Source organism: Lacerta agilis, chromosome 12 (genome assembly GCF_009819535.1).
Source record: "Lacerta agilis isolate rLacAgi1 chromosome 12, rLacAgi1.pri, whole genome shotgun sequence".
Lineage (NCBI taxonomy): Eukaryota > Metazoa > Chordata > Lepidosauria > Squamata > Lacertidae > Lacerta > Lacerta agilis.
The window spans coordinates 22,447,194-22,518,488 of record NC_046323.1 but is presented as its reverse complement, the minus strand read 5'-3'; the positions used below and the strand labels follow the sequence as shown (position 1 = coordinate 22,518,488).

Below are 71,295 nucleotides of genomic sequence, written 5' to 3'. Positions count from 1 at the left end.
AAAAGTTTAATGATTCCCTGTTTGGATTTTTAGTCTCTTCTTCTTTATCACAGGTATTCGGCAACACTATTGTTTTTAATCATGTAAGTTTACTTTGTGATCATAAGCCATCCTGGGGACCACTTGTGTAGTCTGGCATATAAATGCCATAATCTTTTTTTTTTTTAAGCAAGCATATGCTGGCCCCCATGATTTAGGTCCCATCAAGCCCAGACAGCATGGCCAATAGTCAGGGATGCTGGGAGCTGTAGACCAATAATGTCTGGAGCAGTGTTTCCCAAAACTTGGGTCTCCAGCTGTTGAACTACAACTCCCATCATCCCTGAGCACTGGTTCTGCTAGCTAGGGATGATGGGAGTTGTAGTCCAACAACAGCAGGCGAACCAAGTGTGAGAAACCCTAGTCTGGAACCCGCTTCATGTTTCTCTATGGAACCATGAACTGCACTTGCCGGCAATGCTTTCTGTTTATTAATTAATTCATATTTATTTATTCGCCGAAGAATTGATGCTTTTGAATTCTGGTGCTGGAGGAGACTCTTGAGAGTCCCATGGACTGCAAGAAGATCAAACCTATCCATTCTGAAGGAAATCAGCCCTGAGTGCTCACTGGGAGGACTGATCCTGAAGCTGAGGCTCCAATACTTTGGCCACCTCATGAGAAGAGAAGACTCCCTAGAAAAGACCCTGATGTTGGGAAAGATGGAGGGCACAAGGAGAAGGGGACGACAGAAGACGAGATGGTTGGACGGTGTTCTCGAAGCTACAAACATGAGTCTGACCAAACTGCGGGAGGCAGTGAAAGACAGGCATGCCTGGCGTGCAGTGGCGTAGCAAGCCTCTGCGCTGCTGGGGGTGGCAGCAGCGCAGAGGCACCCCCCTGGGGGAGGGGCACAAGGCGTGTGTCGTGACATCATCATGACGTCACGATGCACGTGGATGCAGAAAGGGGGAATTTCCCCCTTTCCGTGGCTTTTTTCAGTGGGGGGGGGTGGCCAGCGAGGAGGGGGTGACAAGCGTGACACCCCCCTCGCTGGCCCGCCCCCCCCGCTGAAAAAAAGCGGCGGAAAGGGGAAGAAGAGAAGCAGAGCAGGTGCTTAGATGACCTGCTCTGCTTCCTTTCCCCCCCTCCCAGCAGTTTTTTCCGGCAGGGGTGGGCCAGCGAGGAGGGGGTGTCATGCCAGCGTGACACCCCCTCCACGCTGGCCCACCCCCCACCGAAAAATAGCCGCTGGAAGGGGAAAAAGGTGACATGCCCTGTTCGGGGCCCGCCCGGCGGGGTGGGGTAAGAGGGGCCGGCCAAAGTGTCGCCCCCCTCTCCCCTGGAACTAGGGGCGGCCCGCCCCCCCTGCGACGCCCCTGCTGGCGTGCTCTGGTTCATGGGGTCACGAAGAGTTGGACACGACTGAACGACTGAACAACAACAATTTATTTGTTCAGAAAAGCTTCAGTGGCAATTAAAAGCCCTGCCATCACTTGCATGATCATGATTTATGCTAATAAAGGAGATTGAATTGAATTGATCATCACTTCATCTCAGAAACAGGGGAGGCAGAGGCAGTGTTTGACTCAGCTCTTTTAGCTCATTTTTGATCCCAGTTTCTATAAAAACACAAGAGTGTGGAGGGAGTGAATGTATGAAGGCCAGCATAACTCAGAATGTAAATAAAATTGAACAAGTAAATAAAGCTGAAGCTGCCTTAAGAGAAAGCTTGGATTCAGGGGGTGGGGAGGATTGGGAATGTTCACATGCGCCATTCAACAGTGTACACACTGTGTACACAATCAGATATGCTGTTTACTTGTACAGTGGTGCTCCGCTAGACGAATGCCTCGCTAGACGAAAAACTCGCTAGACGAAAGGCATTCGCTAGCGGAAGGCTGCCCTGCAAGACGAAAAAGTCAATGGGGCTGCCTCGTAAGACGAAAAAAGGAAAAAAATTCGCCGCGAAAACCGCTATTCTGCCTTGGTGCTTCGCTAGACGAAAAATTCGCTATACGAAGACACTCGCAGAATGAATTATTTTCGTCTAGTGAGGCACCACTGTACAGTTATTCATCTGTAACATTCAATGAGTGCTCAGCCCATGTACCAGTTTGCATGATAGCTGAGCTGTACAAATCAACCAGTGCACACTCGCACAAACACTTGTTTGTGTGCGGAAACAGTGTGGTACTTGCACTCAGCGCAATGTGTGAACAAGCCTTTTGTCACAAGCTTTTGGGTCTAGAACAGGGGTCAGCAACCTTTTTCAGCCATGGGCTGGTCCACTGTCCCTCAGACCATGTGGTGGGCTGGACTATATTTTGGGGGGAGGGGAATGAACGAATTCCTATGCCCCACAAATAACCCAGAAATGCATTTTAAATAAAACCACACATTCTACTCATGTAAAAACACGCTAATTCACGGACTGTCCGTGGGCTGGATTGAGAAGGCGATTGGGCCGCATCCGGCCCACGGGCCTTAGGTTGCCTACCCCTGGTCTAGAATGAGAAATGGCTCTGTGCACAGCTGCCCTGCCTGGGTAGCCATTGAAATGGCTGCTTAGTCTGTGACAGAATTGTGGAGTTGGAAGGGACCGCAAGGGTCATCCAACCCCCTGCGATGCAGGAATCTTTTGCCCAATGTGGGGCTTGAACCCACAACCCTGAGATTAAGGGTCTCAAGTTCTACCAACTGAGCTATCCAACAGCAGTGTCATCCATAAAATATTCTCTGGCCATGCACGGACTCCCACCAATGCCAGAGTGACTATTGGTCCTTACTATGCAGGAACAGCTAGAAAAGTCTTCTGTTTGTGTTATGCCTTGCCTACTGTGGAGGCTGGTCCTATTAGTGTAAATCGGGCAGTTCCCTGCTGCCCTCCAATTGCCCTCAGCCAGCCCACAACTGCCTGCCTTTTTTACATCCCATTAGGTGGTGGCTCTTCCTGTCCTTGGTGATGCCTCCTATGGGGTTACGGTGCTCATCTTGCTTTTCAGGCTGAGGGAGCCGGCGTTTGTCCACAGACAGCTTTCCGTGTCATGTGGTCAGCATGACTAAACCGCTTCTGGAGCAACAGAACACCATGACGGAAACCAGAGCGCACAGAAACGCCGTTTACCTTCCCGCCACAGCGGTACCTATTTATCTACTTGCACTGGTGTGCTTTCGAACTGCTAGGTTGGCAGGAGCTGGGACAGAGCAATGGGAACTCACCCCGTCACGGGGATTCACACTGTCGACCTTCTGATTGGCATCCACCACTGGCATGTGGTCCTAGGAAGGTCACACACAAGAGAATATGACCCTGAAGTTCCTCGCTCCTAGCTTACCAGAACGGCTGGGAGGGTTTGCAGAGTCTTGCTAGGGGATCTTCATCTTGAAGGTGTGCTTAAAGACTGCATAGGCCCGCATGACTCTTAGGACGCGGGTGGCACTGTGGTCTAAGCCATGGAATGATTAAAAATTGTGTTTACAATAAGTTGCTACTACTGCTGTTTTTGTTTTCCCTGCTGGCACTGATTTTATGGGCCATACCAAGCTCAGCAAAGCATCACGAAGCAGTTCTTAGAACTGTGGACCATTGGATGACTCAGTAAACAGGTTTCTAGATCTTTTCCTCTCGACTGCTCAGGAAATACAACTCAGCTAAGTCACTGAGTGTTCTGGGTCACAGAGAAGATTTGCTGCTGTGCAGAAGCAAGCAATAGAAAAAAAACCACACCTGACTTACTCCACCAGAGACCGCTTTATCTTTTTAATTACAAAGGTCATGTTTCTTGGCTCTGAAGCTGACCTCCCAGCCTCACCTGCTTTCCAAGATTGGACTGGAACATCTAGTTCTAGGAAGTTAAATGGACAGGCCTGGGCAAATGAGCCTGACAATAGTTTTGCTGGAATACATAAGGGTTTCTTATTGCAAACTTTGAGGATGAGAGCAGTTATAATGCTACCTGATCCTCTAATCATAGTTAAAGCAGGAGTAGTTCCAAAGACCTCACTTTCTTATCTTCTCCCTTTCGTTTTCAAAGCTAACCATGGATAGCACAGCTAGTATCTAAATGTGGTTGTTTGCAAACTATGGTTCGAAGTAGGTGCTTTGAATTAAAAGCATGATTCATAAGCTCCAGTGCAACGATAATAGTCGTTAACCACAGTTTGCACCGAAACTGAAGGGGAGAGTGGGATTCAACTCCAAGCATGGAGGAAGCAGAGGCATAAAAGTCCACAAGGCATTCCTCACATTCTAACGGTTATTCTAACGAAATAAAATATAAAAAAATCCTTCCAGTAGCACCATAGAGACCAACTAAGTTTGTTCTTGGTATGAGCTTTCATGTGCATGCATACAAAAGCTCATACCAAGAACAAACTTAGTTGGTCTCTAAGGTGCTACTGGAAGGATTTTTTTATTTTTTATTTTGTTTTGACTATGGCAGACCAACATGGCTACCTACCTGTAACTGGTTATTCTAACGGTTTAGGTAGGAGACTGGGCATTGTTGTGGCTGCACTGGAACTGTGGCATAGCGTGGGTTGCCAGCATCTGGGGCCATGCAGAAGGGTGGGAGGGCGGGGAGGGAAATGGATGGAGTGCGCATGCGCATTCAACTGCCTAATGGCATCCATGTCACCCAGGAGATGGCAGCCGCAGAGATAAGAAGATTCATTCCTTGCTCTGTCATATGCTGGTTTGCATCTTGGCAACAGCTCCTGACTCCACTCTTGACATATACCCGTAGCTCATGCGCAGGTACCGTGTTTTTTGTAAGGTACATTTGTATTGCCATGAACATCGGGATGGCTTTAAACAGAGACTGGAATGTAAGCCGTTAGCTGTGGGAAGAGGAATCAGCTTGTTATGTATTGGGTTTAACACGTTATGATTCTAACGCTGGAAGACTTACCTGACCAGCCCCTGCATGTGAAGGACATTGCTGCCGCAACTGCGAAGGACAGACTATTGGCCCGTGTCTCGGACTGGGTGGGGAGGGGGTGGCCCGGGAAGCCGGGTCCAGAATTTTCATGTTACACAGCCCGCAAAGACGAGCTGTCTACTCACCGAGGATGCGTGTTATGGGGTAGCCGTGTTATAGTCCCCACCCCGTTAAGAAAAAAAGTCTTAGAAGGGCTGCATGTGTCTCACCCGGGAATTGTCCGGATGAAGGCATTGGCCCGTAGCTATGTGTGGTGGCCAGGCATAGATGCGGAGATAGAGGGTTGGGTGAAACGTTGCGAGCCCTGCCAGGTCTCCCGGCCGGATCCACCCAAGGCTCCAGTACAGTCCTGGGAGTCCACACAGTCCCCATGGTCCCGGGTGCACGTGGACTTCGCGGGGCCTTTTCAGGGCCAACTCTTCCTAATAGTGGTCGACTCTCAGTCCAAGTGGCTAGAGGTGGTGCCTACCTCAACCGTGTCCACGAGAGCAACTATAAACGCGCTTAGGAAGCTATTTGCAACACATGGCTTGCCAGACACAATGGTGAGTGATAATGGGACTGCTTTTACTTCGGCGGAATTCAAAGAATTTGTAACAAAGAATGGAATCCGTCACATTCGTTCCGCTCCTTTTCACCCAGCCACTAATGGCCAAGCTGAACGCATGGTCCGTACTACCAAAGACGCACTGAGGCGCATAGTGCATGGTGACTGGACTCTCCGGTTAGCGGAGTTCTTATTGGCCCAACACACCACTCCAAGCGCAGTGACCGGCCGGAGCCCAGCGGAGTTGCTTATGGGAAGGAGGCTCACTACCCTCCTTGATCGTATGCACCCCGACCGGGCTCTTGAGCAACGGCCATCGACTGTGGTGCGGGGGGCTCCTAGAGGGTTCTTCCCTGGGGACACTGTGTACGTCCGGAACTATGGGCCCGGACAGGGTTGGGTCCCAGGTACCATTGCCCGCTGTACAGGTCCGGTCTCCTACGAGGTAGGGCTGGAGGGGGGTCTGGTTTGGAAGAGACACCTTGACCAGATCAGAACCCGGACACCTCCGAACAGGGAACTTCAAGCGGAACCAGAGTACAGAGAAATGGGTACTTTGGGAGAATCTGTGCCCAGGCCAGGGTGGGAACCAGATGGGTTGCCGGTGACCGAGTTACCCCAGCAAGGTGACTTCAGGCCGGAGTCCTCAATGGTGCCATTGGCCATTACCCCTTCAGAGCTGGCCTCTCCACTTAGACCGCAGGTACCGGAGGAACCTCCTGGGTCACCCATTCGGGCACAGGAACCACGACGGTCCCAGCGGGAGCGGAAAAGGCCAGCACACTTTGATGACTATGTTTGTTCCTTTTGTTAGGAAGTTGGGGGGAGGAGTGTTATGTATTGGGTTTAACACGTTATGATTCTAACCAATCGCAGAGCGTAGGTGGATGAAAGTTCTAATGGCAAGCTCTGTCAACTGTCACCTGCCAACTGGCAGTTCTTGTGGTTGGGCTTTCAGAGTGTGTTCTTGTTTTAATATGGGAGTGAGCTGTTGAATAAACGAAGTTATATTGGGCTTCTGACTGTTCCTGAATATTTAATACAGCTTGACTTCTACAGATACAGGGTATATGAGGCCTGCCACTTGGCAGTTAAACTGTCACAGTTGTTCACTGTTGCTAAGGTGATGGCTTGGTTTGGGCTTTCATACACAGCACCAAAAATGGTCATAATGGTTGGTCATTTGGTGGACATTCCGTCCTAAACTATTGGTCCATAATTGCAGGCCAACAAAGGTTTGGAATTTGGAATTCCATCAGATACAAGTTGATTGGCTGGAGGTCCCAGCTGAGGGGAATATAAGCACTGTTTGAGGGGTCAGTTGAACAGTCGTCGGTGGACAGTGAAGAGAATGGGCAAAGAAACATTGAAACAAGGAAGCCGAGAGACTGAGCCCAAAGCAAACTGAAGAAAATGGAGAAGCTCTGCTGAATGCTGAAATGATTTGAGGTGAGAATTAAGAAGGATTGTGAGAGAGGCTTGGAAAACTCTGGCAGCAGTCTTGGGGGAAACTGAGGTCAGATTAACAACAAGTAGAAGCTGACCAGAGTGAAGACTTTTAGATGATGATCTCGGTAAAGCTGGATTGGAAAGGTACCCTAGAGCAATAAATCCTGAGCCACGCTACTAGGAATGCCCTCCAGATAAGTCTATGACTTAACTGGCAGGGTGTGAGTGTGTGATTGGAGTTGGAGAGTAATTGGCTAAGGAGGTTATCATTCACGGAGAGGTACTAGAGCAGGCCTCTAGCTATCTTCTTTAAGGAGTAGCAAAACCATTAAGTACTACTAACACATTGTACCTAATAATAAACCAAGTTTTCTTTTACAATTTACCTCCAAGTAAATAAGTTATTCAATTATTAAGCTTTCATATACAGTGGTACCTTGGTTCCCAAACGCCTTGGTTCCCAAACGCCAAAAACCCGGAAGTACCAATAAGTGTTTTCAAATGTTTTTTCAGGAGCTGAATGTCCGATGCAGTTGTCAGCTATTGTTTCCGGGGCACCTGCACCAATCAGAAGCTGCGCCCAGGTTTTTGAACATTTCGGAAATCAAACGGACTTCCGGAATGGATTAAGTTTGGTGCTTTTGTTTTTGCTATTTATTTTGAATTTTTGTTTTTGAGACTTTTTTGGTTAATTTTTTGTGTGTCTGTGTGGAACCAAGTTCAGCTACTGATTGATTGTGTGACTGCAGAAATGGATAAATCCCCTCACCCAAACAATAACTATCAGTGCATGTAAGAAAAAAGAATAATTTTATTTTTTATCATCTACAATAATGTATTTATTTTATAGCACAGTACATTGATTATTGCTTTCATTTTATGGATCAATGTTAAATTGCTGTTTTAGGGGTTGTTTTTAAAAGTCTGGAACAGATTAATCCGTTTTGCATTACTTTCTATGGGAAAGTGCACCTTGGTTTTGGAACACTTTGGTCTTGGAACAGGCTTCCAGAACGGATTAAATTTGAGAACCAAGGTATCACTGTATAATAATATTTTAAATAATTTTTTTAATTTTGTTTTGACTATGGCAGACCAACATGGCTACCTACCTGTAACTAAGAATATTTTTGTTTCACTTATAATAAAAATTAGGAAATTAGGGGAATTATTGTCTTTAAAAGCGTGCCTTCAAGATGTGTCAGCATGGCAATACTGATGAGACCTCTCACATTTTAATAGGGAGATTACCGTAAAATGTAAAATTCCACAATACTGGTGCCATCAGTGAAAAAGCCTGCCTCCATGTTATGACCACTAGCCAGTTATCCGGCTGTAGCTTTGATCTTAATGCCCCTCTGAGGCAATGGAGGGGGAAATGGTCTTTCAGATAAGTTGTTTAGGGCTTTATATGCAAGAAACAGAACCTTATAACTGGCTTGGTAGTTAATAGGCAGCTAATGCAAATCACTTAGCACTGGCATGCTATGTGCTGGTAAGGAGCACTAACCTGGGTTGCAGCCTTCTGTGAATACTGTAAAGGTTTGTGAGAGAGAGGGAGGAGAGGCTTTGTGAGCAACAGAAGCCCTTGGGGTGCCTTTGCACCCATGGGTGCCACACTGAAGCAGCTATGACTAGGGTCACCAAAGTCCTGTATGTGATACTAAAAGCATACAGTGTCCTTTGGCATCCAAGATCATGGCACATCTTCATAACTGGTCATATTTTCCTATGGAAAAAAGCACTTTCAGTGCCAACGTAAGTTTTTTTGCTGCCTGAAGCAGAGCAGAAATGCTATTCACCTAGGGCAAACACTTTGTATGATACAGGAAGACGTTGTTTATACACCAGTTCTTGCCTTCATTTGTTCCCCTTGAAACTACCGCCAAAAGCAGGTCAGTCCACTCTGCTGCATAACAGGGCTGGCAACGTATTTAAAAAACAAAAACAGTAGTTGAAACTAATATTTTCTGCCAATCTTAGTACATAATCCAGCACAGAATCAGAAACTAACACTTTGGTTGTGACCATCTATTTTGTCCTCGCAAACCAATGGAAGGTAAGTCTAATGCCATCTGCAAAATTTTAAGTAGTTGCCAGAAACCATCCCTAGTAAACCAGAGATAGTCACTTAATCTACCGTGTGTGTGTGTGTGTGTGTGTGTGTGTGTGTAATGTCATTATATACAGGTGAAAATGAACACAGGTGCTCTTTGACGGCATCAAATTTTGCAAATAATGCTTTCACCTCCCCAAGATTTGAACTAACAATGGTGTTTTATGGAACATGGCATGTCTTCTGTGCTTCATGACAGTGTTCTGACACTTACTACCTTGGACACCATATGAAACGTCAGTTTTATTTTACTGTTGTGACAGACTGAATGAATATCAGTTACCAGTTGTGTCAAGACATCCGCTTTGAAAATCTGGTTGACCAATCTGCTTAGATTGTGTCTGAATTCAATGAAAAGGAGAGAGGAAGATTTCCCTCTGGTGGCTAGACTAGGGCATTGGCGACACTGAGAAAAGTGGTGAAAACGCAAATTTATTTGGTTTGACTATTGGCTTGAGGTGCAGATCATGTTATTCTGCAATTTCTAAGACTCATCAGGCTACATTAACATTCCATAACAGCAATAATTGATTGATTGATTGAATTTATATACCACCCTATACCTGGGGGCAGAATGGTAAAGACAGGACCCAGTAAGATGCACCAATGTAGCAACCTTTTGTGTTGAATCAAGAGCACAAGTCCATCTTGCTGTGATGTGATGTTTGTCAAGTGATGGAATTCAAACAGAAAAGATTAGTACCGAATATTCAGAACATAATTGTGTCATAGTGATGGCTGAAATGCCACTATGTACCAGTATTTGCTTTATTGGTTCGGTTCATTCTCATCTCCCTTACCCATGCCTTGTTTCTCTTCATCCCCTGACATTCCCACTGACTTCCGTCACCCTCCATTGCCTCATTCCTGCATTAAATCATTTAAAAAAAAAAAAAAACAGATTCAGAGAAAACCCTTACAACGGAAGTCTTTCATCTTCAGTGCCACAGTTGAAAGCATATATTACAGGAATTCTTAGAATTATCTCTCCCAGAAGTAGGAGCTTAGGGAGTTTTATTAGAAAATGTATATTTTCTAATTCTTTTTGGAAGCAATTAAGTAACCTCACTATGCGCATTCATCTCCGAGTAAGGGAATTGTAATTATTTTGACTTCATCAGCAGAGCTCCATAACTCTTGCACAGCAGGAGTCTATTAATGAAAAGCTTGCAAGACAGTTTATATGGAGTGAATTGGCTGAGAGAGCCACTCTGGGGTAGTGAGCTTGCTCCTCAATCCTGATTTATCTTTTTGTACTGATTTGCTCTTCAATCCCAGCTTCTGGCTTGTTACAAACAACTGTTGCCCTTACATATTGGTAGAAGGACCAGCCTAAGAACCAGCAGATTCTGTGCTGCTCCAGCTCTGCCACCTTCTCTCCCCACCTCCAAAACATGGGTTACCACCAGAGGTAACTTCTGTCTGGTTTGGCAGGTGTATTGGGGCTCTCTGTGCTGGTGGGGGTTGTTAAGTATAGTACAGTGGAACCTTGGTTCTCAAACTTAATCCTTTCCGGAAGTCCATTCGACTCCTGAAACCATTCGAAAACTAAGGTGCGGCTTCTGATTGGCTGCAAGAGATTCCTGCACACAAGTGGAAGTTGCGTCGGACATTCGGCTTCCAAAAAACGTTTGAAAACTGGAACACTTATTTCTGGGTTTTTGGCGTTCAGGAGCTGATTCGTTCGTCAACTAAGCCGTTCGAGAACCATGGTACCACTGTAATTTAATTGACTGAGATTATAAATACTTTTATGCATAACTATGTGTTTAAGTTTGGTTGGTTGGTAACTGAATTCTAGAGAGTTCTCTAGTAGTCACATGGAAGGTATCTAGTGAATGAGAGACTCTGTCTAATGTCAAGCAAGATGACTGTGTTTTAGAATCCACTGTGAACACGGCTAAGTTGAAGAGAATGTTTGCGTGCTTCTTCTTTGCTTGAAAGACAGAAAAGCCGAAGGCAAAGGTAAAAGAGGAAATCTTTCATAGGAGCTCCAAGGCAGGACCTAACTGAGATACAGAAGGCTCTGGAAAGGGAGGAAAATACAGTTTGTTTGGAAGTTAGAAAGAAGAGACTGTAAGCCCATACTTGGAGAAGCACGTGACTGTAAATATTCTGTTTTAATTAATTTATAACTAAGTTTCTGCAAGTAAAGTTATTGAATGTTAAAGTATTGACATTGGTTTAATTTCCAAAGAAGGGTGTCAGTCATATATATGATTTGAGCTTCTTAGCTGAAATTTCACTAACTTCAACAGGGGTTCCCATCTCCCAGAGTTTGGCAGGTCTGGGTGTGAAACATCTCTACTGCACCCAAACCCCCTCCAGCATTGCAGACCAGAAGTTTGGCTTGCTCTGTTCAGAGGCATTCTGGATTATTTATCCCATGAATGTTAAAGTGAGCCACAAGTGCAATTCATAGCGGCAGTCTCCGTTTTCTCTCCTTTGTTTGCCTGCCCGCTGCTCAGTGCAATAAGCTAATGCAGACACTGTGCCGCGCAGGTAAATACTTGATCCCAAGCAGAAATCAAAGGATAACATTGAGTGTTCTGAAATTCAATCATACCATCTAATGGAGGACCCAAGAGTCTAGCATTTCACAAGAGGGATCAGAGTCTGAACTTAACAAAGTTGCCATTTGATATATGCAGCAAGCGACAGTCACGCTGTTGTTTCGCCAGCCACTTATTAATAGGCAACAAAAATGAACACAGGTGGATATAAAAAAACCACAGAATAAAAGAAAGAGCAGGAGTGTAAAATGGATTCTCTGTAGCTGCGGCAGAATGCTTCCCTGCAGGGCGAATTCTATCTCATGTTTTGGCTGCGTAAGTACAGTTCTTGGTAGTACATTTCTATTGAAGCTTCTGGAGCATGTGCTGAACTGGCTGCACTCCATTAAGAATCATAGAATCATAGAGTTGGAAGAGACCACAAGGGCCATCCAGTCCAATCCCCTGCCAAGCAGGAAACACCATCAAAGCATTCCTGACAGATGGCTGTCAAGCCTCTGCTTAAAGACCTCCAAAGAAGGAGACTCCACCACACTCCTTGGTAGCAAATTCCACTGTCGAACAGCTCTCACTGTCAGGAAGTTCTTCCTGAACCACCCTGCTGGTTTAGTCTAAAGGCCCATCTAGTCCTTTGTCCTTTTCCACACAGTGGTCAACCAGACACCTAGCAGAAGATCACAAGGAGGTATGAAGGCAACAGATGCCTGACACTATTGCCAGTTGTCTTAACTCTCCCTGTCATGATGAGGGACTGGAACTTGTGACTCCAGTTTAGCTTTTAATTTCAGATTACAACAGTACAAAAAGCAAGTCACAGATTACAAAGATCAGCAGCTGCATGAGAGGCACGAGCTAAGATGTTGAAGCAACAAGTGACACCCCCTCTGTCCCTTCGCAGGGATGGACTTTGGTCTTGAAAATTTCAGCGCCACCCTGTGTGAAGGCATAATTTTATGCCCGCCAGCCTCTTGCCTTCTGTTTTGCTCAATTCAGTTCATCATAGTTGCGGCGCCCTGTGTCGCCCCCTAGGCTCGGCGCCCAGTGTGGCAGAACCGGTCATGCTGTCCTAAATTTGTCTCTGCCCTTCCTTTGAAAGGATGGGATGGACACAACATTTAGCACAGCAAGTGGCTGGAGTCCTCAGACTGGGGAAGCAAACACATTCCTCCTGGTGGGCTGGCTAGGGGAGGTTTGTGTGTGCCAGGGCTGGCATCTCCATGCCCCGTTACAGAGGCAAGGTGGGTACCAGCTTAGTATCAGATTTACTTCCAGTGCCTCCCCTAATGGGAAAAGCTCCTGTGTACCAGAGGAGGGAAGTGAGGCAGCTCCTTGAGTAGAGATGCTGAGAGGGGCATGCCTAGAAGGGGGGGGGCACTTCTGAGAGTCTGCATGAGCCTCCAGAGGGTGGATCTCTACAAAGTATTGTGGGAAAGGCACTTTCCCCAGAGGAATAATGGTGCCCCAAAAGATCCTTAACTCTTCTCACACCCTGAAAGAAAATAATGCAATATTCCCAGATAGTTAACGATTTATACGCATCAAAAGAAAAATAGTGCAAGTCAAAGAAAGAATTCTTATCGTAACTTCTGGTAAGGTGTCACTGAAAGAAACACAATTTTAAAAATTATAATATTCATAATTTGAATCAAGATTATTCAAGGATAATACAGCCTCCACTATTGCCGCCATGAATATGTACATTTGTAAAATGAGCTTTCCTTTACTTTGGCTCCTTCTCCTGGTCATACAGAAGAAACAATTATCCAACCAAATTCCTAAGTAGGGCTGTGAGCAGATCCCAATATTCAGCTTGGACTTGGCACTTTGTAACAGGGTAAGATTTGTTCCAAAGTGCTTCAGAGGCTGTCCAATTCAGCTCAGTGTCCAAATCTGCTTCAGGGGAAAGGATGCTTCAATTTGCTTCCTTTTCTCTCCATTCACTATTATTTGACTATAAGGTTCCCCCAACACCACTTTTGACAGAAGTGGACGAAATCATAGCAGCCTCTAATTAAGTTGCTAAATTGCAGGCAAATTCATCCAGCTGTGGGCTGTGGACACCTTTAAGCTTGCTCTCCCCCCACCAACAGAGTAGTCTGTAACATTTTTATTTGAGGGCTAAACTGAATGAAGTATTTTATTTCACAAATAGTGGCACAAATAAGCAGTCAAACTTTTCATTTCTTTTTGTTTTGTTTCGTTTTTGCACTGAGTAAAAATATCCTTGACATCTCTCTTCATTTCCCTTTTTCTTAAAAATAAATTTTATTTTCAGATTTTCTCATTTTACAAAGCTTCCTCCATCTTCCATGTGACAGCCCTTTAGGTATTTCATAGAACTGTAGAGTTGGAAGGGACAACAGGAGCCATTTAGTCAAATTCTGCGACTCAGGAATCTTTTGCCCAATGTGGGGCTCAAACACACAACCCTAAGATTAAGTCTCATGCTTGACTGACTCAGCTATCCCAGCTATTTGAAGATGGCTGTATCTCCTCCCAGTCCCCTTTTTACCCAGCTAAACATACCCAACTCCCTCATCCGTTCCTCATAAGGTTGGTTTTCAGACCCTTGATCATCTTGGTTGCCCTCTTCTGCACACATTCCAGCTTGTCAACATCCTTCTTTACTTGTGGCGCCCAGAACTGGACACAGTACTCCAGGTGTGGCCTAATCAAGGCAGAATAGAGAGGTACTGCCTTCCCTTGATCAGGTAGTTTAATCTGGTTTGAGTATGTCTTACCTGTAAGCTATATAAAGATGTCAATGAACCTTTCAACTCATTCGAGTTCAGTGATAAGGAAAAAGAATTTGGAAGTAAAATGGTTGTGTTAGTTCAGAGGTGAGGCACCTGTGGGCCTCTAGCTGCTGGTCTGCAATTTCCTTCATCCCTAACCATTGGCTATATTGGCTATGGTTAATGCTGGTGTAATTACTACATTGCTACAAGCACTTATCTTGTAGTGCCTTTTCCTTCAAAGCGTTCAAAAATAGTACTCATAAAAACGCAAGAACCTGCCAAAACAGGCTGATTGCCCATTGTGAATTCTGACCAACACACTTCCAACACAAAGATTGTAATGAGCGTTCCCCACATCAAATGGGGTGCACATGTTGCGAGGTCGCGAGGAGACCCATTGGATCACAGTGGCAGCTCCAACACAAAGATTGTAATGTATCATGGCATGGGGTGCTGCCATTCGAGATACTGTATACATTTCTTGTTCAATATATACATGGAACACTCCGGGGTAAAATCTAATTGGTGTCCTTGTACCGTATACCTCAGCTAAAATAATACAGTGGTACCTCGGGTTACGTACCTGATACGTTCCAGGGTCCCGTTCGCACCCCAAAGTCTGTAACCCGAGTGGCAATATTGCGCTTCTGCGCGCGACGGAACCCGGAAGTAAACACTTCTGGGTTTGCCGCATTCGTAACCTGCGCCGTTCGCAACCTGCAGCGAACGCAACACGAGGTACGACTGTAGGAGGAAATGCATTTGTCTCTCTTCCATTTCCCCCTGCAGCCTACTACTTCTTGTTTTTGGAGGGCATCTCAACCCTTTGGACTCAAGAGCCTTTTATTGGGGGGGGGGAGAGAAGAAACTACAGGCTGACAGAGAAGGGGAAGGTGGCAATTATTATTATTGCCTATCTTCTTCCATTAGTGAAGACCTTTGCTGGCTCTGAAGCCCTTCTGTGAGCACAAGCGCACCAACAGGACTCTACTCATGGCTCTTACCATCACCTCATATCAACTTGCTACTTTTTAATGACTGTAGCAGCTATTATGCTGCCTGCCTCTACCATAAGCCTCTGGAGAGCCAGGGGTCAAGGGCAAGAGGTCATGTTCCAAGTTTTGTAGCAAAGTTTAAATTAAAAAGAAGTTGTGTTTGATTTGTCTTATCGTGAAGGAAAACAGGAGGGGCATACAGGGCCATATACTTGCTTGTGATGAGGTTATAGAAAGCACCATGCTCATTGCTTTCAAATATGCTTGAACTCGGAAAGAAAAAGCAGAAAGACACATTGACAGGGGTTGTTTGTTTTTTAATTACATGATCAGGAAACACTACAGTCACCCTGACTGTACTCATTCAAGCCTGATTGCACAATTCTATAAATTATAATACAAGAACAGGTACGTATGTTAACAACCATCCATGATCAAAAGTTCTCTGGCTGACGAGAAGGCTTTTTGAAGTTGTTACAATATAATGCATGTAAAAATAGAAAGTTTAAAAACCAATCTCATCAGAGAGTCATTTCCATTTGTATGGTGAAATAAATAAGGCAGCAGAAGCCATTAGTTAGAAGTGGACTCCTTAAGGTATGCTATTAAATCTGCCCTCTCCCCCTTCTTCTTAATGCCAGCAAATATCATCTTGGTTCCTGGAATATACTTCTTGGGGTTTTCCAAGTAAACCATCAGTGTATCTTCTCCCCAGGTTATACCTAAGAAACAACAACAGTATTTAACAAGATGTTTTATAGATAAAGAATCCATCCACGCCCCCCCCCCCCAATCCATACTTTGGTCCAATATTAAGTACTATGAAAATGTGTCATATGGTTCATTTTATATTTAAAACTAGCAGCAGATTTGGACAGACAAATTAGGCAATCAGGACATGAACTGGTAACATTTAAGACCAGTCACTGAGGCATCACACTTAAAGATGTTGTTACTGGCCCTGAACTGAAAGCACATGATGGGAGCCTACACTTCCTGCTCAACCCTGCTTGTTTGTACAGTCATGCTGCTACCTGTAAAATTCCATGCTATATTAGATAAAAGCCAAGTCACACATAGGCAGTAAATTGCCATGCAATGCATGGCAAAATCTTCCCCTAAGTGGGCATTTGTTAAGATGAGGTCCTGAGCATTTTTGTTTTAGGAACTCTGAAATTGCTCATTCTCATGATAGTCAAAACCTACATGCCTGCCAACTGCATGCAACCACTAGGTGGTGTTTCTATGGCTCTTTACTTGGCAAACAATTTTTTTTGCCAGCCAACCTGCACCAATAGGTATGGGCTGGGAGCTGCAAGAGAGACACTAATGTAGCGTGGGCTGCCTCATGATTAAATGGCAGCTCAAAGCTGCTGCAAAGAGGAAGTTAGGAGGCTGACTCCAGAGAGAACAGTATTAAATGACAAGTTAATTCTGGGAAGCAGGCAGGAGTGGCAGCAGCATGTACCTGGGCTCCTGCCACACCACTGCTAGGACAAGAAGGTCAGTGCTCTGTGGATGCACCAGTGGAGCCAATCCAGCACTTCCACTGATGCCATGCACACAGAGCTAACCTTCCTCCTCTGCATCCTGATAAGCTGCAGTTGACTCCCTAGCCACCTTTCCTTGGTGACCTAAAAGCAGGGCACATAACAGGCAATGAAGTGGGACTGGTTAAGTTTTGGAAAGATGCAGAGCACATGGGAGTGAGCATGCATTCTATGTTACTACTATGTCCTCCCTATTGACTGCTACTCCTTTTCTTGCAATCTGATTTGCAAAGCTAATAGGGCACTTCCATTTTACCTTTGCTTTTGTTGGCTTCTGTGTAAGAGAAACCTTCGGCCTGACCAGTCTTTCGGCCAAAAAGACCATGCAGGTTAGGGCCAGTCTTGTGCTTGCCTCCCTTCTCAACTGTGTGGCACTGCGAACACTTCTGAACAAAGATCTTCTTGCCCTTCTCAACGTCTCCCATGGTCACTGCTGAAGAAAAACAAGAACATCATACAATCTTAAGCATGTCAAGGTCAGTTGGGCTCATCAGAAGTGAATGAGAAAAGCAGTAAGAATGCAAAGATCCAGGTACTTCTAAAAGCAGCCATAAAGAAAACAAAAAATCAAGGACAAATCAGATCAACTTTCAAAAGCTATTAGGTTTTACTAATGTTACATGTTAAAATGAAACATTAAAGAAGAAAATGGTCTGTCCCTGGGGTTCAAAACTGTGTCTCAGGAAATTTGTTTGGAGCATTTGTTCTAGAGTAAGATATTCACCTTCAACATAAGTGAATATAAAACAGCTTGTCTGCATAAAACAGGGTATCAGATATATTCAATTCTGTCTGATTCATAGTACTGTATATTCCTGTAGGACACCCAGGATACAATCAGTGCAAGCTAAGATGTTCATGACACTGTTATTGTGCAATGCTACAATCCTATGTACTTTACTTGGGAGGTTCTTGCCTCCAAATCAACATTCACATGGCTGAAATTATTAAGCAAGAGGCGTTCCAACAGTACAATGCCTCTCACACTAACCTCTGTAACATGGACAATTTATTTTTTAAAAAACAAATTAAAATACACATTGCAGAGCAACAGCCATTTTCCTGGTGTCACTGTTCTAACCACAGTTTTTGAGACTGCTCCCAAACTGAGAGGCAAGATGAGAAATAACCCTTAACATGACCCTTATTTCCCCAACAGGAGCCAGTGCTGCCAAAGCCCTTGGTTCAGCATGCTTTCTCGAGCCTCCCATTTCGCAATCTTAAGGGAGCATCCACAAGATCACACCGAACAGCAGGGATTAGCCGTTTCTCTTTGCCAGCCACCCTCACAAATAATTACACAATTTGTAATTAAAAGTACAGATGTGTAATACATATATACATATATATGTATTTAAAATATATCCTTTTAAATACCACCCCCCCCCCCGTATTTGTGAGTGTGGCTGGCAAATAGAGACTGCTAATCCCCGCTGTTGGGTGTGATTATGTGGACGCCAAGTTCTCTCTGTGCTTTTAGCCATGCTTGGTTTCAGGCGGGAGTCTCCAGGCCGCGCAAAAAGCTTTGCTTAGGGCGGGATGAAGGGCACGAGTTGACGCGGAGGGTCAAACCGGCTTCGCTTCGCTTTTCTCAGGCGGCCTCTTTTATTGGGGGGTCAACTACCTGTGCCTTCCTTTTCGGTTTTATGTGGAACTTCCCAAGGTCGAAAGCAGCAGCCTCCTTATCTCGTATAAGGGCGCATGCTCGAAACCTGATAAAATCGCCGCCGCCGCCGCCTATGAGTCACCGCAGCGGGGCCTCTGGGGACGCCGCGTCCCTCCGGCAGGAGATACCGGTGTCTCCACCGCCCGTGGAAGGGAAGGGCCGCTGTGGGGGCTTCATCTAAAGCCCCTTCCAAGGCGATGACCGGGGGAGCCACGAAGGGCCGCGATTCCGCGCCGGGCTCCGCCACCCGCCGCGCTCCTGCTCCAGGCCACGTGGAGGCGGCCCGGCCTCTCCCCCAGCCCTCTCCCCTCGGGATCACCTGCCTGACCTTGGCCTCCCGCACAGCCCGCTCCCGCCTCGACCCGCTTCTCCTCCCTGCCCGGCCTACAGAGCAGGCTTCTGCTTCTCCCCTAACGCCGCTCCTCCGGTTCGGGGTGCCCCCCCCCTCCATTCCTCACACGAGAGGCTCCCGCTCCCCCATTAATTACCACGCAAAGTAGAGGAAGGGATGCAAAGCCGCCGCCGCCGCGCGTTCTACCTGTCAAGAGTTCCGCAGACTGAGCCCAAGGGCACCCCGTACGTAGCGCTATGTAACCGGTGTCCGCGCAACCAAGCCTCCCTCCGGGGGCCTGCCGCCGTCTCTCCCAGTTGGCCAATCGGACGCCGGCTCGGTGAAGCTCTACTGGGCCAGCCGGACGCCTGTCAGCGTGACTAATCTCAGCAGGTTAGGTTGAGCCCGAGGGGATCTCGGGTGAGCCGGCTTCGGCGTTGCGCAAAGGAAGGGACGTAGGGAGATGACGACAGCGGCGCGTGCGCAGAAGTGGGATAGCGGCAAGGTCAAGCGCGCTGGCTTTTTTTTTTAAAAAAAAAAGTCATGTGATTGGATGCTCCTCCCTGCAGAAAGTGACGTGCGTGGGAATTCCGCCCAGTGTGTGATTGGGCGAGGATATTGCAGTTCCTCTTCGTACAATGAAGGGGGGGTGCCCCATTCAGGTAATGATGGTGTAGTCACAAAGTTACAGGTAAATGATGCAATTACGGAGCAAGACAAGTTGGAATGGCTCTATTAACCTGCGCACCCAGAGCAAAGTATTAAATTGTATAGTCTGAGGATTATTATGCCACAATTTTTTTAAAGGGCTAAAGGTTGCTTTCTCACCTGCATCTCTCTGAGTAAATATTCAAGCACAGAATAAGAAAGAGGTGGGATAAAAACAGTTTAGCATACAGCCATATATTTTCCTGGGAGCAAGCTGTGTTGAAATCAATGTGATTTGCTTCTGAAAATACATGTTGCAGCTGTTGGAATGAAATGCATATTCTAGCTCAGGGGTCAGCAACCTTTTTCCACTGTCCCTCAGACCATGTGGTGGGCCGGACTATATTTTGTATTAAAAATAATGAACGAATTCCTATGCCCCACAAATAACCCAGAGATGCATTTTAAATAAAAGGACACATTCTACTCATGTAAAAACACGCTGATTCCCAGACTGTCTGTGGGCCAGATTTAGAAGGCGATTGGGCCGGATCTGGCCCACAGGCCTTAGGTTGCCTACGCCTGTTCTAGCTAGTGTAGATTTTACAATAGGGATATCATATAATAATTTTGTTTTTGAAGAAGCCTTTTAGTGCCCTGTGTGACAATGCTGGATTGTGTTGATATGACATTGCAAAATTTAGTGCCACAATTGTATATGCCCCAGAACACCTCTCTTACTGCCTTTGAATTCCCTCTCAAAGCTCACCTTTTATGGGAAATCTTGTGCAACCTCCCAAGGTCCTATGCCTTACTACAAGGATTGCCAACATGGTGCTCTTTGTATGCTGCTGGACTACAACTGCCATCAGTTGCAGCCAGCATGGCCAGTGGCCAGAGATGATGGGAGCTGTAGTCCAACAACATCTGGTGCAAACTGCAATGGCCCTTACTCCAGGCTTAGTTACAGTGAGGCAGGGATAGCCTAATTAGATGTTATGTCAATCACATGGATAGTGTCCATATCAAGAGATTGACAAAAAAATTACAGTAATATTAGGCATGGTGGGTAAGAGGGTTTTAAAAAATAAGGCCACATTGCATGGGAAGAGCAGCTTTAACTCTTTCATGTGATGTGATGTGATAGGATCCCAAATCACCCACCACCGTCATAGTACAGGCATGGATGCTTTTTTGCTAATTCAAATTGCTGAGGTTTTGGTCAGGCAAGCAGAGGGTTAAGTCTCCCTTCCCTGTGCATTGCAGCCCCAATAACAATTGCACCCCCCCACCTAGCATTATATTGATTTTAAATCCCATGATGTGGTTGCTAGCCATATAATTAGCTGGAAATGCTGGTGGGTGGTTAAAGGTCACTGGTATGGATTGACAGTAAGGTGTATTCTCAGTAAATGCAAATACACGTTGCATTCTGTGTATTTTATGTCCACCATAATAAATGAACTGAAAGTTCCGCTTCATTGCCTGAACAAGGAAGTTAGAGTACTTCTACAGGTATGCAGGCAAAGGTTGTTGGATCCTCCCTTTTATGGCACTCTTAAAAGCACATGATCTCCATATAGTTTGACAAGTGAGTAGCAAATTGACTATTCCACTATATTTTAAATTAATCTGAAGAGTTGAAAATATTTTTTCTCTCTGGAGAGATTTGTGCATATAGATGAGGGGTGGGGAATACTTTTCATTTGCGGGCTGCACTTATTCTGGGGTGATCTATCAGGGGCTGTGTTCCATAAGTAGGCAGGACAAGAGCCAAAAGTGGGTGGGGTCACCCCCCCTCTCTTCTGTCTTCCCTCTGCCTTCCTGCCCAGTGAGCTGTTGGAGACAGATTTGGTCTTGCCACAAACATATCCTAATTGCTTCCAGAGTGCTTCCCCCTCATTCCACTTTCCATCACTTGATTAATTTTTCCTCCCCACATTTTAAATCCTTCCCTCGGTGCTCTGAACACGTGCATGAAATTAGCCTGCAGATCACCCTTCTGCTCGTTCACATGCAGTTGAATACACGAAAGAGATCCTTGCTTATGCAATACTGTATAAAGGAAAGACCCCGCTTTCTCATTCAGTATAACACACACATGTTAGGGGCCTAGAAAGAGAGGTGTGCTGATGACAGCCAGTGTGGCGTAGTGGTCAGAGCATCAGACTAGAACCTAGGAGACCAGGGTTCAAATCCCCACCCGGCCATGAAGCTCACTGGGTGAACCTGGGTCAGTCACTGCCTCTTATCCCAACCTCCCACAGGGTTGCTGTTGGGATTAAATGAGGAGGGGGGAGAACTATGCACATCGCCACCTTGAGTCCCTTGAAGAAAAATGCAAATTAACAACTCCAGTGGTACCTTGGTTCTCAAATGCCTTGGTTCCCAAATGCCGAAAACCCAGAAGTAAGTGTTCTGGTTTTCGAACGTTTTTTGGAAGCCAAACGACTGATGCGGCTGTTGGCTATTGTTTCTGGGGTGCCTGCGCCAATCAGAAGCTGTGCCTTGGTTTTCGAACATTTTGTAAGTCAAACGGACTTCTGGAACGGATTAAGTTCGGCGCTTTTGTTTTTGCTATTTATTTTGCATTTTTGTTTTTGAGGCTTTTTCGGTTAATTCGTTTTTGTGACCGTGTGGAACTCAGTTCAGCTACTGATTGATTGATTGTGTGGCTGTGGAAATGGATAAAAACCCGCCATCCAAACAATGACTATAATCAGTGCAGGTAAGAAAAAATAATAATTTAAATTTTTATCATTTACAATACTGTCATATTTATTTTATAGTACAGTACATTGATTATTAGGGACGCAGGTGGCGCTGTGATCTAAACCACAGAGCCTAGGGCTTACTGATCAGAAGGTTGGCGGTTCGAATCCCCGCGATGGGGGTGAGCTCCCGTTGCTTGGTCCCTGCTCCTGCCAACCTAGTAGTTTGAAAGCACGTCAGAGTGCAAGTACCGGTAGATAAATAGGTACCGCTCTGACGGGAAGGTAAATGGCATTTCCGTGCAATGCTCTGGTTTGCCAGAAGCGGCTTAGTTATGCTGGCCACATGACCCGGAAGCTGTACGCCGGCTGCCTCAGCCAATAAAGCGAGATGAGCGCCGCAATCCCAGAGATGTCCGCAACCGGACCTAATGGTCAGGGGTCCCTTTACCTTTACCTTTTACATTGATTATTGCTTTCATTTTATGGATCAATGGTCTCGTTAGATAGTAAAATTCATGTTAAATTTCTCTTTTAGGGGTTGTTTTTGAAGTGTGAAACAGATTAATCCATTTTGCATTACTTTCTATGGGAAAGCACACCTTGGTTTTGGAACACTTTGGTTTTGGAATGGCCTTCCGGAACGGGTTAAACTTGAGAACCAAGGTACCAAGGTAGCAGGTGTGGCCCTAGGTGCGAAGAGGCTTTCTGTCTAGTTCTCATTTGATTCCTCTCAAACCCCTTCAGAGCTGCCTCGACCTGCCTTTGGACGACACTGAATCAGTACTTCACGCAAAAAACTGAAAAACTAGGAGACTGTTTTATAAAGCACAACAAGCCAATTCAGAAGCAGCAGCTGGAGAAATCAGCTGAGATTATTTTCACCCCTCCCTTTCGCTTTTTTGTTTTGTTTTGTTGAAAGGATGAGGACGTGTGTCAGTTATAGTGATAGGCATTCACGCCGTAGAATTTGTGCTTTCTGCCTTTCCTGTCATGATCCCTCAGGTCCCTCATTCCTCCTCTAGTTAGATCACTCAGGCGCTTGATGGCTTCACCCTTCCTAAAACAATACTGCATATCGTTCAGTTTTGTTTGAGGCCGAGGTATCCCGCTGTTAGGAATCCATTCTGGGAAACCGGACCTGCGTTCGATCCCTGTGAACACATTAGGAACACATTGAACACCCGGTATGTTGTCACATGTTTCAGAGCTCGCCTCCATTGGGCCTGGTTTAGAGAGGCTGACAGGGTGGTGCCACACGATGTAGTTGCTTAAGCGGGAGGGGGGCAGATCTTCGTAGCAAATGGAATCGGCGGGCTTCACAACAATCTCTGGTTCAGGGGGAACGGCGAGCTGCCTTTGATATAACTTCTCCGTCTTCCAAGTATCTGTAATTTTCCGAAACCTGCTCCACGGAAGTTTCGTATGTTTCATGCTTTCTCTCGGGTTACCTACTGGACGATCAATCTGATTTTGTTGGAAGTCCTCAATTCTCTTTTTTGCTCCACTGTCAGTTTCCAGAGGCATTTGCCTACTGCTGCTCTGCACCGCGTCTAAACATTTGCGTATGAGTGAATCGCCTGTCCATTGAGGTGGGTGCTCACAAATAAAGCCAGGATCCTGCTGCTGAGGGTCATAGGGGCGAATTGGTCTGCCTTGAAGTGCACGAGCAATACGTCCTTCTAAGGGTCTTACTTGAGTCTCAGCTGACGGAAATGATTCTCTCTGAAAAACAGAAGAGGGTAACCAAAATGGTCAAAGGCCTGGAAACAATGCCTTATGAGGAACGGCTTAGGGAGCTGGGTATGTTTAGCCTGGAGAAGAGGAGGTTAAGGGGTGATATGATAGCCATGTTCAAATATATAAAAGGATGTCATATAGAGGAGGGTGAAAGGTTGTTTTCTGCTGCTCCAGAGAAGCGGACACGGGGCAATGGATTCAAACTACAAGAAAGAAGATTCCACCTAAACATTAGGAAGAACTTCCTGACAGTGAGAGCTGTTCGGCAGTGGAATTTGCTACCAAGGTGGAGTCTCCTTCTTTGGAGGTCTTTAAGCAGAGGCTTGACAGCCATCTGTCAGGAATGCTTTGATGGTGTTTCCTGCTTGGCAGGGGGTTGGACTGGATGGACCTTGTGGTCTCTTCCAACTCTATGATTCTATGATTCTATGATGCTCTCTAAACACAACCCTCAGAGCAGCGATGGGGAACTTTTGGCCCTCCAGATGCAGTTAGATTCCCAACTCCCATCAGCCCCAGTCAGCATGGTCAATGGTCAGGGGTGATGGGAGTTGTAATCCAGCAGTATCTGCCATGCCACAAATTCCCCATTTCTGTTTTAGGACCAAACTAGATACTGTATATCATTTGCTTGATGATTTAATATTTAAATAAATTGTCCTTCGTGCAAGCAAATTCCAGGGCAGTGTATGATAATATCAGCAACAAGAGAATACAAGAAACCAAAAGACAACATCTATGAAACGAAACAAACAGACTGGAGGACAGATGTAACCCTTTAGAAATGGGAGGTCAAAGAATAGGGCTGGGCGATATTTGGTTTTCAACATCGTGATATATCACCAGCTGAACACTGTGATACACTGATATATTGCAATGTCTGAAATAAGGATGGAGCTATGTATAAAGGCATTGTCTGAGTTGACGGTTCTTCCCACATTACGATTTTTTGCATAGCACACACAAACACACATCATGATTTGTGATATATTGCCAGGTCAAAAATTATGACGCCAATACCATAATAATATGGACTTCAAACTGGTTTTGGATGATATAGTGATTATGTTGCCCAGCCCTATCAAAGAGGAAAGTCTTAACCTGGTGCTGAAAAGATCGCAACTTCAGTGTCAATGCAAGATTAAAAGCCGCTGTAGGCATTGCAAGGTGATAGCTATGTTCAGGGTATTACCTTTTTTTACCGTTTATTTCCATTATTAGTAGTACTAACAGTTTATTTGTTACACCCCATTAAAAAAAAAAGCTTTAATGAAGACATTTCATCACCACATATCAATAAAACATGTCTGATCACAAACAAAGCTAATGCATAGAAAAAGTGTCCCTTGCAACAATAAGGTTGCAGTGTGGAGTGTTACTATTCAGAATTCCAGCCTCTCCATTCCATTCTCCTTCCCACCTGGTTTTCTAGGACAGTCAGCTGGCTGTTCTATGAAATTGAGCATGCTCAGTCCTCATTAGACTGAGACACGTTTGTTTTTGCATTTCTGCAAACTCCGCGCCCACCTCCCAGCTCAGTGATATCTCCCTCTTGGGTGCTGTGGGTGGGTGCTGCCCTTCTGGCTACATCCTCAATGGCACTCACAGCCTGAACATCAGAAATAAGAAGGGAACGATCAGCTTGAAAGGTCCTAGTTGCCATACTTACGAGTTCAACGTCCATGCCCAGTTCTCCAGTTGCTCTGCCAATCATCTTGGCATCATGGTCGTCCAACAGCAAGGGGTTCATAGAACCTTTACCTTAAGCAAAACAATGTTGACATCAGTTTAGGAAGTTAATATGTAATATGTGGTATTTTTATTTGAAAAAAGCAATAATATTGTTACGTGCTACCCCAGTCTCCAAGCTGTTATAGACTCCAGGAGTACCTGTGCTTAACCCAGGATTTGGTTTCTTGGAATGAAAGCCAATGGAGATGGTGGTGTCTCCAGGATAAATGGTTTCATTTACATATATATAGATCCCAAGCATAGGATGGAGTGGCTCACAGCATCAATACCCCTCGTAGTTTTTGCTTCCCCTTTAAGCTTCCAGGGGAGACACAAAGTCATGTCTCTGTGTCTGCAGATTTAACATCCAGCTCTCACCTCACAGATACACCAATTCTGGGCCTTGTTCTTCTACCTAGGATCATGTGGCCTTTAGTCAGGTGAGGGGAGTGGGGAAGATGCCGATGGCCCCCTTTCCTGGAGAGTAGCATCACTTAGCTTGTTCTTTGAGATGCTCACGAAGGCTTCACTGAAGCCATTACCATGATAAGTTTGACCCATTCTGCCTGTTCCCTCTTACACATTCCAGCCTTACAGGTACAGGTCCCAAGAATTGGGACCCCGGGTATCATCAAGACTGTCCCTCACCCCCACCCCCCCAAAAAAACTCTCATCGTAATATTTTGGAAATTGCAGAGCAAGTCTCAAGATGATTTATCTGTAGGTATTTTGTGTTCCAGCCTTAATCTTGCATGTTTAAAAGGTGTGTACCTGTGTAGTCACGCTTGTAAGTCGACAACCAGAGGGCCTTTTTGACATTTTCCAGCATGTTGGCAGCTCTGTATGAAATGTCAAGCTCCGGGGGTTTGGAAGTCTTCTTGCGGCCCCCTTTTGGGGAAGCATTTGGGTCACCTTCCTGACCATTTTCATCGCCATTCTGAGAATAAAGAAGTAGAACAGGCATGATAAATGCTCCTGCTTGAACCGTGCGAGTGTTTGCTGAGAGGGTAGGAAGGACACAGCTTTCAAAATTGAAGCTGTCAAGGTTTAAAACGTGGTTTTAGAAATCTGTCGAGTTGGGAGCAAATGAATGAGGATGGTAAAAGTTTGGATGCACTTTCCAGATAAGAGTCTAGGGCAGGGATGGGGAGCTGTGTTCAGCCTGATGGCCACATTCCCATTTGAGCAACCTTCCGGAGGCCATGTGCTAGTGGAGGTCATGACCAGAGGCAAAAGAGGATGGAGCCATTAATATGAATGCTACCTTAAAGGTAAAGGGGCCCCTGACCATTAGGTCCAGTCGTGTCCGACTCTGGGGTTGCGGCGCTCATCTCGCGTTACTGCCCGAGGGAGCCAGCGTACAGCTTCTGGGTCATGTGGCCAGCATGACAAAGCCGCTTCTAGCGAACCAGAGCACTGCATGGAAATGCCGTTTACCTTCTACTTGCACTTTGACGTGCTTTCAAACTGCTAGGTGGGCAGAAGCTGGGACTGAGCAACGGGAGCTCACCCCGTCGCGGGGATTCGAACCGCTGACCTTCTGATCAGCAAGCCCTAGGCTCTGTGGTTTAACCCACAGCGCCACCCATGTCCCCTGAATGCTACCTTAGTACTGTGGGATATTTTCTACACACATTCTGCCACCCCCTCCTCCATTCAAAGAAGGCATTGCCTCTGCCATGGGCATGTCTACTTTGTATGATTTTTAAAAAAATCATTGTTCTGTTTTAAACTTTTTTTTAAAGGTGGTTTTTATGTTTTGCATCATCTCGAGACATATATGTGGAAGGCAGTTAATAAATAACAACAATAATATTATAGTCCATGAAGCTGATTGGCCAAAGCTGGTCTACTCTGCCAGAGCTGTCTCCAAGACCTCTTTGTTACTTGAGGTTTTTAAATTTTATTTTTAAAGATGGAGATAACCAGGAATCGAACCTGGTTCTTTTTGATTGCCGAGCTGTAGCCCTCCCTCTAATGTTAAAATTCCCAACCATAGTAGCGATTACCTACAGGAAAGTATCCAAGCCGTCTGTCTAAAGGTTCGCCGGCTCTTTCGTCTCTTTCGGGGCCACCTTTAAAATTCAGGAGGAAATACTTGGTTGCATAGTATGAAATTCAAGAAGCTCAGGTAAGAAGGAGAATCTGACTTGGAAGCGGGCAGCTACTTTGCTATAGTCAAGAAACACTTCCTGATCCACTGCAAATCAGATCTACCGGTTGGGTAGAAGGAAGAAGACTACCATCTTTTGCAGAGCACTTTTAACAATGTTTGTGGAAGAGGGGCAAAATTGGCTCAGTACACACCACACATTAAAAGCACAATCTTGGGGACAGTAGTTTGTTAAGGGTGCTTTTTGAAGGGTCAACTAAATTTCCCAGGTTTCTTTCTGGGTTGGTGGTGGTGGTGTGTGTTTTAAATGTATGGTGCACACTCTTGATGTACTGTCATGATGATTTTGCTGCCAGTGTCTGAATGCAAAGAAGGAACACAGCTGAAGAATTCCTCGGAGAAGGCCATAATTCTTAACCTGATAAGCTTTGCTTGGAATAGAACTTGTCCTCTGATGGTCCCTTGCAAAACAAAAATAGAACCGCACATCTATCCATCTTTGTACTGCTTAGGGCCAGTCTAGAATGAAGTACAGGCAGAAGGGAGAAAGTTTAGAAGGAGGAATGCTAACCACACTATTGTACAATAATGTCTTACAAACCTCCTTTGTTTACTTAGGCAAAGATCCCACTGTGTGCTTCGGCATTCTTATTCGGCATTGTGATGATGGGTGGTTGGAGATAACAGCTCCTTAACTCAACTTGACCTGTTGCTTAATGCCATTACTTCCCAATGATTAAAGCTTCTTAACACTGTATGCATTTAAACTGGACAAACGTTCTGTGACTGCAGTAGTCTCATGAGGTTTTCCTCTTACATTACTTCCCTATGCCTGTAATCCGTTTTGTGTTATTGCCAACACGTTTATAGAAGTCTGAATGCGCAGTATGGTCATTCATTCATTTATTTAATAGCTAGTTAAAGAAGGATGGCTTGTCCGAAAAATCAGGCTGAGAAGAACAATCCCTCAGTTTCAGAAGATATTGGGGCCACAGCTGTAAAGCCCTTGCTTTCAGTGCCATATATTTGTATTGCATGGACAGATGTATAAAGTAATAAAAGCAGGACTGGTCAGATGAAGGAGGCTTGATAATGTCACTACAACCTAATCTCCAGGACCTCCCTCCCCCTTTCCTTGGAACAGGAGAAACTCTGCTGCAGGCCTCAGTTTAAATCCCCACCAGGAACTCTATGGAACCCTGCCAATAAACCCATTATGTTATGAGCACCTGTACAGAGCTTGAATTCAAAAGTCAAGGTTCAGCCATCGAGTCTGTGGCTTAGCTTCCTGTGACTCAGCAGATTTGAGTCTGATGCTTTTTTCACCAGCAGATTTATATTGATTCCAAAACAGTTTTGTGCCTTACATGGATCTCGGAGTCAGAGGATGTTTAGCATTTGGGCAGAAGTGTGCGGACGAGGGGGAGATGGGCAAGCCCTACATACAGAGATGGCCAGTCTTTCCTCCACATACCTGCATTTTGGGAAAGGTAGCATAACAGATAATAGAATCACAGAATGGTAGAGTTGGAAGAGACCCCCAAGGGACATCTAGTCCAACCCCCTGCACTGCAGGAATCTTAACTAGATCATACATGACTGGTGGCCATCCAACCTCTGCTTAAAAACTTTCAAGGAAGGAGAGTCCACCACCTCTTGTGGGAGTCCGTTCCACGGCTGAACAGCTCTTGCTTTCAGGAAGTTCTTCCTGAAGTTTAGTCAGAATCTTCTTTCCTGTCATTTGAAGCCATTGGTTTGACTCCTACCCTCCAGTTATATAGAAATAATCCTCCCCACCTTCCCCCAAGATGATGCACAGAACTGCCTTAAAGCTTCTAAATAGAGAGGTCTTCAATCTTATACAGTTGAGAATATGATCTTCAACAGGCATGGGGAACATTTAGTGTTCCAGATGCTAAACTACAGTTCCCATCATCCCTTAGCCATTGGCTAAGATTGCCAGGGCAGGTGGGAACCGTCGTTCAGCATCATCTGGAGGTTCCCTGGTTGCACACTTCTTCTTTTACAGCTATCCCAAGAGCAGTTTGAAAAATTAAGTTTCTCTAGCTGACAAAAAGAAAAAAGACATGAGAAAATTGAAGACATAAATCAAAACCGCACACAGGCACAATTGAATAATGCTTTACCTGTGATGTTGATATTATTGTGGACGTAAGGATGAAGTGGCCGGTGACGGCCGGCCACAAGAAGAGTCTCTGGATTGGCTGGCGACTTGTGCCTTACATACTTCTCATATCTATCAAATACAGCAGAAAGTTTTTGACAAAGAACATTGTATGGTCATGATGGGCTTTGGTTGCTTGGAATGGATTTCAGGTGAAGAAACACAATCCCTTAATTTTGCTCCATGCCTTTACCTTGACTTCTCTACAAGCAGTTCCATACCTGCCAACAGGAATGCCCTGAGTTCAGTCGAGGGATTCAGCTGTTACTGGTAAACTACATGCTACAGCAACACATTTCACCCAGATTTTACTAACAGTATGTGAAAAAGGAAGAAAGAAGAAGTCCTAGGAATGAGCCAAAGGCACGGGGAGGAAGGGCATCCCTACTGCCTCACCAAAGTGGTACATGCTCTGGTTATCTCCTGCTTGGACTACTGCAATGCTCTCTACATGGGGCTACCTTTAAAGGTGACTCAGAAACTACAATTAATCCAGAATGCGGCTGCTAGACTGGTGACTGGGAGTGGCCACTGGGACCATATAAAACCTGTCCCAAAGGATCTACGTTGGCTCCCAGTACATTTCTGAGTTTAATTCAAAGTGTTTGGTGTTTACCTTTAAAGCCCTAAACTGTTTCGGCCCTGGACATCTGAAGGAGTGTTTCCATCCCCATTGTTCAGCTCGGACATTGAGGTCCAGCTCCTTCTGGTGGTTCCCTCATTGCAAGAATTGAGGTTTCAGGGAACCAGGCAGAGGGCCTTCTTGCTAGTCACCCCGCCCTCCGGTGGAATGCCCTCCCAACAGATGTCAAGGAAATAAACAATTATATGACTTTTCATAGATATCTGAAGGCAGTCGTATTTCAGGAAGCTTTCGATGTTTGGTGTTCTGTTGGAAGCTGCCCAGAGTGGCTGGGGTACAAGCAATAAATTTTTATCATTACTCGGCATGTCTTCTTTCCCGTTCTCTAAGAAGATGACCCCACACCTGTCCTTCTCTGCATCCAGAGTGCTAAATGCACACACTTGTTTTCTTTCTTTCTTAACTTTTTTTGCACTTCAGGAAGGGTAATGCAGAATTTTGGAACGAGGTCCAGTGTTGAGCTTGGGCCATCGTTTTCTAGCCAATAAATTGTACAGAAACTAATTTAACAATAAACCAAAGGGAAGGGCAGTGTCTTCGTCATCAGCAAGCCTCTGTGGTCATCTTCAGCTCTTTCTGTCGCCTCAGGCGGAAGAGCTGGGAATCTGTACTGTGGCATCAACTGCCAGGAACTAGAAGCCACAAACCCCTCCATATAGTCCTAATATATTGTACATTCTGAACTGTAAGCTGCTTTAGAAGCCAGTTTGGCTGGAAAATGGATAAAAATGTTATTCATACTTCTTCTGTTATCTGGATATAAAACACACAGATTTTAACACAGACGTAAGTTAACTATACTTACTCCGCTGAATTTTCTGGCAAGTCAGGAAGTCTGTAATAAGAGAGAGGTCAGCCAGTTACGTCAGTGTGTAGGATATAGCCTATACTTCCAAAAGGCAATTGTAATTGGACTACTCTGATTGCTGCAGGTGAATCTGGCCAAATGCCTTTAGGATATACTCGAAGCTTTGTAAATTTCACCCATCAGTCTGGAGAGGTCCGGAAGGTGGCAACACGAGAACGGGCCTTCTCTGCAGTGGCTCCCCATATGTGGAATGTTCTCCCCAGGGAAGTTCGCCTGGCGCCTTCATTATACACTTTTAGGTGCCAGGCAAAAAACTTTCCTGTTTAATCAGGCCTTTGGTTGATTTGATTGACATCCTATGCCCTTTTAAATTGTGGGGTTTTTTTTTTGGGGGGGGGGTTATTGGGTTGTTGTTTTTATTTTGATTATGTATTTTGTGGTTTTATATTTTGATTTTGTTCTGTGAACCACCCTGACGCCTCCAGGTATAGGACAGTATATAAATTCAATTGATGATGACAACGATAATAAAAATGTCCTTCACGTTTTGGACGTAGATTGTAACATGATGCAAACAGCAGCACTTTGCATTGTTAGGAGTGAAAATGAGGAGAACCTCCTTGGATGGATCTACTTTGGGAGACAAACGTTATTTGGAATCCACCAGTTAGTATTTTGTCTGCACTGTGCTGAATTATTCATAGTTGTAAAATATTTATGTCAGTGGTTTATTGATTTTGATAATTATTCTATTAAACAGTGTATTTTGTATTGTATTTATAATCATATAGAATTGTAGAGCTGGATGGGATCCTAAGGGTCATCTAGTCCAACCCCCTGCAAGGCAGGAATCTCAACATGCAGTTCCCCATCCAATTTGAAACCAGACCAGACCCTGCTTAGCTTTGCAAATGTGCTAGCAGTTTTGTTGCTGCACCACTAGCAGGTAACTTCTATTTGATTATTTTTGTCCACCGCCCTGGGATCCTATGGGCTGAAGGGCACTTTTAAAATGAAATTAATAACAGCAGAAACAGCGACCAAAAATTATAGGGAGCAAGGCTTGCCATGTGTGCAGTAAAATGAGGCGGTCAACTTCTGAGGTGGTAAAAGAGGTTGTGCCGTTTCAAACTGCAGGTGGTAGATCACATCTATGAATACTCCCCGTACATAAACAACTCACTAGAAGTACTGGTAGTTCAGTTCTGTTCAGTAAATTTATTGTGCTAGCCAAAGGACATGACAAAACCATATAACACAGGCAATATGAAATATAAAGCAAAACCTCTATTTGAACAAACAGAACCATGTGTTGCAAGCAAGACTGAATGGGGAGCCTCCACAACCACATACAGCGTATTTCAATGTAGAACTCCAAGTCTTCCTTACAATTTACTGCTATTTTGTCCGATTCCTTCTTCCTAATCTTTCTTGGCGCTAGTGCAAAAAGGGTGACTTTATGAGCCTCAAAGGTGTTATAGTTACTCAACAATCACAGAACTTTCTCTGCCGAGGAGAGACTGCTTTCTTGAACAAACGGGATTTAGAATGCGTCTCCAAGCTCTGTGTGTAATGGGCAATAAAACAAATAATGAAGAATGTCTTCGACCCACAGTTGCCCACACATACAGAGTCAATCTGTGAATGGGATCTTTGCAAGTGGAAAGCTAGGGCAACATGGAATGGGCCCATCTAGACAATCCTTTCTTCCAGATGTGCTAGGTTTTTTACTTGCAAGATGAGCAGTTTTATGAAGGGGAGCAGTTCTAAACAAACCACTTTGCTGAATGTGTAGAGCAGGTTTAATCTATCTAGTCTGTTCTTTCCAGCTTTCTGGAGGCTGGTTTCCTGACATGACGTGTGTCCAGACATAACCACAAACATTACAAGCACTGCACGGGAAGGAAGTATGTTTTAAAATAAGGAACCACTACTTCCCTACATGAACACCTAGTAGGGGAGGGGCACAGCTCAGGATCTCAAGTGGACTCATTGTAATACCTGGATTTGAAGACTGAAAAAATATTGGGTTATAAAAAAATAGAATAGGTGGATGTTAATGTGTGAATACTCTATTTAGCCGAAGGACAGAAAACGGGAAGTCATTTTATCTCTCCCCCCTTCTTTTCCTTTTTCCTTCTTTTTCCTTCTGTTCCTTTTTAGATTAGATTTTTAAAATATTTATTTTATTCTGGTGTATTATAAAATATAATTTGTACTGGGACTGAACCTTTGTATATCTTTGGATAAGTACAAATGCAAATAGATTTTTTTTAAAAAAAGGATCTCATGTGAGCTGCAATAGTTGCTCTTGGAATGTACAGTATCCTATTATGCCCATAATGGAATATCCCCCCCATTATGCTGATAACACAAATGTGTTTCTTTCTGAATGATACAGGCATTCAAGCAAATATTTATGTTTATTCCAGTTCTAAAACATGTAGCCATCACTTTTTGTGTTTTGGTGCCACCAGGTGGCAAAACTATAGTTCTGCAGTTCTAATCCCACAAGGCTCAAGTTTCTGTCAGCCGGGTAAGTTTTCAAATGGGCAATGAGAGAACCTTTTCTTCAGTTATTAACTTAACTGCCAGCTCTCTGCAAGGACTGAGACCCTGCATCAAAATCTAAAGGCGCAACCACAACAGCACTCAAGCTCCATGTGCTATTTAAAGACAGTCTGATCTTAGCTGGGAACAACATCTCAAGAAACAACCATGTTAGCCTGGTGCTGCAAATGTAACAAAGGGTGCTTTTAGACTGCCATTAATTTCAAGTGGAATTCTGTCATCTAACCTCCCCAGAAACAAATCAGAACAAAAGCTTATTAAATAGCCAAAGTTGTCTAACCTTCCTGCAAACCAGTAAGAATGGAAGCCCAAGCAGTTCATCTTTAACACACAAACCTTTATGAACTGACATGGAGTCCATTCCACAAAAGCCCATTTTATAATACAGTTGTCTTTAAAGGGGTCACAATACAATTTGTGGCTTTAAACTTTGGATATATGTGACCTGACTCTTGTGATGAAGATACCTGAAGATACCTGCGTATCTTAGCGATGCTGAATAAAAACCCATTCAACCAACATAAATGCAAAACCACACAAGGTATACAGGAGTGCATTTTGCTATCGCACCATTGCCAAAATAATAACATACTTGTTAATGTAGTGATCTGATAACTGCAGAATTTCAGGATGTAGACACCAATGCCTCATTATGGAACACTGCAGGTATTTTAAACGTGAGCTTAGTGTATCGTAGATCATGAAAGCTCTCTGTTCACATTGGGCAGTCTCTTTTGACCATAGGATGGAGGGAATGTTTTTATAAAATAAATATTCTTCCAGGTTTAGTCCTCATCAGTTTTTGGCTTTCCAAGAGACACCAGCATTTCTGAATTGGCTTCTGGATTTAAACACAAATATCCAGCCATCCAGAGACAGAGAGAAAGCAGATAGCCTACCTTAGCGGGGGGTCTTTGTTACTGCCATAGTACTGGTGTTCCTGATCAAACTTGTAAGGTGGCTCGTAGATTCTGTGGGATTCTGGCAACAGGGGTTCAGATTCCTGTTCTCCTTTCAAGATGGGCTTGCGCAGCTGGAATATTTCCCTTAGCTCTTCATATCTGAAATCAGATCAAATGTTCCCAAAGAGCAGCTGCAACAATGATACTCTACCTGCGTGAAGCTTGCTTCATAGCTAGGATGGCCACTTACCAGACCGGAGGCCAAAAGAGGACACAGATTTGCATAGCAGTTGCACATGCTGATTAAGATGCATTGGTTCCCATTTGCTGCGGTTAAAATAGAAATATAATGCATCTTGCCATAGCAGGCATGACTGCTGAGCAGGCTCTGACTGTTGATAGTCAACTTGAAGGCTCTCTCGCCTTCTTCTCAGAGTAGTTTCGGTGTATATCAGACTTGAAACAGACAGCCCTTCCAACAGAGAACTGTCCCTCATAAAGCAGGACACATGGACACCTGGCTCATAGTGACTAGCAGTGCAAGTCTAGCCATGTATACCAGGCTTAGGCAAACTTGACCCTCCAGATGTTTTGAAACTACAATTCCCATCATCCATGACCACCGGTCCTGCTAGCTAAGGATGATGGGCGTTGTAGTCCCAAAACATCTGGAGGGCCAAGTTTGCCTATGCCTGATGTATACTCAGAGGTAAGCAGGGCTTTTTTTCCTGGTAGTACTCAACAGTACCAGCACCCCCCCAAATCTTTTGATTAGGTAAATGGAGGGTGGGGAGAGCAAGCAAGCAAGCATGGCTCAAAGGGGGATTGCAAAAAGCAGGAGACAGACGAATTAAGTTCGTATCCAGAGGTACCACTGTATAAGACCTAACTCAGCTACATAGAGATATTGAAAAAAAATAGAGTGAACAGCTACTTCTTACCTTTCTGGTGATATAGGTGGGCCTGGGGGGATATGCAGTGGAGTCAGGTGATTCGTAGATTCCAAGGTTTTTGTTACTAAGGCTGTTCCATCTTGTACATCATTGTAATAGGTCATACCTGTATGCATTTCCATCTTTAATAGCTACAGAGTAAATTTATACACAGAAAAGTCTATGATCAAAGCAACTAGCATTTTGCTTAGTTTGAACAGATAAAATTCTGTTTCAATAGGTAACTAGAATTGACTTTGCAACAGCGCCAACTTCATTACTGAAAGAGACCACTTTTCAGATTAAAATGTAAAAATGAGAGAGTCTGGACAAAAATAGACATGACAAAGAATTTCATGATGAACTAGAAACATTGAAAACTTGGGATTTTGGAAAAGCAGCCAATTTTGTTTTTTCAAAGTGACACAGTATCATATTAAAACAAAGTCCCTTAAAAAAGTTGGAAGGGACTAGAGTAACCTTTTCCAATCTGATGCAGTCCAGGTGTTTAGAACTGCCATCCCTGGCCAAGCTGGATGAGGTTGATGGGAGTTGGAGTTCAGCAACATCTGGATACACCATGTTGGGGGAATGCTGGATTAAAGTTATTTGTATGAGGGGAAATTCTCTTTCAACTTCTGGGTATTGTACCAAATGGTACATGGGAAGAATTTGAATCAGTTTCTTCTTAGCAGCCATTCAGTAAACTCTAGCCCTTATTTTGATTTCCCTTAAGATGTAGTTCATGGCAGAAATACAATTGTACCATTCCCTCCACTCTAATGTGATGTAGCATTGAACTTTGGCAAATTGATACAGAACTATTGCACGTTTCTGTTGTGTTCCACTTCTGATAAATACATGCAGTTTTGTGAGTGCGTTTGCCTGCTGAATTACACCAGCTGTTACGCACCATATACCAGTGCTATTGGTACATGTAATGCCAGGATGTGACCGCAGTTGCTTCTATCCCTATTCACTTCTTCAAAAGACATTTCAGTGGAAGAAATATACAAGCAGAGCATAAGGCAGGGATGGCAAATGTTGCTATATTATACCTCCCATCATCCCTGCCCATTGGCCATGCTGACTGGGTCTGATGAAAGCCAAAGTCCAACAACATCTGGAGGGCCACAGGTTTGGCACAAGGAGAAGCAGAGGCCCTCTTCCAAGGCAGGAGATGCGCTACCTCATAGCAGATTCCCAAACAGAGATACCTTGCACTTCCAAGATTCCTTCAGCCAGAAACCAGTTTTCTTTCTGTGTCCCTTTCTTAAATGGCAAATAGTCTATGTTTACACAAACTGCTCACATCATCCTCCGCCTCTCAGCTGGAGGGGTGGTTGTAGGTCACCTTCTCTGTGCTCCAATGGGTACCTCATTCAAAGGCATAGAAAGCATCCCAGCTGTCAGGGACTGGATTGAGGAGAAATTGTGGGGACCCCCCCTCCTGCACTTCTCAGAGAAGAGGGAGACAGTATAGATTGACAACAGTGGTTTGCAGAAGGTCATAGTTCAGAGGCTGCAGAGGGGAGAAGCTGGGAAATATTGGGACAGGAGCACCAGGAGGAAGAAGAACCAGGGGAGAGACAACTGACAGATTCAGTGTCTTTGGAAAGCATTCCTGACCCCCCCCCCCGCAGGACCTGGTGAGCATTGAGAGTAGGAGAACAGAAAGCTCAGAGGCAAAAAGCACAGATCAGCTGATGCAGGGATGATAGGAGAGATGGAAGGGGTGGGACTTTACTCGGAGCAACGCCGTTATCTGAGAGACTGCATCCTATGTCTATCTCTGTGAATATTGAATAAAACACCTTGGTAAGAGCTTCTTGTTTTTTCCATTATTGGCAGCCTGCTGTGAGGGAGGGGGATCGGATTCCCTGCAGCCTGATACCAGCTATCAACCTAGCCATTATCCCTCATCAGCCACCCATTCTGGACTATTAACTAATAACCTGCTCTGCCTCCAAGGTCAAAGGCGGTAAACTTTCTGAGTACCAGTTGCAGAAAACCACAAGAGGGGAGAGAGTGTTCTTGTGCTCGGGTCCTGCTTGCAAGCTCCCCATTGCCATCTGGCTGACCACTGTAAGAAGAGGAAGCTGGACTAGATGGGCCTTTGGTCTGATCCAGCAGGCTTGTCTTAAGTTCTAACTTGCTCAACGCCAGCCATCAACAACCACAACACCATGAATCGTGCAACACATGTCCACTTTCAAAGTTATTATTATCATTTATTAAATTTGTATAGCACCCTATACCCACAGGATGGATGAAGATCCATCTTTGATGCTTCCATTAGTTCTCCAGGCTATTTCCCCAGCCCCATGTAGTGTTGAAAGTTAGACAGATAAGAATGGCTAGAAGAGAGGAAACATATGGAAGTGGACATAAAAGTGGAAATCTGAGCCTCAAACCTACCTTTCTAGTTTAAGGGCAGTGCAGTATATTGTTCTAGTTTCCTGTCCTGTCCTGTCAGTGGTATCTGACATCACAATGACTTGGTCACTGAGTCCTTTTGAAATAGAGGAGATTGTCCTGATTGTTTGCTTTCACAGTTTCTGATGAAAAATGAGCTTGTTGAATTTGGCACGTTATATTTTGGTAAAATGAATGTGGGAAAGCGAAATATAGTGCTTGATACCGAAACCAAAATACCACTAATGTACTTAAAGGAAGTTTAACTAAACAAAGGAAAAGAAAATCCTCACCTAATTGTGCTTTGAAAAACAACCAACCTTTTATGCTATTTCTTGAAACAAGGGGGAGATATCTGAGAGTGACGGCCACATTCTCATTAAACCAGTGCTTAGTTTTGTATTCTCTATGTTTCGATAGAATGAAACACATTCTAATGTTCATAGTCACTGGGAACAGGGCAATGTTCTCCACTACAGCTGAAGGCAGCAGGCTTAGGGGGTGAAGGGGAGGCCACATGTCACACCACATATGGCTCTCTCCTCCAACATCTGGTCCCCATTCCCCATCCCCTAGTGGTGGAGGTTAGTCCATTCTGGCAAATGGGGCACTGCCCCACCAACCTTAGTCTGCCCTCAGCCAGTCTCCACATGCCTGCTTTCTTGGTTATACAACCAGTCAGGGGATGGCTTTGACTCTCATTGGCTCTGGCTCCACCTAATGTTGGTCCTCCTACTTTCTGCCCTACAAGTCCAACCCCTGACCACTACCTGCCAGCATTTGCTACCTGAGGTGGCCAGTGATAGAGATGCTTTCCTCTTGGTACTTATGGAAGACAATGGGGGACAATTATGACAATTTCAATCAAAACCATGGCGGGAGAGGAAAGAGAAAATCAGGGCTCCCACACTTAAAAAGCCAAAAGCTCTGAGATTATTAGCAGTGACACAGTACAATATGTTGTTTAGTTTGGCCCTGATTTGTACATTAATGCAACCGCAGTACAATCCTGCATGTGTCTGGACTCACTTTGCAACTGCCAGCTCTTCATTGATTCATCTCTAACTTCTTGGCCTAAGTCTAAAACGAGTATTGTGTTCTTGTCCTTTTGAAAAAAAAAAGGGCTTAGGCACCAACATACAACTTGTGTGAGAAACAAAGAATGTTGGGAGCTCCTGCAGCTTCCTGAAATCCATTCCTGTAGGTTTGATTTATTCCAGTCCTTCCCCTGCCTTTCTCCCCAGTTCATGAATAATATATATATGCATGGGTAATAAATAATCGACAGATAGCCATCCTTGTGTGTGTTACCTGCCTAGAATTTGCTTGCAGCTTCACTTACTAGGCAATGATTATTTCCTTGGCTCCTATGCTATAAAACCAAAGAGAATTTGCATTGCACAACATCATGCCACACCCAACCCCCATTTATTTATTTATTTTTACGGATTTCTTCATCCACAGGAAACAGGAAAAAAATTCCAATCCTATTTTACGTTTCCTTCTGCACAGCTTTTATAGAAGCAAGCCCCAAGCATGTTTATTTCTGCATCACTTTTCAGCCACTTTGGTTACAAGGTAGATTTCTTGTGGTGACGTTTTTTATTTTGCTGACACTGTTTTCAGCTACATTACAATTGACACCAATGGTACAGAGTACAAGAGAGATTGAAATCTGCAGCACAGCTACGGAAACAAACTAGCACAACAGCCACCATCACCAGTCTACAAATGCCTCCTGATGGAAACCATGATTTGAAGACTGGTGGCTTTTTTTTTTTAAATGCCCCATTTCTTTCTCTTTCATTGTATCGCCTTTTAGAACGGAAATTCACCCAGAGCCTTCCAAAGTCTTGCCTCTTCATCATCAGATTCCCTTTTCATATTATTGTGTAAATTGCCAAATCTGAAAAGAGAGAATCAACCACGAATGATTCAGCGGCACCAATGATTCAAATGTGGATGGATGTAAAGGAGAAATACTTAGCCCTTCACCACCCTCTGGGTCATTCTTCAAATTAAATGTGCTTTTCAAGGGTACCATTCAAATGCTTAAAAAAAAAAACAACAACCCCTCTCCACCACCCCATTCCAAAAATGTGTTTTGAATTGTATGAAATGTCCAATTATTATTTTTTGGGTTTTGCTGATGGAGAATGGAGAATTGGATGATGGAGAATTGATAGAGAATGGTTGAAATATAATTCAGGAGAATTTTTCGGCACAACTCTAGAGCTTGACTTTGGAGAGGAAAGATATTTTTTTTATCAAATGCAGAGAGGATGCTTCCAGAGTGGCCTGGTTGCTTTAAAAATATTACACCTCTCTCCATCATACTTTCCTCCTTCAAGTTCAGACGGCAGATCCGTTAAGATTTTCTCAAGCCACAAAGGACATACTTGGACTTCCAGGGAATATTTTATTCACATTGACCTGGCAAATTCATAACAGTATATTATTACATCAATTCAGATTGGTAATGAGGTTGGGATTAGAAGTTGTTTATTGAATGAATAACACACAGAGCAGCTTTCTATGACCTGGTGCCCTTCAGCTGTTTTGGACTTCATCATAGGTGTGCCGAGCAAGGCTTCTGGCAGAGGCCCTTCCAAACCGGAGAGGTAGGTTTGCTGCAGGCTTGATGCTTCTCTCTTCCTGAATGTTTCTGCCAAACCTCAGTGGCAAATTCACAGGTGGGTTGGGCACCTTCTTCGTGGTGGGTGTGCTCATCTTAATGATGTTCTTCACCCTCTCCAGTTCTTCAAGGCTCAGGCTTCTCTTATTTTCTTCTATGATGTCTTCACTAGACTAAAAAAAGGGGGGGGGGACAATAACACAACTTCAAGGCAATTCATATACTGGTTGCATGTTGATAATTAAGTGTGATTCTGATTAGGCTTTAGCCCTCTCCAGGTCTTGACTCTCTGTCAGTCAGTCCCAGATTTTTCTGTGGAGAGTGAGAACATTTCAAGAGTAGTTGGGGGAGGGCGAGTCAAATACAGTGGTACCTCGGTTTACGAACTTAATCCGTTCCAGAAGTCCGTTCATAAACCAAAACCGTTCTTAAACCGAGGTGCGCTTTCCCTAATGAGGCCTCCCGCCGCCGGTGCCCTTCCACCGTTCGGCTTCCGTTCTTAAACTTAAGGTAAAGTTCTCAAACCAATACACTATTTCTGGTTTTGCGGAGTTTGTAAGCCAAATCATTCTTAAACTGGACTGTTCTTAAACCGAGGTACCACTGTACTCAATTCATTCTGAAGTGGTCTTACCTTCAGATTGGCTGTGCACTTACCCCAGTCTGGGCTAATATCCTTGGCTTTATTACCAAGGATCCACTTTCCTAGTTTAATCCTTAAATAAATAAATAAATAAATAAATAAATAAATAAATAGCCATCTGGCTGGAACTGGCCAGATCTTTTGTCACAGACACCAGGAAAGTGAAACCATCCTGCTAAGTAATGTCTGATAGATAATTTCTACCTTGATGACTAACATCAGAGATGGAGCTTATTTTCCAGGAGGGAAAAGCACGAGGTTATGATTTATTGAATAAGTAACAGGCAAATAAATGCAGACTCTCATTTTAATGAGATGTGCTGGAACTCACAAAAAGAAGTATCTCACAACCTGGAGAAATATTAATTTTGGGACAATCGGAAAGAACAATAAAGGAAGAGTCATATTAGACTGATTGAGTGTCAGAACTGGAGATGCTGGAGGCCTGCAAAGGGAATTTGAAGTAGTACCATTAGCAGATGGCAGAAAGCTGTATACCACCTACAGCTAGGAGCTATTCTGGAGTGTATGTGCTAAATATTGGAAATAACTGTATTCTATTTAATTTGCAGATAGAAGAGAAGAAGTACCTCTTTTTATCTTTTTTGTTACTTAGTTTTTGATAGTATTTTATTAATATTAAATAACATTACTTATAAGCATGATATGAATGATATATATGAAGATACATAAAGAGAGAAGACTGGTAGAAGAGATTTCTGTGAGAGCCAGAATAGACTGGTTTTTCTCAGGGTCTGAGGCTGAGAAAGATGGGAACTGTCCCAGGTGGGAGATGGGAATACATGCATCTCTGTTTGTGAATTGAAGGTGAAGATAGAAGGTTGATAAAATATAAAATTGGGTTTTGTGTGTGTGTTTTCTCCTTCCTTTTCCTCCCCTCTCTTTAGATATTAGCTTTGTTTGCTTTTTATTGTCATATATATTAAAAACCTTTTGATTTTTTTTATAAGAGAGAGAGAGAGAGAAAGAGAGAGAGAGAGATGGAGCTTATTTTTTCCATTGGCTGAAGCTACACTGTGCCTGAGGTGGGTGTCTGGATTTCTCTGGTCTCATATTCCCATAAATATGTGGAGCATCAGTCCAGTCCCTTATCTCCTTTGGAACCATACAAATCAGGTAATGAACGATCCTCTGCAAAAGACTAAGGGTCTCTTGGATGATATTTTCTGCAAGGTACAGAGGTCTTCTAACAATTCTCAGCACTCTTAACAAGCTACAGTTCCCAGGATTCTTTGCGGGAAGACATGACTATTTAAAGTGTTATGACACTGCTTTAATGGTATAGTGCAGATGGGACCTGTGACTAACATTGGTACACTTCATAGTTCCATTATATGAAGAAGCATTAAAAGGTAAAGGTAAAGGACCCCTGACAATTAAGTCCAGTCGCAGACGACGCTGGGGTTGTGGCGCTCATTTTGCTTTACAGGCCGAGGGAACCGGTGTTTGTCCACAGACAGTTTTTCCGGGTCATGTGGCCAGCATGACTAAGCTGCTTCTGGCGCAATGGAACACCGAAACCAAAGCAGCATACGGAAACCCCGTTTACCTTCCCGCTGGAGTGGTACCTATTTATCAACTTGCTCTTTTTTGCGTGCTTTCAAACTGCTAGGTTGGTAGGAGCTGGGACTGAGCAACGGGAGCTCACTCTGTTGCAGGGATTCAAACCACCGACCATCTGATCTGCAAGCCCAAAAGGCTCAGTGGTTTAGACCACAGCGCCACCGGCATCCCCAAGAAGCATTAGTAATTTTAAAATGTTGCCCAGTCCAACATGCTTTACTGTACAGTCAGCTCCTGAATGCCTTGGGAGTTGAACATTTCGGCTCCCAAACGATCGAAAACCGGAAGTAACTGCTCTAGTTTTTGAACATTCTTTTGGAAGCTGAATGTCCGATGGGGCTTCCAGAGCTTCCTGAAGCCAATCAAAAGCTGCGCTTTGGTTTTCGAATGTTTCAGAAGTCGAATGGACTTCCAAAATGGATTCTGTTCGATTTCCAAGGTACGATTGTATGAAATTGCAGACATAAGCTCAGTTTTTATAAATCTTGGTCCCAGGGCTGTCCTGTCCTTGAGGCAAGGTCAAGCAACCACCTTGGGTGGCAGGATCCATGGGGGAGGGTGGCAGATCCACTCCCCCACCATGCCATTGCAGCAGTGATGTGTGGTGAATTTTTTTAAAAAAATTTTTTGTAGGGGAAGAGTTAGGGTGAGTTGCCTTGGGAGCACCCTTCCACCACCTTCCCAAAGCCAGTCTGGCAACAGGGCTCCTGTGGTGTGTGTGTGTGTGTGTGTTTAGGACCCATAACAAACTACGATTTTTGGGTGATGCAATTTTCTGATTCACCTCAGGTGCCAAAATGCCATTGGCCGGCCCTGATTGATCCACACATATGCTGTTTGAACATTTTCTCTGTCAACCTCTTTGTATACCAATAGCAGTGCAAACATGGTTCTTAAAGGATAATATTATGTCAGTAAATTTCTTACCTCAGAATAGTTATCATCACTGTATTCTTCTCTGCTCTGCAAGCTGGTCATTACCGATTCATCACGGCAGAAGGTCTTTGAGGCTAAAAGCAAACATGTAGCTAAAGTAAATAAGATTAATCTGTTCATTTGAAATAATTTTCAGTTCTCCTAGATCGTATTTACATCAGAGATCCAAATCTGGACAGCAGAAAAAGTGGCATCTTTTTATACTATCAGGAAACCAAAAATAAAATTAAATTTAAAAAAAATCTTACCATGACACCGATTCCAAACATCTTCATTTTAATATGAATTAGAAATGTGTTGTTAATTATGTATGGGAAGTATACAGAGAATTTGTTTTGTGAACTTGTTTAAACAAAAGTGTTTCCGGTCAGGAAATGCAGATGGCATTACCAAATATTTCCCTTGCCTATTAAAGAGCTTTAATTAGGGCTACAATAATCCAGAGCAAGACCTTATGCTTAATTACCACGTTTGAAACAAAACCACTCTGTTCTTGCATCAGCCTCAGTCATCAGTGCTTGAAAATGAAATGTCTTTGCATGCCATTCTCCCAAGTCTGTGGTAGTTTGTTTCTTCTTAGAGGTGCACCATTGGAAACAGACTGCCTAAACTGGGTTGTTGGGAACAGTAGCTCTGTGAGCGGTAAACTTCACTGCCCAGAATTCTTTGAGGATGGAAATGTGTTTTGAATGTGCTTTAAAGTTTGCCATTTTGGATTCCATCCTGGGCATTATTAAACACTTATATAGCAATTGTATTTATTACGGTACATTTATAGGGAAAGGTAAGGTAAAGGTACATTCACATTTATCTTCCAAGGATCTCAAGGTGATGTACATGGTTCTCCTCCTCTCCAATTCATCCTTGCAACAACATTGTGAGGTAGGTAAAGGTAAAGGACCCCTGGATGGTTAAGTCCAGTCAAAGGTGACTATGGGGTTGCAGCGCTCATCTCGTTTTTTGGCTGGTGTTGGTCCACAGACAGCTCTCCGGGTCACGTGGCCAGCATGACTAAACAGCTTCTGGTGCAACAGAACACCGTGATGGAAACCAGAGCATAGGGAAACATCGTTTACCTTCCCTCTGCAGCAGTAACTATTTATTTTATTGCACTGGTGTGCTTTCGAACAGCTAGGTTGGCAGGAACTGGGACAGAGCAACGGGAGCTCACGCCATTGCAGGGATTTGAACTGCCGGCCTTCTGATCAGCAAGCTCAAGAGGCTCAGTGGTTTAGACCACAGCGCCACCTGCATCCCCTCCTGTGAGGTAGGTTAGGCTAAGAGATGGTAAGTGGAGCAGGGTCACCCAGTGAGCTTCATGGCTGAGTGGGGATTCGATCCCTGCTCTCCCAGGTCCTATCCCAACACTCTGTCCAACAGTTACATATTGGAAACTGTTTTGCGGCATATCAAGTATCCTCTGTAAGATTGCTTGCTAATATATAATTTATTGTGTTTTATTAAATAAGAAGTGTAATGAAATCTGAGCTCAAATCATGAAGGATATTAAACAAATTCCTCTTTATTTGACTACTGTGCAACAAATGGCCATATCTGTTGGATGATATCAGCTGCATTGAGGGACAAATTTCTGCTCCCATGCAGGTTCCATTGCAATGAATGAGGACCATGCAGGAAACTCAAACACTGTGATGAACTCTTGGCATAGAGGAATGCATGCTTTCATATTAAATGGAATGGAAATCTGATCAGTAGTAATGAAAAGAGCAACTTTGTCTTCTAAGCGAATCCGTCAGTGTGCCATAAATCACTTGATTCCAGTGGAAGAGCAGGTTTTAATATTGTTCGTTGCATTTCATATAATAATATAATGATAAATCCTTATTCATTATTAACAGTGCATTGTGCAACAAGGATATGCATTACATGACTCATGTCACCAATAAGTATCGAAGGATTTCCATAAAGATGAATAATTCATTGCATATTCATTTTGCCCCAGTATGTAATGACCTATTTTATGGCTCATTTTGAAATAGCATGATTTAAAAATGCATACATTTTTTCATTGAAGAATTGGCCCAGTCATTTTTCATACATTCTATGTATGCAGCCTTCTTACTGAACTGTGTTTGATATTTCTTTGGTCTTAAAAATGCAGCTCTATGTAAAAGTTCAAACAGATGTTAACAGTTATGCTAGTATCCTGATATGGTTAGGGATAGAAGAATCATTTGAGTGGACAGGCAGAGACCCCCCCCCCAACCCCAGGCATCTCAGAGAAATCATTTCTGTTCTGCATCACTTTCACACCTGCAAATGTCATCCTATTTCTGCATCAATCTGTGTTTTTGTTTGTTTAAGATGCATGAAAATTCATATTTAAATATGTACCTAAATCATATGTTTGAATGTATTTTCTCTCAAAAGACACCTTTCTAAATATATTTTATCCTAAAATACACAGTTTTATACACACTGTGGTATGTGGTTCGAGTCAAGAACAGTATCTCAAAGTTTGGAGAAATACAATGGAAACCTGTGGTCCGATTTGCATGTATGTGAAAATTCAGAATTTGCGAACAGTATATTGCAGAGAGGCAGAGAGAACCTACTGCAAGAGTTTGGAAAGCTGTATGCCATGGAGAATTCACGGTAGGGTGTGGAGGAGTGTCTGGGGTTCCTATGAATTGTCTTAGTCCCATTGCCTAGCTACAGCGTGTGAAACTTGGTGGAGTGTGAGGCCAAACAACCAGAAGAGACGAGTCTTTTGAGATACACTTGGCAGAGTCAGCATACGAAGTCAAGTCTGTTCTGAGGGTTGGACAAACAGTTGGAAAATCCAGCGGTCAGGGAATCTGATGATTACAAAGCCTAGGGTCCAGTTGAAGAGCAGGAAGCAGCAAGGTAGGACCAGGAACCACAGACATTGTTTCCAGCATCTGACTGCTGCTGACAGCTTTTTAAGAAGGCTGAAGCCAGTTGGTTCTCCTCTTAATCCTTGAAGGCTGATCAGCTGCAGGTGAAGTCACACTTCCTTCTCCCCCTTCAGGCTGCTGTTCAGCTAAAACGAAGCTGACTCTTGGGCCCATGACATGAATCTGGGCTGTGTAGACCAGGATGGGGATCATCTGGTCAGTCTTCTCAGGGCAACATGCTGGTGGGTGGGTGGGTGTGGGAAGAGTCAAAAGTGGGCAAAGCAACAAATGCCCAACAAAAGCAGGGTACACTCACACAGCAAGAGTCGTGATCACCTGAAAATTTCAACAGGGGCAGCTTTGGGCAGTATCTGGGTCATTTATCCAATGATATTGCAGAAGCAGGGCACTGGCCATCTAAATGGCGCCCTTATTTTGAAATTTTGACCCTGCTCAGAGACCATTATATTTTCCCATGATTTGGGGGAGTCTGGACCTCAGGGAACAGATGATACAGAGCATTCAAAAGTGGAGTTGTTGAGAAGAGCAATGGCTAAGCACAACTGGAGTTTCGTTTTGCAGTCTGTATGAGCAGAATTGGAGTGAGAAATCCACAGGCTCCTCAATTATTTGGGATACTTCCCCCAGTTCCCCAAACGCCTGTATTACCAGGCAACGCATCATAAGTGATCATAAGTCCTCTTAGGAGCGCATCATCAGCATCGTGATTGGATTGTAGGCAATATACGGGCAAGCTAAAGTGGTAGTACCACTTTTTCAACAAAGTCTTCATTTTATTTTTAAATGTATTCTTTTATTGTGGATGTGCTTTCCACCTTGGGAGGAGGGGCCGGAGAGAAACTGGATAAATTAAATAATAAATGCAATAAAAGTGAGGTCAGTCCTAGAATGCAAAAGTTACTATTTTCTGCTCGACCTTTGTTTGTTTTTATTTGGTAACGTCTACAGTGGTACCTCGGATTAAGAACTTAATTCGTTCTGGAAGTCCGTTCTTAACCCGAAACTGTTCTTAACCTGAGGTACCACTTTAGCTAATGGGGCCTCCCGCTGCCACCGCACGATTTCTGTTCTCATCCTGAAGCAAAGTTCTTAACCCGAGGTACTATTTCTGGGTTAACGGAGTGTAAGCTGAAGCGTCTGTAACCTGAAGCGTCTGTAACCCGAGGTACCACTGTACTAAAGTTTGGGGAATGTGATTTATACAAGGAAGAAGTGATTCAGGGAATGTTGCTGTTTATAAGAATCTATGAATCAATCTTTTTCTTTTTCATTCTTTTTCTTGACGAAACAAATCTCGCAAATCGATAGAGACCTGTAATGTTTATGCTGCTCCCCCCCCTCCCCTGATGGTGGAATAAGGAGAAGCATTGCAGAAGAGGGAGCATTGCAAGAGACCAAAGACAATTATATTTTCTTAGTAAAGAAGAAGAAGAAGAAGAAGAAGAAGAAGAAGAAGAAGAAGAAGAAGAAGAAGAAAAGAAGAGGAAGACGTGAGAACAATAATTCTAGGCTGGACAGGTTCTTCAATTATGCATCTGATTCTAGTAATAAAACAAACATGTCTTCAATAACAGCTTGAGCTATAAATATACTTGTACTTTTTACTAACTCTTTTGAAAAGAATGGTACTGTACTTACAAATGTACTGCAGCATGCAGTATCCCTAACTCTCTCTCTCCTATTAAAAATTAAACTAATTTAACATACATTATTAAGGGGAATTGGATTGGTTACAAATCAACAGCCTTCATAAAGGCTTAGGGGAGGGAGAGAGAAGCTGATTAAATCTGGATTCAGAGGTAATAACAAAGAACACAGGAAGAAGAAGAAGAAAAAACACTTCCATAAATTTAAGTTTAAGAAGTCTTTCCTGAATTTTAAAGAAGCATTAGCGTTTTAACTAAATTAACTATTAACCGAGGGCCTTTCAGTATAGATACTCATTACTCTGGAACTTATTAGAATGCGATTTTCTATAGAAACTGATCAATTTGATTAGTTGAGCTTTTATTTTTTAAATTTTTTTTTTAGGTTTTATTTCATTTGCTTTTTATCTTATATTTTGGAAATGTACATCTGTGTTTAGCTTTTACATAAATCTGCTGCTGCCCCAGTTCCCAGTCCTTCTGCAGCCCCCCACCAGCCCCATACCTTGATCTGAGACCATCAGCAGCAAAAGGACCCACACGGCCATGGCAGCCGAACCTGGTTCTCCTGAAGGGGGAAGGCAAGGAAAGCAGCTGCTTGGAAGAGTCTCGTCCCGTCTGCCAACAGGACTCAGGCACTTGTCTTGCCACCTCTCCAAGGAGGCGGGCACCTGGGCAACGGCGAAATCCCGCCTTGTGATGCTTGCCACCAGGAAAGTAGGAAGGGGTGTGGCCTGACAGTTTCCCCTTCTGGACAGGGGAGGGGAAGCAAGCTCAGAACTCACCTTTTTTTTTCTCTGGGCCAGAGAAAATAATAAAAATTGGCTCATGCCATGCTTAGTTGAGAATGCCTTAGTTCTCAAACACTGAAAACTCGGGTGTAAGTGTTCCGGTTTCCGAACATTTTTCGGGAGCCAAACATCCGATGCGGCTGTCAGCGGTTGTCTCCGGGGCGCCTGCGCCAGTCAGAAGCCACGCCTTGTTTTCCAAAAATTTTGGAAGTCAAATGGATTTCCGGAACAGATTAAGTTGGCACTTTTGTTTTTGTTATTTATATTTTGTGTTTTCGTTTTTGAGGCTATTTCGGTTCATTTGTTTTTGTGATTGTGTGGAACCCAGTTCAGCTACTGACTGATTGTGTTACTGCAGAAATGAATAAAAGTCCCCCATCCAAACAATGACTATCATCAGTGCAGCTAAGAAAAATAATAATTGTAATTTTGGGAATGATGTTTTAATGCACTGCATTGTTTTATTGTCCCACGACAATAAAGTAGTTGTTTTCTGCGTTATAAACCCAACAGCACAGGGAATTGTTCCTTTTTCCTTTCCTTTTTTTTAACAATACAATTTATAATACATTCACATGTTACAGACAAGACATACACTACATACAAACATTCTTCTTAAAAACAAACACTTCATCATACTCTTCCTTGCATCCTTTCGTCTACTACCTTTCTCACCACCTAACAACACCCCACACCCCACCCTGTGCTTGACTTCCAATCCGCTCAGCTGTAATTTCTTTCATTTTATCCTTTTTCTTTCTTTTAACACAGTATTATTCCAATTTCTTATTTATTTACAATTCCCCTTTGTTGTCTAACTTACTTAATATCCAATTGTCATAACGGAACTTGTTTATTATAATAGATCTAACTTTTCAACATAATTTTGCAAATATCCTCTAAACGCTTTCCAATCTTTGTCCACCCTTTCTCTTGTGGTCCTTCCAATTTCTTCCATTGTTTTAGACGTATTGTGATATTCTAGAAGTTTGGCAAGCCATTCTGTTTTTGTTGGAATTACTCCACTTTTCCAGGTTTTTTCTATCAGTAACCTTGCGGCTACTGTTGCATATAAATATAATGTTTTTTTTTATGAAGAATTTATTAGCATTTTCATAATACAACACACACCCAGACCCACACCTACAAATACAAAACAAATACAAATACATATATTGCCAGGATTCTTCTTCTTATTTATATACCTAACAAAAAAAAATTCTATTTCCAAATCTTGACATTTGACTTCCCCTGCCTTTTCACCTTCGGTTTTAAATCCATATTTTACTTTCTTAACAGCTTTTCTCTAAAAAAAAAGGAATTTAACTTCAATTAAACATAACACAATTATCTTAATCATCCTATTGCATCATAAATCTTATCAAAATATTCTTATAAAGTCTAAACTTATTTCTTCTGTCCTTTATCATGCTGCTTTTTAACTTAAAATCCAATATCTCCTTACTTATTCAAGATGAACTTATAACTAACAACCTTCACACTCCGATTTCAGGTACCATAACAGACCATTTAAATTTTACATTTAATACTTCACCCCACACCCCCTCTGTCCATTGTCTTTCTCTGTCTTTCGCCGGAACCAATCTTCCAGTTGTCTTCTTTTCGCAAATGTCCACAGATCCAGGCAACATTCACAACAAACCTTGCATCGAGCTTCAGGATACACATCACATCTTTTCTGGGCTCCTCCGCTTCTTTGTACCATACTTCTTCTTCTTGTAGATATCTTAATTCTATGTCCCTTGCCCCCGAGCTCTCACCTCGGGGTCTGGATATTGCAGATTTTGCCGTTCCGGGACTGCCACCCCCAGAGAACGGTTCCTTTTCCCGGAGTCGCCCAGCCATTTCAGACCATCCTTCAAGCATCCCTTCTAACTCTTTGCCAAGGTTTTCTTCCATTGTGTAAAACTTTTGAAAAGCCTCCTCTGTGGAAAATAGATTTTTTTTATTTATAATCCCACTCAAGACTTGCAATTTCCGATTAAGCAGTTCCAGCCTCAAGACAGTAAGCATTTCTTCATCCGTTAGTCCAGAATTCAAAACAAGTTCAAACACAAAGTCCAGCATTTTGGGGGAGAGGGTGAGTGTCAAATTACAGTTCCTGTCTCTTCCTTCCTTTGTTTCAATTGTTTCCCACATCAGTCCAGATTTTCCATCGCCATTTTTTCTGAAGCCAGAGCGTAAAGACCAAAACTTTAAATGGAGATATTTTCTGCCCACTTAATCCCCAGAGGGAAATCTCAGCAGTCTCAGTTTCCAAATTCCAAACACTTTGTATCCATTATTGTAGCAGCAGTCACTTAAACTGGTTATTTTCTTTCTCTCCCGAAGGGAGGAAGGCAGGCTCCCTTTCCTCTTCCCCCCGGATCGTTCCAAAGATATAAAAGTCAATCAAGTACTCACATCCACCGGGTTCTTTCAGATCATTAAAGACAGGTAGAACTTAGACGCTCATCACAGGATTTGTCGCCGCATTTGCATCCCGGTTGGGGCATGTCCCCTATAGCCCGGCTCCGTCGTCCCTTCACCCCCACTCCCCCTTTACAGGGGGAGCGAGGGAAGGGTTCGGAGCCACAACGGGCACAGCCGGGGAGCCCAGGGTGCGGGACGCTCTTCCCGCACCCCACCGGAGCCCCGCTTTGCGGTAGCGGGGCTCCAACCCCCGGGATGGACTGGGCGCTTCGCAGCCGAAGCAGCCCACGACCACCCGCAATGGCGTCGCCACCGGAAGTCGCATATAAATATAATGTTTTGTCTTCTTTCTTTAAGCTGCCTGGTACTATTCCCAATGGTGGAATTGCCCGAATATAGCTCGATTTTGGGAAACTGTATATAATGAGATGAAAAGAATGTTTAGATACTCCTTTAAAAAAACACCAGAAGGTTTCCTATTAGTTGAGCTTTTAATTTCCTTGTTCCCTCTGAATATTTGTGTCTTTTGTATTACTGTATATAGTCCAGGGATGGAGAGAGCCTGCAGCTCTTGCAGTGTTGCTGGATTCCAATGCCCGTCAATCCCAGACCCAATGACCAATGGCCAGGGATGACGGGAGTTGTGGTCCAGCAATATCTGGAGGGTCACAGGCTCCCCAGCCCTGATAAAGTCCATGAAGCAAATACTTTCTTATGCCTTCAAACACTAGAGTGAGGAAATTAGATCATGACCTCGATGGAGGCTGCCCCTTTCTCACTCCAGCCCAGCCCCCCCCATTTCTTGGTGCATCCTCCTACTCAGTGTCTGCTTCCACCACAACCATCAAAGTTCTTCCTGAAGCTGGCGCCACTTCCAGAAGTGTGGCCCCAGCTTCCGGAAGTACGTGTCAGGCTTTGGGGAATCAGCTTCCCCCCCCCCCCGTTGAAGTAGAGAAGAAGATCAAAGAAAGGAATGTCTTACCAGTTAGAAACTTTAATAATCACAGCAAGAGAACAAAGAACACATCTGTTAGAAATGGCAGTGCTCCCAATTAAGGATCACACCCCCTTTCCATCCCTATTAATATACATCACTCCTACGTCTTGTAAACTGAACTTGTACCCTCTGTGCTTTCTGTTCCGAGACTTTCTGAGCTCTTTGTGACTTTGGGGAGATTGGAGGAATGCTGTCCAATGACTGTGAATCTGTTAACCCTCTCTCTTCTAGTGTTTCTTCTGCTAGCTGTTCCCCATCCAGTATTTCCCAGCTTCTGCCTTCTGAACTATGTCCCTCTGCAAACCACTGTTCCAAATCTATACTGTCCTCCTGCTCCTGGGAAGATTCAGGAGCAGGAGCAGGGGGAAAGGGAAGGGGTGGCTCCCACCATTCATCCTCAGCACAGCCCTCCTCAACATGGTCCCTTGCAGTACATCAGCTAGAAAGCCATGGTGGACAGAGGAATAAGAGTGGGTGATGCATGAGGAGAAGGTAAGCTGGTGCGTCTTTTGGCCCTGGTGCGGCCAGAACACAGGAACCAAAATGGGACATCCATGATTGGGATCAGAAGCCAGGGTGGCTTCCTTAAATATGAGATATCGTGCTTAAAACGGGACTGTTGTGCAGCATACTTTCTACACATCACCAATTTCTCCGTTACTTGGGCCACATATAAATATCAAGAGCATTACAAGTTGCCTCATAGTCATACTATTGTTGTATTGAGCCTCATGCAGTCCATTGGAAGTTGGAAGAGCTCCCTGAAGTGCAAGGCAAAGACTTTCCTGGCTCCATTAGCTGTCAGGGAAAGGTTTGGATCAGAGGATTGGGGAATGCATTATCAGGCAGATCAGCTCCTCTTGGAAGAGGAGGGGGGAGATTTGCCCCCCCTTATCTCCAGCGGTTTCTGGAGCAGAGAGACACACAGACACTGAGCCGTTTCCGCAGGAGTTGCCTAGTTATGAGATAGTGGAAGGAGAGAGATAAGGGAGGGAGTAGCTAGCAGAGACGTCATTGGAGAGCGTGGGGGACCCTCCATCCTCCAAGAACTAGGAGGTCTGTCTGTATTAGAGAACAAAGAATGCAGGGAGGAGGAGCTTACCATTGGCACCCAGGATGTTGCCAGGGATGTAAGGGGGAGGGCTGAGAGTAGCCAACTGCTCTCCTTGTGAAGACGTGGATTTTTGCTAGCAACCAGATGACTGAATAAAAAGGACTATAAAATATTAACTGCTCATTATTCTCTTCTATAGTGTGGCTGAGGGGGAGGAGAGGACTCTCCACACCTGACATTACCTGAGATTAACTGGATTTGTCAGAGATTTTAGCTGGGACCTCTGGGATGCAATGCTGAGCTCAGCCCCCTCAGTGAAGGCTACGTGAATATGCTCAGGTTGCCGGCAATGGGAAAAACCACTGACTCAGATCCAGAAGAGACAGTCCCAGTCTGACACTGGACAAAATGGACAAAGAGTCTCCACACATTCCATAACTGGGACAGGCCATAGATCAGATATCCACACCTTATACTTTATAACCACTAGTACCATAACAATGCTGGGGCCTCTATAAACCCATCTATCTGTCCCTCTATGTGTTTCCATGGGCTCTTTCCACTAATGCTCATTCCCCAAAGGTAGCCTCGTGCAGAGGGATATGGTTGTTAGAGATTCATTCCCTGTGTGCAGTCATGGGCTTTTTGTCTATCACATAACTGGGTATGTGTTTTGATTCCACAGGAATGGGAAGTGACGAAGACAGGATGTTTGTCTTACTGTGTTCCCTGAAGTGGAACCATTGTCCATTGTTCTTTCTCTTTGCTGTTTGATGCTAGAGAGAGAGGGAGCCATGATGCAGTGCTCCATGTGTGTTTATATGTAAACGCCTCCTGACAATGAGTGCACGCAGCAACTTTCTGGCTGCTGAGTACAGTTCCCTATCCTTCACCTCTGTCCTGGGGATGGAAAGGGACGTGGGTGGTGCTGTGGTCCCCCCCACCCCACAGTTCGAAAGCACACCAGAGCAAGTTCGAAAGCACACCAGAGCAAGTAGATAAATAGGTACCACTGTGATGGGAAGGTAAACGGCATTTCTGTGTGCTCTGGTTTCCATCACGGTGTCCAGTTGTGCCAGAAGCAGTTTAGTCATGCTGGCCACATGACCCAGAAAGCTGTCTGCGGACAAACACCGGCTCCCTCAGCCTGAAAACGAGATGAGCACCGCACCCCATAGTTGCCTTTGACTGGACTTAACCGTCCAGGGGTCCTTCACCTGGGGATGGATAGCCCGATTGCCTCCTACATCCATGTAAATCATGCAGGATCATGTGGTTGATTTCCTAAATGAATCGGGACATCGGCCATGATGGCCCTGCAGGGATGGCAAAGGCAGGTGTGGCGCACTATGCGGGCAGAGAGAAAAGCCGCATGCATTTGCTCTTCTCTGGCAGAGATGATTGAAACGTGAGAAAGGCCAACTTACTTACAACATACGTACATCAGCAAATGCTACACGACGTTCCCTTTGTTATTCCGGGTGACTCTTTGGTTTTTAAATCCATGACATTAGGAGAGTGCTCATGACCATTGCTGTCACTGGATTTTTGTGGGAAGAGGATATATATGTGACATTTTACTTTACATATGCACATACACTCTGTCACATAAACAGCTGCTTTGTTAGGGCAAAGGGACCATCAATTCCAGTGGGATTGTCGACGACCATCTGCCACTTAACTGTTTATTTTGCTGGCAGGGAACTCTGTCTATAGTTTCTAATCACTTTCATTGAATTTAGTGGTTCACAGCTTGCTGGCTTCATGTTGAAACATTAGTCACAAATCTCACACTAATTTTGCATTTATTACTCATAATGCCAGGAAACTCAGAAAAAAGGCTCCACCGTTCCCTTTTCCTATCAGGTTTTCCAACTTATATTTTTTATACTGGTGAGATTTAGGTTCAGAGACTTTGAACTACGCAGTGAGAGTAAGGGCTACAGAGAGTTTCAGCTGTGTGTGCAAATACCTCCAACTGATTGCAGGGAATCCAATGATATGGACTCCAGCTCCCATCATTCCTGGCCATTTGCTGTGCTGGCTGTGGATGATGGGAGTTGTAGTCCAAAACATCTGGCGGACACCCAATTGGCCACCTCTGGACTAAATGGTAGCAAAACAACCATTCCAAATATATTCGATCATAGGCTTTAATAAGATACTCTGAAAATAGGATCAGTCGCCCACACGGCCCTAAATCCAGTGCTCCCCATCTTGCACCTAGTCTGCTCCCAAAAGGCTTATGGTGGGCAGAGAGGAACCTACCACTGAAGATCCTTTTCCTCCAACGATCTTCAGCAGTGGGTTACTGTTTGTTCCTCCTCCCTCACACTGACCAGCCATTTTTAGACTGTGGCTTCTTTACATATCCATTTTGGAATCAACACAGACATCAACACCTCTGTTGAGTTCAGTAAGCGACTGAGATTACTTCTTAAGAACCTATGAAGAGCTCTGCTGAATCAGACCAAACGTTCACCAAGCTCAGGATCCTATTCTCACAGTGTCCTTTTATGTGTTGCTGTCCAGCCGGTCATAACTGTGAACCAATGCCTGGCCAGCCAGCAAGGAACTCCCCCACAACCTGAGCCCTGATTGGCCTATTTGAACCTGGCACACCGGCCAGGAACTCAGCACCTAAGGGGAATTCCCCATCTGGCCAGCGACCATGCGAGTCCAGCTGCCAGGAAGGAGGGTCCACCGGCGAAGCAGTGAGCATCCATTCTCACAGTGTCCAACCTCATAAATATGGGAAACCATGTTTTTAGAAATAAGTTAAGATACTTCCCAGTTTTGTGGGGGGAGAGTTGCTCAACTTATTTTTGTGCCAGTATGATACAAGCCTGTGTTTGTGGCTGCAGTGTATAATGTGCTCATGCTAATAACGCAGACACCTTCTTAGACATTCCTTCAAAACCAGTAAGTGGTGAGCTGCACATTGCTGTCTTATGCAAGCACCATTTTGTAAATTTCTAAGTTTTTAGTATTTTAACAATAGCAACAACAAAATCTTCATTTGTGTGCTTGCTCCTTTGCTGCACTGTTTTTAGTTTTCAGCAGACTTGCAATTCAACCACATGGGGGCATGAGATGTTTGCTTAAGAAATTTTTCGAGGCTCTGGAACATCACACACAGACTGAGGTTTTTTTCTGGGAAATGGAGGTTAGGTTACTACCTAGTGTTTGCTAACTTGCCTACAAATTATGTATGACTAAAAACTATTGCAAAAATGGGCCTTGTGTGAAATAAATCTAAACTCAATTACAAAATATGGCTTTGTTTGGGAGAGGAAATGTAGAAAACTCCACTTAATCTATCTGGTTCCTAAATACCAGAGATGAAATTTTGATCATTCATATACAGAGAATGTTCCGAAAAGATATTCAACATTTAAAAAATACAGACTTGTCTGCATTTAACCTTTGCATTTTTAGCTTCTGCTTAATTTTATTCCATGCTTATATCACTACAATTTTAAAGAGATGATTTAATTGAGCTCAGTTATTCGTAACATTTTCCTGATGTGAAAAAGATTATACTTGCTCATGCAATTCCCATTACACTAGCTACAGTTAATTATTAATTTTAATTGACTTGGAAGAATCCTAATGTTATGCTCTCATAACTGAACCCACTTTTCTGGTTGCACTTTGCTCCTCTTTAGGGTACTGCGTCTTGCATTTTGACAGGGCTGTCCTGTGATACCAGAAAGATGGGGGGGGAAGCCCTTTAATTAGCTATACGTTTTAATTTGAAATGCAGTATTGCTTTGTACTTTGTTTTTGGAGAAAAAAAATACATGTACGTGAATCCCCCTCGGGATAAAGATGACCGAACCTATTTATCTACTTTGGCAGATGAGGGTACGTGATTAGATTGGTTTGGTTTGCTTCCTACCTAAATTTGTTCATTTATTGTTTTGGCTGACCTTTCTTAATTTGAAAAGCACAAACCGTTTTCACAAACATTTCAATCTCTTTAGAAAAAGACAAAGTTATCCTGTTAAGAATTCCTAATGGAAGTGTTCACGTTCAATGCGCTCAGATTTAGGACCAAGCTACACATGACATGTTCTGTTCTGTTATTGTTTTTTGTTTTGTTTTTACAACTTTTTCTACAGAAAGTAGCTGTGGGAATCTTCAGGTTTGGGCATGATACATGGTCACCATATCTTTCCTCCCCAATGGAAAAACAACTGGGGAATGGAAAGAAAAATGTTCAATGACACATCCCCTCGCTGGGTCCTCTACTCAGCCTGAATCTACCCAGGGTTGCTTTGCATGAAAAAAAAAAAATAACCCCGGGGGATGGACTATGGATGTTTCCAGATGACCTGTTTGTTTTGAATATTCATCCTGATTTATTTGCACAAAGATTTTGGCTCTTAATTGTGCAAGCTGTTTGTATGTGTATGTGGTTGAATCCCGCATGAAAATAGTGACGGTCTGGAAGTGCCCTAAATGTCAGGGAATGCTGGCTGGTGTGCAAAAAAGAAAAGAAAAGAAAAGAAATGTAGAGTCTAGCTTATAATGATGAAAATGAAAGATATCTAAATGTGGATTTACCATCTCTCTTGTAAAACTCTTGTAAGTGGCAAGTGCGACCTTCCTGTTTCTGTTGAAAGACTCCAAAACTAACCAGCCAATATGTACAAGCAAGATTCTTTTTTTTCTTTTTTTGGAAGCCCATAACATCACAGGGAATAATTTTATCATTTGGAACGTAAGGTGTGTACCTCCAGCCCATACTGGTGCTCAGAAGTACAACCAAAGACTTGAAATTGCTACTCCCAACTCTAATATAGCCTGGGCAAACTCGCCCATCTTCTGTGACATCAGAGCAGATCAGGTGCTTTTATGCAGATTAGGATGCAGCAATGCTCCTTATCCTCATTGCCATAATTGACATCATTATCAGCAATGCATTCACTAGTATACAGTCAACAATACAGTGATTGGGGCCCAAACTGGCCACGTTTGTTCCACGTACTTCATGGCAATAAGCAATTTGCCTGTAAACTATCATCTCATTTGCAGTGTCTGAAAATTATAGTGCAATGAACACAGTTTTAGAGCTTGTTTGTGCTCCGCTAATGCACTGAATGCACTTGGATTCTAGGATTTATATAACAATTTATGGAGTGCTATTAAACCAGCTTGTTGTTGATAACCATTGTAACATTTACAATGTTCTACAGCAATAGCGAAATCATTATTCCCGGTTGTGTTCTTCAGAGATCGTATGCTGCGCATCAGTGTAGTGAAAACAAAATTAAACATTGCTGGCTTTTCCATTGTAGAACTGCTTAGCAAGAGTAATTCAACTTTTGTATTAAGAACCAGTGTACATTGCAAAAGGATTCCTCTGAGTTTGTTACTCCCTCCTTCACTTGCAGCCTTATCTTATGGGTTTACCTGTAAGGCACCTTCCATACGTCTGTTTTATTGTGCACTCATGACAATTTGAGCTCATGATGGTATTCAGTGCTATTTTTAGGGGGAAAAGGAGTCAGTACTCACCATGAAGGTGTTACAGTAAAGTGCCACACTTTCAACATTTGAAAAGCTGTCGGTACTGCATAAAAAAGATCAAACTTATCTATCCTTAAAGAAATCAGCCCTGAGTGCTCACTGGAAGGGCAGATCCTGAAGTTGAGGCTCCAGTACTTTGGCCACCTCATGAGAAGAGAAGACTCCCTGGAAAAGACCCTGATGTTGGGAAAGATGGAGGGCACAAGGAGAAGGGGACGACAGAGGATGAGATGGCTGGACAGTGTTCTCGAAGTGAGTAGCATGAGTTTGGCCAAACTGCGGGAGGCAGTGGAGGATAGGCGAGCCTGGCGTGCTCTGGTCCATGGGGTCACGAAGAGTCGGACACGACTGAACAACAACAACACTGCGTAACCTTGAGTATTCCCAGAAAAAAAGCACTGATTGTATTGAACAGTTATATGTGATCCACTTTCAATAAGGTTTGGCTCTGCAAAAATTTCAGGACAGACATACCGCTTCATTTTCAGTTGCTGAATGCCCCATAGCTTACTACTGGAGTCCTGCAACTTCTAACAGAGCAGATGTTTGAGGTGTGTTTGTTGTCCTGTTTTTGTTGCGCTATAGCACAGAGGGTGCCTCCAGACAGCAATATTGCAGTAACACTTAGGGAAGCATCACAGAAGCTGAACAATTCATGAATATAATTCCACCGCTGATGCCCTATTAAACCAGAATTGAGGGCATTTTACCTCAGGAAACAAACCCACCCATCTGGGGGGGCCCTAAGTCTGAGTGTATTCAGTGGGACTTACTCTGAAGTAAACTTGCATAGGATTACATCATTAGTAATCCAGTCTTCTGTAGAGATGCTCTTTTGTTCCAAGCTTCAGAATTCACTGCAAACCAGGAGTTATTTTCCCAAAGACATCTGGCGCTTTCTTTCAAAGCTGACACATGCTTTCATCTAGACAAGTAAGGTGATCTTAAGGTTTGGATCAAAGTCTATCTTGCAGTTAATTGGTGTTAGTGAGGTAGGTTTGACAGACTTGTGACACACGGCTCTGGAATGCCTGACTCTATTAAAGCCTGTCTGTTCTGACCCAGTCGGCTCAAACACATCAGCATTCTCTCGTCTGACTTCTCCTCTGGGGATGGGCATCGGGGTTTACCAGCTTTCGTTGTATATCCTCCATCGCTATTCATGCCAAGAAGTGAAAACATCTTAGGAGTGAAGGAAAAGGCAATTACACAGAGGTGCGTGCGGTGAACTGGGCTGCTTGTTGCTTTAAAAATTATTATTTAAGAAAGCCCACAAGAAACAAGAGGGCAAATGAAAGAGAAAGGGAGATGAAAAAGAAGATGAGCAAGAGGGAACCAGCAGCAACAAAATTCAGCATTCATGTTTATTGCTGACGCTTGCCCCCATTTTTCCACCCTCAATATTTCCATGTTCAGACCTCATTGGGCAATGTGTGGAGTTTCTCCCTCTTTCAGTTTCAGCCCCACCCCGAGAAATATTTTATGTACCTCTGTAAATCTTGGCTTCCCCCACAAACCTGCTGACACCTTACCCTTGTGCATGGGTGCTGCCGTTTGGCAATGGCCTCCGCAGCTTGAATACTGGAATTAGAGGGAATAAGATTTCCATAAAGCCTATTTTGACTGGAGCTTTTCCTGGATTTAACTTGCTCTGTTGGTGGCAAACTGACAGATGTGAGAAACATCTGATTAAAGAAACCCTGCAGAGAGCTGTGCACTTTTGTCGTACTGCACATAATCTAAGAGTCCAACTAGATCCGTTGGCTAGAGCATGGTGCTGGTATTGCCAAGGTTGCAAGTTCGATCCCCGTAAGGAACAGCTGCACATTCCTGCATTGCAGGGGGTTGGACTAGGTCAGGGTTTCCCAGCCTCAGGTCTCCAGCTGTTTTTGGACTACAACTCCCATCATCCCTAGCTAGCGGGACCAGTGGCCAGGGATGGTGGGAATTATGGTCGAAAAACAGCAGGAGACCTTAGGTTGGGAAACCTTGGACTAGATGACCTCCAGGGTATCTTTCAACTCTGATTCTATGACCTGACTTTATGCTATTTTAAAGCTGAAAAGTAGCTGAGACTTCCCACTCACTGCCCTAAAATGAGGATATGGCATGGGAGGGAGGATGGGGTTAAACTGAGGGAGCTCTAATGACTGATTAAGGTTACAATCTTATAAACACTTACCTAGGTCCACTTCCCCCAAACAGTAGGACTTCTGAGTAGGGGTGGAGGTGAATTTAGACTCAGTTCTTCTTTAAACATCAGCACTTCCCAAATCGAAATCTGAACTGAAGCACAGCCATCCTTCACAATTCACACTTCTCTGAATTTCGTAGCAAACCTTTCCAGCCAAGTGTGTAATATTTGAAAATTGCAATAGTGGGGCAATGTGTGCCTAAAGTTGCATATATAGTGGTACCTCAGGTTACATACGCTTCAGGTTACAGACTCTGCTAACCCAGAAATAACGCTTCAGGTTAAGAACTTTGCTTCAGGATAAGAACAGAAATCGTGCTCTGGCAGCGCAGCGGCAGCGGGAGGTCCCATTAGCTAAAGTGGTGCTTCAGGTTAAGAACAGTTTCAGGTTAAGAACGGACCTCCAGAACGAATTAAGTTATTAACCTGAGGTACCACTGTATTAGTAAATATAATACAAAAATGAATTTTATTCGGGAAATTGCATACAAAACTGTATAGTTGAGTAGAATTTCACACTAAAATGCTGGTGAATTTTCACGAGGACTTTTAATTTTTTTTAAACACACACACACAAACTGATATGGAAAGGTAGAGAACGGAACTTTAGATTGGAAATGCTAGAAACTAAGAGAAACTGAAATGGACACACTCGTCCATCCTGCCTTCTGAGTAAGTAAACATGCCCTGTACTGGGCCACAAAGCACTTCTGGTACCCCTGGCCCCCCACTACTAATCTTCATGTGAAAGGCAAGTCAGATGAGACCTGCGAGGTCCATGCCCAGGTCTTCTGAATCTGGTCAGGGCTGCAGCAATGGGGAAGAGTTGTCCTTCCCCCTTTGCCATTTTGCTGATTGTTAAGTCCTTGCTCTCCCCTGATACCGTTCCTGTTGATCTTGATTTTTGTTGGGTTTTCTTTCTTTCTTTGTTTTGTTGTTGGGGAGGATCTTAACTTTCAAGCCAATATTTTCTCTTTCTTGTTTATTTTTAATTTATTTTAAAAGCTAACAACAAGCCAATAGAAGCCTTGTTTTTGATACAGCATTTTCCCCGATATAGCATTGTTCACACGGGGCATTTTGTTCACGAAATGCAGCTGGGAAGCTGAGGGCAGTCAAGCCACTGTTTGAAGTGGTTGCAAGGCTTCTTTTGTGAAAGAAAGGAAGGAAGGAAGGAAGGAAGGAAGGAAGGAAGGAAGAAAGAAAGAAAGAAAGAAAGAAAGCGCTCCAGCCACATATTTAAAGGTGAGTCCATCCCTAGGAAATTCTTAAAAATCAACCACCCACTCTGTAAGTCACTCAATACTTCCCTCCACACACACACACACACACACACACACATTTTTGCAGGGGACCAATAAAAGATGGTGTGTGTGGTGTTTGGCACCCTTTAACTCTGCATGCTGTTTTCTCATTTGGGGTGGCCAGCTTTTTCATCCACGAAAATGCCACTGAGAGATGAAAATATGGTACCCAAACAGCAATGACTGACGGACAGCTAGAGGATTGATTCCTGTGGCTGCAGTCAGACTTAACGCTTACTTTATGCACATGATTTCACACCCCCTCTTGTGAAAATGTTTGCATAATCCACAGTTTGATGGCTTGCAAAACTGTTTTGGATCATCTACCTGGGACTGTTCCGTTGTGGGGGTGATGCTTCTATTTTCACTTGCGACAGCAGCGTTTTTCTTTTCCACATTCCATTAACTTTTCAACAAAGTTTTTTTGGGGGTGCTGGGAGGGGGGCGCAATATGGCAAATATGCTTAACATTTAGAAAATTGCCAAGCAAGCCCGATGGCAGACTGCTTTCCACATTGTCAGATATATCAGGGAAGACGGCAATCGGCGAGTCCGTTGTTAGATTACATGCATAAACCCCAAATGTTCCACACCAGCGATGGCTTTTTAACATGCCTAAGCTCCGAGGGCTGATTCAAAGAGACTTTGATGGAATAACCAGAGTTTATGCATTAGACTTGAAAGGCACTTGAATATATTCCACTTCAGTGTTTTAGCTCTGGCACATCCAAGATTTACTTCTAACCCTCTTTCAAGAAAATTGAAACTGTTTTACATAGCTTTTCAAGTACTTCCAGAGAAATGCCACTGGAAAAAGTAGACATTTGGTTATACAATCTTAATAACTCCTTTGATTATTCAAATTTTAAGTTATAACCTCAGGCAAGCTTTTTATTTTAAATCCAGCAATACTCTCTGGGTGAAAAAGAAGAAGAAATCAGATACATAGTGGGAAAAGACTTATTTACCAACATGAAAGATATAACATGTTTATGGTACCTACTGAGTTTTAAAGGAAAAAAACCTCAATGCTTTATCCATTGTTTCATATATCCCAGTACATTTCCTTCTTTGGAAGACTTCTCATTTTACATTTTGCTTGAATAAATAGAAGCACTATTATATAAATCTCTTGTATCAGCTTGCCTACCGCCTAAGGTTGGTGGAGATGCCCATCTCTGTGACCCACCTATGGTGCAGACAAGGATGGTGGGGACCCAAGATAGGGTCTTTTCTGTGGCTGCCCCCAAATTGTGGAACACTACACCCAATTAAGCTTAGGCAGACCTCTCTCTAGCCATTTTTGGCCACTTAACAAAGGCCTTTTAAATTCCGACAGTTATCAACCTTGCTGGTCAGATCATGTTTATCTGAAGACAACGTTTCTTTAAAAATGTGTTATGCTTGCCTCTTGTATCTCATTTTGATGCTGATTTATTGTGAGGGTGTGGTTTTAATTGCTGTAAGGCATCGTGCCTAATGGTGTTTGTTTGTGTGCGTAATAATGTCTAAATAAATAAAGGGATACCATATGCAAATGCTTCATTTTTTTTGGATTGCATGTGCCATACAAGTCCATGAAATAAGGAACCAGGGTGGATCATGGCTCCACGCCACATAGGGGAACCGGATCCAAATAACTAATAGCAGAAGAAAAATAGCCTGCTTGGGCTGTTCCCTTATGTAAGATTCTCTAGAAGAGTTCATTCATGCAAGGTTATTAGAGATGGACATATCTGTGTACAGTCGTACCTTGGATCCCAAACGCCCTGGAACTCGGACATTTTGACTCCTGAACACTGCAAACCTGGAAGTGAATGTTCAGGTTTGCGAACGTTCTTTGGAACCCGAACGTCTGATGTCTGATTTGGTTTTTGAACGTTTTGGAAGTCGAAAGGACTTCCAGAATGGATTCCGTTCGACTTCCAATGTACGACTGTCCCACTCCCACATCATTTGCATGAAAATTTGCCTTAATTTTTTAACTGTCTTTTTCAATATATGCATGAATCGTTGGATGGCTTTAAATCAAAAATTTTGTATCCATTTTGGTACTTTTTAGAACATTTGCAAAAACTAAAGGATAACTGTCTTGAGCCTTATATTCATCCAGGAAGGAGGAATCAGACTGGATCACTTACAAAATGATTCCGCTTTTGCAATCTCTTGAACAAAGAGAGGGGCATACCACTCTAGTGCGGAAGGTAAAATGTGTGTATCCAACCTAAATGTGTGGACAGACCTCCTTCTTTTTATCCATGAAAACAAAACCCTCATTGCCTCTCTTTCAGCCAAATACTTTCCTCCTGCAGATCTCTTCTTTATCAAAGGTGGAAATTATGCCACCAATTATACCATCCAAAAAAGTCAGTGAGTGCCCATTATTCTTGCACGTTCCACAATGCAGTCCTCGAAGCCATAAATGTGTGTGCAGCTATCGTATTTTCCCGGGTACAAAAAGAGCTGTGCTTTGATTGATTGCAAAATGTGACATCCCCAAAGTAGAAATGGATGATGAGGGCAGCATGCAACAAACAAGAAACAAATGCGAATTCACTCTAGAAAATGATTATGTGGAGTTCTTGGTTCTTGGTTAGGGAATAAGCCCAACCTCCTCTCAGGCTTAAACACTCCTGCTTATTTCTCCTCTTACAGCGTGGTGGTGAGAAGGAGTTGGGTAGCTTTCACTTCTGTTTTTCATTAATAGGGACATGGGTCGTGCCATCCAAACAATCAAGATAGGGTTATCCTTAACTATAGTTTGTTTGGAACTAGCCAACATCAAACCATGGCTTATTTCAACAAACCATGGTTATGGCTATTCACAGGTTAGGGTACAGACAACACACTAAACTGTGGTTAATCTGAAACAGAAATGGAAGCTTCCGGCTTCTCACAGCTACACTGGTAGGGAGTGGGTGAGATGTCCAAATAGTTCACTATGTCCAATGTTGTCAACACACACATCCCCTTATGAAAAACCCATAACTCCAAAGGCTCATTGGTCCTGACCAGCTGAGTTAAAGAACAAATACACATGCTTTTATTTCAAGAATATGGGGGTTCAGCCTGTCCTGTACAATTTAACCTCTTTTCTCTCCGAGACTCCCCAAGTGATATATGCAACGGGTTGCTATGATACAGATCAGTTAATGACTTTATGTCCAAAATTAATACCAAAATCTGTTTGGCTAACATGAAAGGTTGTCACATCTAAGGGGACCTCTTCTGCCTACCCCCACACTTTCTTGCTGAAAAAGGCAAAATGTTTGTAAAAGGGTAGCCAGGGATGAGAGGAGAGGGAGAAGCATAAAGGAAAAGAAATTCAATTTAGTTGACAAACAATTTAAATGCTTAATTAGGAATGGGGGGGAAAAACCGAGCAGGTGGTGCATTATTCTGCCAAATGAGAGCTAGCGCATGGCGTTTGCTTGAATCAAAATGAAAAATGTGAAGACCCGAAATACAGGGCTGTATAATGGCATTTGAGCGGCTGAGATGAGCTTCTGATTATGTGAAGAAATCCAACCAGGGTGGGGGTGGGGGTGGGGGTGGGGACACAGACTCTGATTTGCCTGCAGAAAGACGGATCCCCAATTCTGCATTTCAGATTTACATGGATTGATCATTGCATTAGCCGGGGCTACATTTAGCTGTGCATTCCCAGCGGACAGGCGAAATGATGGCCCAGAAGAAAACTGCCACATTTCAAACACTCCAGCTGTGCTTTGCCACCATTGCTACCTTCTGCTGCCAAATTCTGTAATTTATTATTTTCCCTCTCCCTCCTCCCGCCTTCTATGAAAATATTGCTAATCTGTTAAATGAAGGAAAGACCAACAAGAGAATAACACAAGGAGAAAATGTGTGTGTGTGTGTGTGATCTGTTGAAACTTTAGAATTTCTTTGTGCATTGCTAAAAATAATGGGGACAACCCACACCCCTATTCCGGCAAATATGGGTTGTACTAGCAATTAAGAAATCTTTGTTTTGGGGTTGACTGTGCCCTTAAAGGCAGAGGAGGTGGATTAATAAGTGTGCAGAACGCGATAAAGAATACTGAAATAAAATGATAATAAATAATAAGGCATTATTTTTGTTATTTATTGAAGCCCAGAGAACAGGCTCTAGAGGACCAATTGTGGCCTTGTAGAAGACGGAAGCAGCTTTGGTCCTGGGTTCGTGAGACAGGTCTGTGTTTATGTCTGTATCAATACGGCATGGCACAGTGCATAGATCTTTTTTTCCTGTAGCCAGGCAAGGCCCTGTAACGTCTCTGCTGTCAAAAAGAAACATGTTTTCATTAAAAAAAAAAAAAATCGCTGCATGTCTATGCCCGCATCACATATGCAGGAAGAGAAAGAGAGACCCCCAACCTCTATGCATTTGGGGTTTCCTTTCCTTTGTTTCCTTCTGAAAGGATTTATACAATTGTGGAAAGGGGAGAGGAACAAGAGGAAGGGATGGCTACTGAACAGAAGGACCTGTCTGATCATTTTATCTCTGGCCTGATAATAGCTCCAGCAGCTTCCATGAACCAGGGTTTGCGTGTGTGGCAGGTGGAGGTCATAGGGGTGATGGCATCCAATGACAGCCATACTCAGAGTAGACCCCTTGAAAGACTTAAATATATTGCTGCTTGCCAGATCCTGCCTGTGTTCCTGTTCTTGACCCTGCCTGGATTCCTGCCCTGCACCCTGCCTTGACTTCTTCGGACTGACCCCTCCTTGGACTTCGGACCGGACTTGGACCTCGCCTTTTGCATCACCTTCGGGACCAGCACAGGTCCACACTCCTGCATGACTCATGTGACCCATGTAATATGCTCCCGCCCTGGCACTTTTTTGGGCACAGCACCCCAAAACATGCATTTTGGGGCACCAGGCCTGAAAAAGTGCAGCCCCAAATAACATGAGATCGCAGGAGCCATTGTGATTGCTGTCTTCTCATGAGAAAAAATGGGATGTCCCTGGAATGAGTATGGGAAGGTGGGGGCAAAGGTCATGGCGGTGATGAGCTCCAATATTAGTCATAATCACAGTAGGACCATTGAAATGAATGGATTTAAGTCCATTGATGTTAATGGGTCTTCTTTTGAACAAGACTCATGTCAGGTGTCAGTCATAGATTCCTCCCAAATGTGGTCCTGCTAAACAGGTACTTCAATGTTCTCTTTGGAACTCAGCCAAGCAAGAACCTAAAGGAAAAACCAATTTCTTTCCAGCTTTTCTGCTGCCTCAAATTTTAACGGATTAGTCCTGGAGGTGAGGAAGGAGCGCTGTGATCAGGGAAGCGAGCCAAAGGAGAAAAAAAGAAAAGGGGGAAAAAGAAGTACATTTTTATTACTGAGACTGAAATTTCACAGAGCATTTAAGCATTTAGACAGAATATTTCTCCAGTGAACAGCCTGGCCAGGCCGAGAGAGAGAGAGAGAGAGAGCTGACCTTTGACCAGACCATGCTTTGTGTCTTCTGGGTTGCATTAGAACAGCAACTGACAACAAGAAAGGGAAGGGCATCCTTCACTGAGACCAATGAGAATGAGTTCTGGGGTTAAGTCAGATGACCAAGAGCCACAAAGGGGCTGCTTAGAAGATGGGGTGTGGGGAACCTCAAGGCCAGGGGCCCAATGCAGCCCTCCAAGCCCCTCCTCAGCCATGCCACCCACACCCCAGTCCATATCTCTCACCAGTCTTTCTTCACACCTTATTTCTGCCTGCCTGGAATGTACCCTTGAACTCGGCTAATACCTCTTTTTTTGCCTGAATGAACAGAGAGGGGTGTGAGAGAGACATGTGTCTGAGCAACCATCTCCTCATCTAAATCTACCTGATGCAGGATAGGACCCTTGGTAGTGGCACACTGCTTGTCAAATTAATTGCTTCGGCAGACCTGGTTGACCTCCCTCTTTGTCCTCCTCTAGGTGGCAAGTTAAAACACAGCTATTCAGGTGAGAATCTGATCAAGGTGAAAGAACTTGCATCCGCTTGACCTTTTCAGCATCTGCTGTTGTAATATGGCTATCGCTGTCACACTTCTTCTGGCTCCAACTTCCCAGAACTTAAGCCAGCTGCTCCTTGACTCAGGAAACCCAACTGAGCTCCCTTTCTTAGCCTTTCTGCCAGACATAAGAAACCCTGTTCATTGCATGGGGAGCAGAAGTCTGAGAAATCTGCCCACCGTTCCCTTCCCACAACTCACCATACTCAATCCAGGTGTTCCTCCTCCATAACTGGTGAGGCTGCTCACCTTCAGTTTCCTCCCGCTCTGTGGCTTTGGGGGTCATAGCTCAGTGGTAGAGCACCTGCTTTGCAAGCAGAAGGACCCAGGTTCAAGCCCTGGCATCTCCAAGTAGGGTTGGCAGACAGTCCTGCTTGAAATCCTTTAGAGGTGCTGCCTGCCAACATAGACAATACTGATCGAGATGCACCAACGATCTGACTCAGTATAAGGCAGCTTCCTGTGTTCCTATGGCTCCTTCCAAGACTTGTAAACCCCTGAAGAGAATTCAGAAGCTGACTTTGAAACGCCACCCTCTCCGTTTTCAACCTGGTCGTGTTTTCTACAGGTTGGACTGGCAGAATGGAGGAAGCTCCTTTTACTCAATGTGCTGTAAAATGTATTTTTTAAAATAACATCAGCCAAATCATCCATTAGTTAGTTTTCCTCTGTGATGGAATGAAGGTATATGAATGACATTCAGGAGATGTGAATGTCAGGAGATCTATAACATGCCAGTTGATCTAAAATTTACTTTGGGTTTGTTAACCTTTCAGAGGCTCACATGTTTGCTTGACTGTTTTCCTTGACGTGGGTCAGTCGAGCAGGAAAAAGATCAAGATTTCTCCGATTTAGCAACATATGGAAATATATCCACTAAAACAAAGAAGGGGGGGGGGAAGCCTACTAAAATTAAATACATTCACTTCTTTTCCATTAAGAGGTTTTCAGTTCCAATCTAACATTGCTTGAAGGAACTGAAATTCCTAGACAGGACAGTGATAACCATCCTGCTATCTTATTTACCTCTACTTTGTTCCAGAGGTTATCTCTTTCTGCAGACATCTGCTACCTGATACAGACCTGAAAATATGTTTCTTGTGGGTCCAGGTTTTTCAGCTGCCGATGTCTGCTTGCGATATGGAAGGTTTCCTGGCCCTCAATCATTCTTGTTGCTAATCCATCCATTCCTCTTACAGGACCTGGATAGGATCAGGCACACCAAAGAGCTGAAGCTTAAAGGCTGGAAAATCTTGCACACCATCCTTCTATGCCACCAGAGCAATCCCCACTGGAAAGGCTGCAGCATGAGAAGGAGCTGATGAATGACGGTTTGGGGATGATACAGCCATGGCACCGCAACCGTAACCGTTCAGTGGCTGGTGATACTATTGGTTCACAATGCATGTAAGAGCTGTAGCTTCTTTTCTAACGAGAACTTTTGTCACTTTTCTTACACTTTGGGCATCCTGTTGTATATCTGCTTTGTAATATGCTGGGCTGGCTTCAGGGTGTTGGGTGGGGGAGGGGCACCAGTTGTGTGCCCATTCAGTGGAGCCATTGAATAAGAAAGGAGCAGAGTGAATGGGAGTGAGAACCCTCTGCTCAGATGACTTGTGCATGCCAAGCATCACATGATCAGTGGAACAGGCTTCTTAATGGAACCCACAAGCCACACCCACTTATAGTCAAACCATGGTCCCTTCTAAGTACAGTAACTAGGGCATCCCCTGAATTCCTTGCGATTCAAGCACCACCCAGGTCCATGCCGACCATAACACAAACCTTTACACCAGAGCTTTCCAAACTTTTTAGACGTGCATCATTTCGTGACATAGTAATTCTGTTTTGCTAGCAAACCGGAGGTTAAACTAGCCCCTTTCCAGCTCTGGGAGGAGTGTGGAGAGTGTTTGTGCGACATACCTACACACTGCAGCCGACACACTTTCCAAACGACAGAGTTTGGAAACCTCTGCTGTAGATTTATATGGATAGGGACATAGGAAACTGCCTCAAGCTGAGTCATGCCATTGGTTCATCTAGCTCAGTATCGTCTACACTGACTCAGCACTGGCTATCCTGGGTTTCAGGCAGCGGACACTCTCGACCCTTACCTGGAAATGCCAGGGGTTGAACATAGGACCTTCCACATGCAAGGCGGATGCTGCACCACTGAGTTGCCCCCTTTCCCTTCCCATCTTCTTTCAATTGAGAGGAAAAGCAAACTCGGTTAGGACTAGGGGAAATCCACAAGCTTTGCGTGTTTATGGTCAGGGTATTGTCCTCTCATAAATGCCCATGGAATTTCCATCACTTTGATGAGGGCACAACATTCCAAATGTTGTGATATTTCATAAGCAGCTTCGGAAAAGCAAACTCTGTGCATATCCCTGCCTGGTTCTCTTCCAGAGCCCATT

At 43.8% G+C, this 71,295-nt stretch overlaps 3 protein-coding genes across 4 annotated transcripts; all 3 read right to left on the bottom strand.

Annotated features, from left to right (window-relative positions):
* Window positions 1-15,576: 15,576 nt before the first annotated feature.
* Window positions 15,577-19,129, bottom strand: LOC117055823 (cytochrome c, testis-specific). 2 transcript variants are annotated; one of them, XM_033165693.1, is made up of 3 exons: window positions 18,985-19,129; window positions 17,087-17,263; window positions 15,577-16,002 (listed from the first exon to the last, which is right to left on the bottom strand). In XM_033165693.1, the coding sequence occupies exons 2-3, from the start codon at window positions 17,253-17,255 to the stop codon at window positions 15,854-15,856; spliced, it is 318 nt and encodes a 105-aa protein (XP_033021584.1). In that variant the 5' UTR covers window positions 17,256-17,263; window positions 18,985-19,129; the 3' UTR covers window positions 15,577-15,853. The 2 variants fall into 2 exon arrangements, with proteins under 2 accessions (XP_033021584.1, XP_033021585.1); XM_033165694.1 differs by having other exon boundaries at window positions 17,087-17,260; window positions 18,985-19,091.
* Window positions 19,130-23,116: 3,987 nt separating this feature from the next.
* C12H7orf31 (chromosome 12 C7orf31 homolog) lies at window positions 23,117-38,874 on the bottom strand. The gene is made up of 9 exons (XM_033165571.1): window positions 38,850-38,874; window positions 38,230-38,323; window positions 35,821-35,963; window positions 34,877-35,038; window positions 29,918-30,027; window positions 27,671-27,732; window positions 26,429-26,594; window positions 25,596-25,687; window positions 23,117-23,911 (listed from the first exon to the last, which is right to left on the bottom strand). Exons 3-9 carry the CDS (start codon window positions 35,952-35,954, stop codon window positions 23,123-23,125), a joined length of 1,515 nt encoding a protein of 504 aa, XP_033021462.1. The 5' UTR covers window positions 35,955-35,963; window positions 38,230-38,323; window positions 38,850-38,874; the 3' UTR covers window positions 23,117-23,122.
* Window positions 38,875-40,630: 1,756 nt separating this feature from the next.
* On the bottom strand, window positions 40,631-49,181 carry NPVF (neuropeptide VF precursor). Its single transcript, XM_033165707.1, has 3 exons — window positions 49,076-49,181; window positions 44,016-44,098; window positions 40,631-41,034 (listed from the first exon to the last, which is right to left on the bottom strand). The coding sequence occupies exons 1-3, from the start codon at window positions 49,116-49,118 to the stop codon at window positions 40,777-40,779; spliced, it is 384 nt and encodes a 127-aa protein (XP_033021598.1). The 5' UTR covers window positions 49,119-49,181; the 3' UTR covers window positions 40,631-40,776.
* Window positions 49,182-71,295: the final 22,114 nt, after the last annotated feature.

Excerpts from the sequence above, each read along its gene's own strand:
- C12H7orf31 (XM_033165571.1), bottom strand. The coding sequence starts at position 35,954 with ATGGAAATGCATACAGGTATGACCTATTACAATGATGTACAAGATGGA. Across the intron at positions 27,733-29,917 it reads CAATAATATCAACATCACAG|GTGGCCCCGAAAGAGACGAA; the intron begins GTAAAGCATTAT and ends TGAATTTTAAAG. Across the intron at positions 23,912-25,595 it reads TGGGCATGGACGTTGAACTC|AGAGAATCATTTCCGTCAGC; the intron begins GTAAGTATGGCA and ends TCTGTTTTTCAG.
- NPVF (XM_033165707.1), bottom strand. The coding sequence starts at position 49,118 with ATGGCCGTGTGGGTCCTTTTGCTGCTGATGGTCTCAGATCAAG. Across the intron at positions 44,099-49,075 it reads GCTGATGGTCTCAGATCAAG|CCTCAAAGACCTTCTGCCGT; the intron begins GTATGGGGCTGG and ends GTTTGCTTTTAG. Across the intron at positions 41,035-44,015 it reads GTGATGATAACTATTCTGAG|TCTAGTGAAGACATCATAGA; the intron begins GTAAGAAATTTA and ends CCCTTTTTTTAG.
- LOC117055823 (XM_033165693.1), bottom strand. The coding sequence starts at position 17,255 with ATGGGAGACGTTGAGAAGGGCAAGAAGATCTTTGTTCAGAAGTGTTCG. Across the intron at positions 16,003-17,086 it reads AGAAGCCAACAAAAGCAAAG|GTATAACCTGGGGAGAAGAT; the intron begins GTAAAATGGAAG and ends GTTGTTTCTTAG.